General features: G+C 41.0%; 1 protein-coding gene and 1 pseudogene across 4 annotated transcripts; one reads left to right on the top strand and one right to left on the bottom strand.

Annotated features, from left to right (window-relative positions):
- Positions 1–11,759: 11,759 nt before the first annotated feature.
- On the bottom strand, positions 11,760–60,285 carry Atl2 (atlastin GTPase 2). Of its 4 annotated transcripts, none has more exons than XM_036170562.1 (15): positions 60,104–60,152; positions 54,389–54,550; positions 39,530–39,774; positions 28,957–29,091; positions 28,605–28,709; positions 25,416–25,466; positions 25,072–25,128; positions 23,663–23,755; positions 21,169–21,307; positions 19,919–20,046; positions 18,414–18,470; positions 17,440–17,511; positions 16,282–16,713; positions 14,631–14,645; positions 11,760–14,535 (listed from the first exon to the last, which is right to left on the bottom strand). In XM_036170562.1, exons 3-15 carry the CDS (start codon positions 39,728–39,730, stop codon positions 14,428–14,430), a joined length of 1,593 nt encoding a protein of 530 aa, XP_036026455.1. In that variant the 5' UTR covers positions 39,731–39,774; positions 54,389–54,550; positions 60,104–60,152; the 3' UTR covers positions 11,760–14,427. The 4 variants fall into 4 exon arrangements, with proteins under 4 accessions (XP_036026455.1, XP_036026452.1, XP_036026454.1 ...); XM_036170560.1 differs by lacking the exon at positions 54,389–54,550 and having other exon boundaries at positions 13,970–14,035; positions 14,425–14,535; positions 60,104–60,285; XM_036170559.1 differs by lacking the exon at positions 54,389–54,550 and having other exon boundaries at positions 60,104–60,285.
- LOC118571536 lies at positions 33,655–34,098 on the top strand (annotated as a pseudogene).
- Positions 60,286–72,089: the final 11,804 nt, after the last annotated feature.

Raw genomic sequence — 72,089 nt, 5'->3', positions numbered from 1 at the left:
GACAGAGTCAGCAGTTTTGTTTGCCATTGTTGAGAGCCGTCTGGATTCCGCACAGCACTCAAAGCAAAAGAACTGAAACAGTCATTTCCAGCCTGTGTTTCATCCTAAGCACAGAGCAGATACTGCTACAATGGTGGCTTCCACACGTCTAACATTTACAATCTTTCCAACTTGGAAACTGAAAAAACAACGATGGAAGGAAATGAACATTTGTTGTAGGAGCCCAGATTACTCAAGGTCAGAGAATCTGAGCTTGCTTTACCCAGCAGGGCTGCATAAAGGAATGATTTGGCCACAGGAGTGGTTACCAGGTGTTTGGAAGGGTCTACACTTGGCTGTATGTTGTGCTTTGATCTTGAAAGGGGGAGGTCTTTTGCTCTGCCCATTTGCATTGTACAAAAACAAAGCCCTTTGGAATAAACCTCAAGGCAACTGGGTATTAACCCAGGGCCCTCCCGAAGCTATCCTGTGTCTCTGTCTTTCTTATTGTCTTTTCTATCTACCTACCATTTCTTCATTCCTCTCTCTTTCCCCCAAGAACCCTTGGACAGGTCGGAGCTGGACTCCGACAGACTCCCACAATTTATTCAATAGCATGTGCCCCGTGTGCATGCCACACACAGCACAAGTGTGAGGGGCAGAGAACAACTCTGTAGAGTTTGTCCCCTCCTTCCACCTTTTCGTGGATTCCAGGGGTCACACTCAAGCTTTCCCAACACGTTCTTTCCCACTCAGCGGTCTTGACTACCTCCACCTTAATTTTTCAGGCAGGATCTCCCACTGAACCTGGAGCTCATGGATGGAGTTACAGTGGGAAAGCTTGCTCGTTGATCCTGAGGGAGACATTCCATCTCCAAAGGCAATAAGCAAATGTACCTTTTACTTTGAAGAGAAAATAGTATCTTCCAGAGCTGCTTCTAAACATCCTTGAAAAAGCAGTCCAAAACAAGGGGCAGATAGCCCTGCCCTGGTGCATACCCAAGAAGCTGAGAAGCCAGCAGAAAGCTACCCTCAACAATGTGCTGTAGCAAAATGAATCTATTCATTTTCAGCTACAATAGCTACACGGATGCCATTACATTATTGTCTGCCTCCAACCAAAAGAAAGAGGAACAAGACCTTCTGGAAGTGGAATAATTGCCTCAAGATGTGTTACAACAAAATACGGGCTTCTCTGGGGTTACTATAGAATTTCTTATTTCACAAGTGGGACTATTTTAATTCTTTTTTAAAAGATTTATCTATTTATTTTATGTATATAAGTGCTCTATCTGCATGTATGCCTGCACACCAGAAGAGGGCATCAGATCCCACTACAGATGGTTGTAAGCCACCATGTGGGTGCTGGGAGTTGAACTCAGGACCTCTGGAAAGCAGCCAGTGCTCTTAACTTCTGAGCCATCTCTCCAGCCCCCATTCTAATTCTTTTTTTTTTTTTTTTTTTTTTTTTTTTTTTTTTTTTTTTTTTTTTTAAGACAGGGTTTCTCTATGTAGCTTTGGAACCTGTCCTGGAACTCACTTTGTAGACCAGGCTGGCCTCGAACTCATAGAGATCCGCCTGGCTCTGCCTCCCAAGTGCTGGGATTGAAGGCGTGCACCACCGCCGCCCGGCCCCATTCTAATTCTTATAGACAATATTGGATGTTCCGATCTGAAGGGCTTCCGCTGAGGTCCTTAGCTGTCCTGCAGCATCTCGTCATCCTCACAGATGGACTGGAGACAGATACCTGGAAGTCATGCATGCACACACTCACTCACCAAATAAGTCATGGCAGCGCTATCCCCATTTTGATCTCTTCAATTTTCCAATGCCACCACTGGGAGAGACTGTCACTGATGTTTCTGGAGCAGTGGCGGATGAAAAGGCGGTAGGCAGGGGCAGGTAAGGGGTGAGCAGGATACACATGACCTTGACCACAGAACTTACTTAAAGGGAAGATAAATAGCTGAACAGAATCCAGAGATGTAATTAGTTCTTGGAATTGCTAGGAACTGACTTCCCCTCCCCTCCCCTCCCCTCCCCTCCCCTCCCCTTCTATCCCCTCCTTTCCCCTTCCCCGACTCACCACTACCTTTCCAGGGAACGGTCACCAGAGAGCTGGCAGTGAACTTGTGATTGTCCTGAGCAAAGTCACACACAATTTGTTTTCTTTTCGCTTTCATTCTGAAAATTTCCCTTTGTTCATCCTCAAAATTTGGGACTGTAGGAGAAGCCGAAATTGAACTGAGTCTGTAGGAGAGGCTATTATTGTTGAAATAGGGACAAGATCAGCTAATGGCATCCTCTCAGCAACAGTAAAAATGTGGCCACAGTTCAACATAAGGAAAGACCTGAATAAAATGTCACATTTATAGAAGACTTTCAATGAAATCCATTTAACATTTTATTTTTAAGAGGAATAGTAGTAGAATGGGATCCCTTTATTTTAAAAGCTCCTCCGGCAACTATGCCAGGAAAAAAGTCTTTACTTTGAAATAGGAAATGTACCTGGTTCCTGATCTGATGTCAGATCAACTGAAGTCAAATAATTAGCCAGCATAGACACAATTCTAGTTTCTCTCAAAAGCTGAACGAAGTAAGTTACAATTTACTACACAGGACTGCTAGCCTACCGTGAATGATTTCATAAATAGGCCTCATCTGCCCCCTGCTGGACTGCAGGTGAATGACAGGCCCACCTAGCCACCAGAAAGGAGAGAGGGCGTTTGGCAGGTTACCTGCCTCCTAAGTGGGAAAGCAAAGGGCCCTCTGCGAGAAGAGTCCTAGGCGTGTGGCTCACCACTGTATCCCAGCATGTAGCATGGCATCTGAAACACACTTACCATGCGTGCTGGAAGAATGAATGAACACGTTTGAAAGTCATGCTTACAACTCTGAGCAGGCATAGTGATTCCAAGAGGGGCGAGCCCAAAAGAAACACGCAAATATTTTACAATGTTCTGTTCCTACATGCTTGAAAATAACTTGGTGCCCACCAGGCATGCCCTGTCATTTGGGCACCAATCCAGAACAATCTTTGAATAATTCCTGTAGGTCAAACAAACTAGTTCAATTAGGAAGTTCAAGACTTTAAAGGTAGAAGTGAGTTTTCTAAATATGACTGCCTGCCAAGAAATTATTTCTTGGAGAGTCGAGCATCTAAAAGCCATGGAGTGAAATAAAGCCAAAGAATTGACTCCAGGACAACAGAACTTATTGAGAAGTCAACGGAGTTCTCCACATCATCCCTCACTCCAGGTGATTCCACTGCAATCAGCCCTCCAGGGCTACGTTTTGCAAGGATTTATTGAATATGAAATAATATTAGGGCTAAGATTCCAACACTTCACATACCCGAGTAGCTAGTTATTCAAGAGAAATTGGGACAGCTTCAAAGGGAATGTAAGTATATGTGTGCAGCACAGGAAACTAGGAACATATTTTAAATTGGGATCTAGGGATTCTCTTAGGAGGTAATGCCACATCCCACACAAGGGAGCATTACATTCTGTTGTAGATGGTGGAAGAAGAGGTATGTTGGTGCAGGACAACCAGAGGGTGAACCACAACTTTGATACTACCTCCTGACTTGAGTAATCCCCAAGTATAAATCCATCCTTTCTCATACAGAATAATTTTTAGAGTACAGTGAGATTTTTAAGATTAGGATACCAACAGGTCATCCATTTCCATCAACCAGATCTCTAGATCTGTCTTAGTTAGGGTTTTTATTGCTGTGAAAAGACATCATCACCATGCAATTCTTATAAAGGGAAAACATTTCATTTGGGATGGCTTACATTTCAAGTTCAGTACATTGTCATCATGGTGCGACATGGTGGTATTCAGGAGACATGGTGTTGGAGAAGTAGCTGAGTGCCCTACATCTTGACTTGTAGGTAACAGGAAGTGGTCTGAGACACTGGGTGGTACCTTGAGCATATATGAGACCTCAAAGCCCTCCTCCACGGTGACTGACTTCCTTCAACAAGGCCACACTTCCTAAAAGCACCACTTCCTATGGGGGCCATTTTCTTCCAAACCACCACAAGGTCCAAGACATTATTTTGCAAGTGAATGTTTCAAGCAAAGAGTACCGAAGGCTGTTCCCATCATACTCAGAGGCTGCATCATCCTCCAGCTTGTAGCATACTTGGTTCTGAGGTATGGTTCAGAGCTGTTTCAAGAGACCAGCTGAGCTTCCCAAGAAATTTGCAAGTTTCTATAACTTTTAAGATTCCTGTTAGCTACTTCAATTACCGAGAGTGAATCCTGCTCTGAGAACCAGGAAGCCTGGTTTATTTAGAAACTAGGCACTTGGGGGCGATTGGTCTTGCCTCTCTCAGCCTCAGCTTCCCCATCTTTGAATGGTTTTACAAGCATTGTGGTAGAGATTACAAATAAATACACACCATGCACCACATACCTAGGAAACACACTTAGCAGATCTTCTTTTGTGGACACGTTTCCAAAATCTGCTTCTTTCCATCCCATTCAAGGTCATCGCTGATAGCCTGGATGGTGTCAGTCACATGCTAAAGGGAACTTTCCACACTTCCCTCTCCTCCTCACATCATCACCATAGTCAAAAAGCTCTTATTGCTTTCTGCTCCATATGCCCTAATGTATAATTCTCCTATGAGTGATTCAACAGCCTGAAAGACCTACATGCTCCAGCCTTCTAACCATCTCCTACTAGTCTATGCCTCATCCACCTTATTCCCACTCATAACCACCTCCCTTGAAAACGATACCCACACTCAGCATTAGCACCAGCCTAAACATCTATGTGCATTTCTTCACCTTTCTCTCTTTGCTCAGCTAACACCTTCTGAGGGAAGTCTGTCCCACATCCCATTTCCAATAACACTCTCCTGCTACACAGGCTCATCTTGTTCTGTGTTTTTCTACAGGGCTTTCACATTCTAACAAACCATAAAATGTGCTGTTACATTTGTTTCTGTCTGGCTTCCCTACAAAGGCATCCTTTCTTCTTTTGCTCACTGACATTCCTATAACAATCATGCTTATAACTACCACCCAATAAATGATTATGGAATGAATAAACCAACTGAAAAGTATTTCTGCAATTGCTATACTCTCCCTTAATAGCCCTCTTCCTTGGCCCATCTGGATGACACCATCTGATGCAAGTATTTATGTACGACATTTACATATTAAGTTTTTGTGGAATGATTAATACTGTTTCTATAACAGCTGTATTACTATTACCAACCACCAACAACAACTCCACCACCACCACCACCACCACCACCACCACCACCACCACCACCACCACCACCATCACACCACTGCCAATACTCCCACAAACTAATGGTACTGTGGCAGCCTCTTTCTTGGCTCTTTGAAGTTTACCATCTTCACCTTGCCTGGACAGGAAGTTAGTCAGAGAGCAGGAAATTAGTGAGTGAACAGCATAACGTTTCCTTGGGTTCCACCTACAATGACATGAAATGTGAATTTATTTTTGAAATGAGCAAGAGGACCATGTAAAAGAAAAGGTATTGAGGATTTTCATTTGTTCATACTTAAAGCACTCTGACTGATGAAATCTAGACGATTCATTCTAGACGTGTAACTCTTGAGGAAGAGGTAAGATGGACCCCCTTGAATCTTGTAGATTATGAGTGATGTGTGGAGCCTGTGACATACAACAGGGCAGTACTTGTGAATACTGAACTTAGTCTCTTGTAGGAGGTCAAGGACTTGATTAAAATACTTATGAGACAATGTAAAAATATTTATGAGACAACAGGGAAAATTTAGATGAGGAGTGGATATTAGATATTAATCATTTTCCTTTGCGAATGACAAGGGTACTATGGTTGCTAAAATTATGGTCTTATTTTACAATACATATGGAAACATTTACAGTTGAAATGATATAATAGCTGAGGTTGTCTTCAAAGTAAATCTACTACGAGATGATCAGAAGTGCACATGTGAAAACGATTTGGCTGGGTGGCATGCCACTTAAGCTGAGCGATGGACCGAGGGGAATTCATTATACTGCTCTGTTTGGAATTTTTCATAAAATGTCTTTCATCCCTTTCTGGAAGTCTTTACTAAGTTCTCATCTGATATCACATACCTAGCACCACTGTTCTTCAATCAGGAAAAAAATAATAAGCCATAGGCACACACACACACAACAGCACAACCAACATAAAACCTGACATCCATTCAACATCGCCACTTGCCACATCTAAGAGCCAACTTTGCTGGACAATACCACCAGAGGCAAATGGATGTAAAACTGACCAGAACTCTGTCTTTTCTCCCTTCTCTTCAAGGCCCCTAACCTACCACTCTTCTCCCCTAGTTTATCTGCAATGTCCATAGAAAGATTTGAAAGAAAATGGCTGGAAAGATGGTTCCACAGCTAAGGGCTCACATTACTCTTGCAGCAGATCCTAATTTGGTTCCCAGTACCCACCTTGGACAGCTCACATTGTGTGAAATTGCAGTTCCCGGGGATCCTATGCCTCTGGTCCTCATGGGTACCTACACACTGTGGTGGTCTCTTTGACCACCATGGCCAGTAGAATAATGATCCACAGAAGACAAGAAGGCAGTTCCATTTGACACAACTAAATAGCCAGTATTGGTTCAAACTGCAAGAGTCTGACCCCAAGTAGTTTATTTTAGGTATATTTAAGCATGGCATAATTGGCTGGAAAATTTTCTGGTGATAACTAATTTAATCCCATGTGCATAATAAATCTTTTTGTTTGTTTGTTTTTGTTTTTTGTTTGTTTGTTTGTTTGTTTGTTTGTTTGTTTGTTTTGAGACAGGGTTTCTCTGTGTAGCTTTGCACCTTTCCTGGAACTCGCTCTGTTGACCAGGCTGGCCTAGAACTCACAGAGATCCGCCTGCCTCTGCCTCACGAGTGCTGGGATTAAAGGCGTGCGCCACCACCGCCCGGCATAATAAATCTTAATATATGACTAATAAAAACTCTTTGTAAAGTAAATGTGGCATCATCCATAAAGATGCGCTCTATAAATTAACAAGCTCACAATAAGGGTCTGGGGGAGGACCTGGTGTGGTCTTGGCCACACAGAGAGCCCAAAGGTCACTATACTATTAACCATGTCCACTCCCAGCCTTCTGGGTGGAAAAAAGGTTTTATATACATCCTTGGTTTTGAAGGGACAACCCTGTGTGTTTAACATTCCTTGTTCTGCTACTGCTTATCTGTGAGAACAAGGACTCCTGTACCTCCCCAAACACAAATGCCATACCCAAACACATATGCACAATCTTAAAATATTTTTTAAAGATCTGGAAGAGTTTCATTTCATGTATGGACAGGATCTTGATAGATAGATAGATAGATAGATAGATAGATAGATAGGTAGGTAGATGGATGGATGGATGGATGGATGGATGGATGGATGGATAGATAGATAATCACACACTTTTGGATAAGTACAGTTCTTTTTCAATGCCAGTTAAACATATCCACTCACTTCTTGGGACCCCTCCAAGTTTTTGGCATGAAGATATTTACTTGTTTGCTGTGATCGACAGTTATTTCATCCAATAGCCTCTACTGCTAACATGTGTGTTTAAAAACCATTTGAAAGATTCAGGACATTAATATGTGTGCATTATGTTCTCACTTGTCCCAGGCACTGTTCTAAAGGCTTGAAATATGACTGCGAACAAAAGACAAGCCCTGCCGTTTAGAGGCCAGCATACTGAAAGGCATGTAATAATAAGTATATATAGAGAAAGTGTAGTTAAGGACTACAGTTACTATCGTATTAGGGGTTGGCAAGATGGTTCAGTGAGTCCAGGTGCTTGCCAACAAGCCCAAGACCAGAGTTCAGTGACCCATGGCACATGGCAGAAGAGAACTGACTCCTGTATGTCTCCCTTTGATCCCCACATATTCACTGTGTCATATGTTCCCACAAGCACACACACAGACACAGACACACACTAAATAAATGAAAAAATGATATCGGGTGCTGGAAATCTGCTGAGTTGATTTTAAGCACACTTACCATCACACATACACATATACAAGAGAAACAGTCATGCAAGATAACACATGCTGATTTGGTTGACTGTAATAATCACTATCTATATGTAAAAAAACGGAAGTGTTGTACAGCTCAAGTCTGAGACTGGCTTTTTTTTTTACTTTGCCATTACTATTAAGGGCTCAGACTACTCAGTACACTTGTTTCAAAATACCCTTCACAGTGGACTGCAACACTCCTGTTTTCCATCCTACTGAATTCCTCATTAAGGAATCGGATAAATTTTTGACGTATTAATTATGTGTTTTTGTGGGACAGTCATGTTTTGAAGGCTGTACTTCCATAGCAGCCTGAGTCTCTGTTGATTTATAAAATGTACCCAGTGTCCTTTTCTCTGCAATCTCTGCTGATGAAAGAGCATAGAACATCATAAGAAGTCTCACATCACTCTTGAACACATCTCTAAATAAGACTGTGGTGATCAGCTGTGCTATTCAGCCCTTAAGGGCAGTATTTAAGGGGAGATCCAGCCCACTGCTTATGAAGGGGGAAGTTGGCACAGTCGTGAAATAACATCTAAAGTCGAGGGCAGATCTGTAATATGGGAAATAATACTGGCTTTTAAACAGAAGTCTACTTCAACCTATTGCCAATACTTGTCTTTCTTCAAATAGGCTCCACCCCTCCCACAGGGAAGTAACAGAAGATCATTTCAGGTGACTATGCAGAAAGTTTCCCTCAAGCTAACAGACAGCAGAGATCCATAATCCTACTATTGGAACACTTCCCTAGCACTAGATCCAACAGAGCTGGAATAGTCTGAAAGGGTTCATATTCATTATGCCTATGGGTGGAGCCTGAGAACATGCATCTACAAATGCTCCAGGTGATTTGAATAAGACTAAAATCGGAGGTGAACACATACTTAATACTACCTTAAAGTATTGGAGTTGCTTAACTCCTCTATTTTTTAAAAATTCATACATGCATCTGTAACATCCAAACATCACATCCCTCACCTGATCCACAAAGCCCTTCATCACCTGGCCCAGGTCTCTACAATTTCATCTCCACCTCTACATCCACTTCTGCCCTTCAGTCACCCTACACTGTGAGGTTTAGTACACTTTTGTGTGGGCCTCCCTAATGTTGACACAGGTCTCTCCTCCTCATCTGTGGGACTGAGGATCTGGCTTTCAATTTCAAAGCGCCTTGGTAAATGTGGGTGTGTTGTAGAATATTATTTTAAAATGTGTCACATTTGTTGAGGCTGTGGAACATTTGTTTAATGATCTTACCATCTTACACCCGTCTGATTGCTATGATCAAAAACACTGATAACAGCTTATGTTGAGAGGATGTGGAGCAAGGGGAGCACTCCTCTACTGTTGGTGGGAGTGCAAACTTGTACATCCACTTTGGAAATCAGTACGGCAGTTTCTCAGAAAATTGGGAATCAACCTACTTCAAGACCCAGCTATACCACTCTTGGGCATATACCCAAGGAATGCTCAATCATACCACAAGGACACATGCTCAACTATGATCATAGCAGCATTATTCGTAATAGTCACAACCTGGAAACAACCTAGATGCCCCTCAACCAAAGAATGGATAAAGAAAATGTGGCACATATACACAATGGAGTACTACTCAACAGTTTAAAAAAAAAAAAAAGACATCATGAAATTTGCAGGCAAATGGATGGAACTAGAAAATATCATCCTGAGTGAGGTAACCCAGACTCAGAAGGACAAACATGGTATGTACTCACTCATAAGTGGATCCTAGATGTAAAGCAAAGGATAACCAGACAACAACCCACAACTCCAGAGAAGCTAGCTAACAAGGAGAACTTTAAGAGGAACACATAGATAGCCCAGCGAAGGAGAAATAGATGAGATCTACTTGAGCAAACTGGGAGGAGGAGCAATGGAAGGCAGGGGATTGGGGATGAGAACGTAAGGGAATGGGGATGGTGGAGCTGGAACAGAGACAGAGTGGGAGAGCAAGGAAAGAGATACCATGATAGAGGGAGACATTAAGGGAACAGGGAGAAACAGGGTGCTAGGGAAGTTCCCAGGAATCTACAAGGATGACCCCACCTTAGACTACTAGCAATAGTGGAGAGAGTGCCTGAACTGGCTTCCCCCGGAAATCAGATTGGTGAATACCCTGTCACCATAGAGCCTCCATCCAGTAACAGATGGAAGCAGATACAGAGATCCACAGCCAAGCACCAGGCTGAGCTCCAGGAGACCAGTCGAAGAGACAGAAGAGGAATTCTATGAGCAAGGGCATCAAGATCATGATGGGGAAACCTACAGAGACAACCAAACAAAACTAGTGGGAACTCATGAACTCATGGACCAATAGCCATGGAGCCTCCATGGGACTGGATCAGGCCTTCTACATAGGCGAGACAGTTGTTTAGCTGGACTTGCTTAAGGGGCCTCTGGCACTGGGCTCAGGATCCGTGGCTGATGCATGAGCAGGCTTTTTGGAGCCCAGTGCCTATGTTGGGACACCTTTCACAACCTTGGTTCAGGGGGAGGGGCTTGGACCTGCCTCAACTGAATCTTCTAGGCTCTGCTGACTCCCCATGGGAGTCCTTGCCTTGGAGGAGGTGAGAATGGGGTGGGGGTGTGAATTGGGAGAAGAGGCTGGGGGCAGGAGGAGAGAGGAGAGGGGCACCTGTGGTTGGTATGTAAAATGAACAGAAATTTTCTTAATAAAAATAAATAAAATGTGTCATACTTGTTGATGCTGTAGAACATTTAATGATGCAAAGATGCACTGCATTCTTTCATGTTGCATTTGTTTAACTCTGAAGCTGTATTACTTTGCCTGTCTAATACACCTGATGGTCTAATAAGGAGCTGAACAGCCAATAGCAAGGCAGGGGAAAGAATAGGTGAGGCTGGCAGGCAGAGAGAACAAATGAAAGGAGAAATCTTGGAAGGAAAAGAAGATCAAAAAAAGAAAGGTAAAAGATCAAGGAACAAGAGAGGGAGGACATCAGGGGCCAGCCACCCATCCACCCATCCACCCAGCTATACATGGAGTAAGGAGGAAAGAAAAGGTATACAGGAATAGAGAAAGGTAAAAGCCCAGAGGCAAAAGTAGACAGGATAACTTAAGAAAAGCTGGTGAAAAGCTAGGAGAAATAAGTCAAGCTAAGGCCAGGCATCCCTAAGTAATAATAAGCTTGTGTGTGTGTGGATTTACTGTGTGGCCCCTCAAGAGCAAAAACAACCAACATAGGGGAACCCCTTGAGCCTCAGTGACTATATAAATGAAGGTGAGGGGTTAGAGACAGTTCAATGGGCTAGATGCTTAGTGTATAAGCATTAGGTCCTGAGTTTGGATCCCCAGTCCTCACATAAAAAGTTGGGCATGGCAGTCCACACCTGAGACAGGAGGATCCTAGGTGACAGGAAGGGGATAGGGGGAATGCTGGCATCCATTTTAGCCAATCACAAGCTCCAGGAGGAAGTGAGGTCTCTACCCTACCTGGTTCAACTCCACAGGTAAAATCAAGCCCTGCTCGGTGCTAGAAAACAGAAGCTGTGGTTAACAGCACCACCTCCTTCAGAGGATCCAAGGTCTGTTTCCAGCACCCACACTGGGCAGCTCACAACCACTCCAGTTCAAAGGGATCCAATGTCCTCTTCTGGCCTCTAGGAGCGCCTGCACTCAGGCGCACATACCCACACACAGACACACAAATACATAATTTTACAAAAAGAAAACATAAGCCTCACACGTGAAATAGCATGATTTAATTTTACAAATGTTTTATAGAAGCAAGGATGACTAGCAATCTATATTCATGAAAAATAAGGCATACTCAACAGCAGAGTCCCAAATGGTTGTTCCTTTCACAAAAGATGTATGTCTTTAAAAAGATAAATCAGGTCATTGAGAAAAACCATCTTTTAAGTTAAAAAAACAACAAACCTATCTTGTAATACTAGGAAAAAATGTACCAGAGAAAATGCACCAAGACTGGAATTGTTGTTTCAATGTTTTGTCTTAATCCATCTTTCGTGTTTTCAACTGATTCTTGTTTAACCATGTCCAGAGCCTTCCAGGTGAAACTCAAGTGCTTGCTTGGAGTCCTGAAGAGAATTCTTGAGGGAAAACACTGTTTTTTAGCAAGAAATACTATGGAGTCCAATGGTCTAGACTTCACTTTAAAAAAAAAAAAAAGGAAGCTTTTCATTTCAGAACTGCTAGTATACAACAAACTTTTATTTTTCATTCATAAAAACAATTTACAGCATTCATAAAACAAAGTGACCAGAGAAATAAAGAGAGCCTTGTTAGATGGTTCTTTTGTGTAAGAATGGATGGGATGAGTGGGCAGCAGTTACTACAGATGGAAACAAACATCCACATAAAACCAGGACCAGAATGGAAGTCGGGGCAAGATACACCAACTAAAGTAAAGTTAGCAAACCTTTCATGCATGCAACTCAACATTTAAATTCTCCTTACTTAAAAACAAAATGGGTGCTTTAATAGGTCTTTGTAAAGGAGGATGTAAAAAAAAAAGGTAGCTTTACATAACACACACACACACACACACACACACACACACACACGGATAGAGATGGGCGAGAAACAGAAAAATTAATAAATCCGCAGGCAGGCTCTTACAACAAATATTCCTTATTAAACAGACACAGAAAAAGTAACTCTTACAAGCTTAGCTTTGAGGTCAACACCTTGAACTTTGACTTGCATGTACCCTAACACACTCTTTTCAGCATGAACACACACGAGTTATATGGTGAGGAATTCCTTAGAAAGAATCACAAGTTTCATTTTATATATACAACAAATTTTTAATTATGTACTGAAAATAAATTACAGGAAATAACTTTAAAATGCAACAGAGGACAAGTCACAATAAAACATTCCCATTGAATTCCCTCGGGGTGAGATTGCAGTGCTCAAGGAAGATAAATATCACAAATATATCAAAACTTCAAATTGTCTATGCATTCACACACTGACATGAGCCACAAACATTGCTTTCACAGGGACTGTACTTATTAGCCTACCACAGAACCAGATTTTGCCATAAACTACAAAACTTTTAATACAAAATTGTATTTATATATTTATAATTCATATACATGCCCTACCTGTGAATTTTAGAAAATAAAAGCTGCACACTGTACAGACACTCTTAACTCATAGCTGTAGGCAACACTTTTGGATGGAACTTCTCCCCAATAAGATTGACAGCATAGTTTATGTACATGAAGACTAAACTGCAGAAAGACAGTCAAGTTCCCAGATATGCATCTCCTTTCAGGGCAGGTTTACAAACTTTAAAAGGCAAGACAAGTGTACACCTCAGAATTACCTTCTCAGCTATAAGAGTTGTCATGTGATTTCTGTGACATTTCTGATACATGCATTTGTGTAATACTGGCATTGAAGGCAGTAAAGCAATATACACTTTTAATGTAGTGGCTCAATAAAGGCTCCATTGTCATTCTGATCTGATTCTTGATACAGTGATTCATAAATTCTCTAAAAATTAAAATTTCAATGGGACACTATATTAAAGAGACTCTAAATAGATTTCTTAAAATATTTCCCTGAAATATCCTTTTACATAAGACAAATTTCACTAACATTAGATTCAGTAAAAAGAAAGAAAAGAATTAAACATGGCACAAATGTGCATGATAAACTAATGCTCCCAGCCATCTCCAGGTCTAAGGAGACAGCAGAAGAAGGCTGGAAACCAACCAACCATGTTCACACTCTGTGGCAGCCATCTGTGAAGCCAGTCATACTAAACTACTTCTACAGTTGATTGTAAACTTTGGTTTATTTTTATTTGAGTTCTCATTGTACAGCAAGCATGAAAAAGGGAGAGTGGAGTCCAGGAGGAGATGAACTGTCAGTCTGTCTTTAATCGGGCATGATGAGACACCTGGTCAGTCAGGCCTGCTTTGAGAGAGTTTGTTACAGATTGCCTTATGTTTTCCTCCATCAAATTATCACCCAGGGGCTTCAACACCTGTGGTATGAGAAATGTGCAAAACAAACAAAAACATGAGGTAAAAAAAGAGTACATATAAAAACAGATATAAAAAAGTCAATTTAAATCAATGACAAAAATAACCAGGAATGTGAGTAATAAAAGGATGCTTCTCCCAAAAAAAAAAAAAAAAAAGTTATGATGCTACAAACAATGCAGTTAGACATTTTATAATGCAACAAAATGACTACTTTCCTCTTACTCAAACCCTTTACAAATCCTATGAGATGGATGTGCAATCCATACCCTCTATGCAGCATCAAATCTGGTATGTATACAGCATTTATGCAGACCGGCCCAGACGGTCCTGCTTATGTCCTACATGTATAAGTGTGAACACTTCAGAGAGAGAGAAAAGTTAAAAATACTGTCTAAATGTTCTTCTTGTTATTGGTGGATGACAGTCTCTGTCGCTGTGCTGAAGAAAGAGCACGATGAACCATTGGACGTCTAGCAACTTCAAACAGTTTGGAAAACACCTAAAACATGGAGCGACGTGTTAGCAGAGTAACTCAGAGAACCGTGAAGCTAGAGCTAAAGACTAGAAGAATTTCAGACTTTGTAGGTTTCTCACCTTCCTGGGACTCCTCTGAAGCAAAGGAAAAGAGAAATGCAAAGAGATTTTAGACAAGGCCTGTTGAACACAGCACAAGTCTTCTCTGACTAGGGTCGTGACTTATGGTTCCTATCTCACTATACTACACTGAAAAAAACTTCACACCTGAGATTCTCCCAGGAAATGTTCTATAAAAATGGCACCTCTAAAGTCCTAGAATCAATGTTAATAGAAAGCATTTCAGAAGACACTGCAGTTATTGAAATCCAGGTGGTAGAAGATAGCACATTCAAAGATTTAAAGTAGATCATTTTTAAAGCAGTCACGTGGTGATAATTCTTAATCCACCTTCTATTAGAAAATATCAAAAGACAACAAAGCAGTAAGATTGATTTTAAAAGATAAAATTTTGAACTAAATGAAATGTCCCAACACAAATTCCAAAAGAGATCTTAATACATAAGAGTTATTTTTGAAAGAGAAAAGTCCAAATTAATAGAGGGTTAGTTTATACCAGTGGTTCTCAACCTGTAGCTTGAGACCTCCATTGCAAACTTCTATCTCCAAAAATATTTACATTATGATTCATAACAGTAGCAAAATTACAGTTATGAAGCAGCAAAGAAAGTAAGTTTCTGGTGGGGGGGTCAGCACAACATGAACTATACTAAAGGGTCGCAGCATTAGGGACGTTGAGAACCACTGCTTTATACAGTCATAATGATATTATTATAAGTAAAGTCAGTAACTAATCACTTTTCTTGGAAAAAAAAAATGGTGGACTCCTTCAGTCTTTGAACTGAAAGCCTAAATGAACATGGACCTGTGCATCCTAGCCCAGGGCCTCACTGACCCAGAAATGACATGAAAACACCTCTCCTATTGCTCAGCAGTAATCACCTCAGCTTTCATTCTGCTCCACGGAATGATGAGATGATGTCTGCATACTTAATGAAGATATTTTAACAACCACAGAGAAATTACCTATACCCAAGTACCAGGCGGACTATATAAAACATCTTTCCTTAGTAGAGAATTTCTGAGCAAGCACTCAGCTAGCTCATGTGAAAGACAACTGATGTGGCCCCTGTCTGTGGTACTCTGTTCGTCCTCTCCCTCCCTCCCTCTCTCTCTCTCTGGAAAATCTCTGTGGCATTATTCCTTGGAGAGCTGCAATAAATGGTCACCATCTTCACAGAAGACATGAAGACTTAATACTCAACATTTCTCCTACACTGTTTCTTGCTAATACTGGTTAGAAGAAATTCCATTTTCCTCCCCAAAGCACTGACTGTACTTCCAAATTTCCTTTCCTTACCTTTAAAATTGCTCATTGACAATATTTTCTTTTCTCAAAGAAAAATATTATAAGTAAATCTAGTCACCCTGCAAACTGCCTGGCATAATCATCAGACTTATTACTAAGAATCAACCAAAAAAAAAACCAGATTGAAGCTAACCAAAGTAAACTACAATTATGAAGAGAGAAATAAACCTTTAACTAAATGAGATTCTACATTGAAAACAAAATCAAAACAACAACAAAAGCCCATGCTCTCGTCATCTTCATAGAGAGGAAAAGCAGGTACACAAACAAGGTAGGAAGTGGGAGCTGGAAATCACACACAAGTGAGATTAGTCACTGCAAAACCAAAAGATAGATACCAACCTGTTCCCAGAGTGTTTCAGCAACCTGATCAATCATTGTTCCAATCTCTCTGAACTCCCCAGAGTACTTAACATATGCCCATGTGCACAGGGACGTCAGTGCTAGCCCCATGACAAGGTTACATAAGACGGCTATAGAGTTTAGGCCAATGAAGCCAGTCAGTCCTGAGATTATATACATAGCAAACATGACTGCAAACAGTGTGGCAGGGGTACGAGCAGCATAGAAGATATTTTTGCCATCGTTGTGCTTTATAAAGTTTGCATAGGTGTCCTCGATCTCAGCTTCCAGCTGGTCCTGGTAGCGACGGCAGAACTCATCTCCACCCATCTTCTTCACAGAACGGAACTGTTTCAGCGCCACCTCCTTGAAATCCAGGTGTTTTCGCTCCAGATCCGAAGGCGCGATGTAAGGCTTATCACCACCACATACCTGTACAAGCCAGATTAAAAGGAGATTACATGCCAGAAGAAACACTTGCAAGGTATGCCCTGCTCATATATTTTAGTCTCATAAAATTAAACCTCTACAGGGCTCGGTTTTACACTTGAGCATACTAACTCCTAAGCAGTCAAATCCTGCTCTTTTATGTTTAAATGCCTCAATCAAGGAACCTTCCATGAGACGGAAGCACCGAAATGGAAGACACAGCGTTGACACTGTTCTCTGCCTTCTCTTTATCACTAGTAAACCACAGTGGCACAGCACATTGCTAGACCAGACTGAAGAACACCTCACACACAGTATTTCAAAGGTGAGCAAGCTTAGTGCAGAAACTACTACTGGTCTTAAGCTAAAGTGACTTCCACCATGGGCTAATAGTAGCATTCTGAATTAAAAGTGAAGCTTGCCAGGCGGTGGCGGTGGTGGTGCACGCCTTTAATCCCAGCACTAAGGAGGCAGAGGCAGGCAGATCTCTGTGAGTTCGAGGCCAGCCTGGTCTACAGAGGACGGGCTCCAAAACTACAGAGAAACATGTATCCTGCACACTAGCTAACCATGTGACTCACTTTCCAACAGTTTATGCCAGCAGAGATCACAAAAAACAATTACAGATTAAGGTAGCATGACAATATGTAAGGAGTACAAATTCAATTACTTTAAATGTAGAGTATCTTCCACTCTTGTCTAGCAGAAAGCTTAACAGGAGTTACAAACCTGCTCCATACTTTTACAATAGACGTCTCTTGCTCCTGCTACTGCAGCAAGGTTATTAGCCTCAGCTGTTGCCTAAAAGATAAAAATTGAATATACCATTACTGTGGGAAGAAAAGTACCCGGTGACTGTAAATTCCTATTAACATAATAGATTATATACAACAAGTAGTTCTGAAAATGAACAGAAAAATATCAACCTCTAGTTTTTCTTTCCTTTGGAAGTATGTATCAGTATAAAGGATATGAAAAAGGCTTATTAGCAGGACTCCTTGTCTGATTGTGATTTAAGGGAGTTTGTACTAAAGCAGGTTTGTAGACGATATATATCACGTGTGCTCAAAAAACAGACAGAGGTAAACACATGTAATCCCAAATTGTGCTGAGTCCCCAGGAATCAAAAATTCCTTGTATGAACAACCACATTCACACGAGTCACTTTAAATACACAAGCTGGGTTGTTGGGTTTTTTTCCATGAGCTTTAATATAAATACTGTTAATCCACTGAGGAACTGCCCAAAGTGGCAAATTTTAAAACATAGAAAGTGTTTAAAAATCACAGTGCCCCCAAAGAACACATACCCACACAGAGAAAGTCTACCTGCACTAGAAGAAGCTCATTACTAGCAAATGAAACTAATTCTTATATTAAGCAGCATCTCTTTATCAAAAGCATTTAGTTCAGAGGGGATAAACCATTTATGCAACTCAATTTTTGTAGCTTTTAGTATCTGCAAAGTAGCAAGGCTCCCATTTCTAATAGTCAATGCATGCTCGGGGCCTGCCATTTGCAGTTACAAAACAAAAACAAAACCCTTAAGAGTTCATGTTTCTTAAGTACATATCATTCACTTGTATGCAATAAAGCTCTTGTCCTGCCATTTTCTGCATCCCTCTAAAGCCATGATTTTAATTACATACAGCCACACCATATACAACCACCCCACCCCACCCCACCCCACCCACTTTCTCTTACCTGAAGCATAGACTTTGGATGCGGTAGTTCCTCTCCTTGATATATTTTAATGTATGCCTAAAAAGATATAATATTCATTGTATTGGTATAAAATGCAATTTGATACTATGTCCCCAAAGACATATTAAAAATAGTTCACACCACCAAAATGAAGTTCTTGGCCTTAAAACTCATACTCATAGTAGAACAAAATTAACCCTGTTCTGAATATTATCACATAGGAAGGTTGCCAAATATACTCTACAGAAATGTTTCCAATTACAACTTATCTAAAGTTGTACCTCACATTTAAGAATTCTGTATGTAAAAGATCATCCATTATATAAAAAGGTATCTCTCCTACTGTCAATGTTTCAAATCAATGTTAGAAAACACTTTAATCCATCATTTTACTTTAAATATTTTAACTCAAAGGAAAAAGAAATCCTAATTTGTAGTCAAAGCATAAGAAATAGCTCTGGGCTTAAAAAAAAGTACATGAAGTTTCAAGGGAAAGTGGGGGGTGGGGCTAGAGGCTGAGCTGTAGGAGGAAATGGAGTTCGGATTTAACAAACACATAAGTGTAAAATTCTCAAACAATAAAAGAGGAAGAAAGAGTAAGGAGGACAAGTTTATGGCATTCAAATAGGAGTCATCACCTCAACTTTCTACTGACTCAAACTTATTTCATATTAAACAAGGGTTGTGATAAGCATCTACATTCACTTCATTAGCTGTATTTCCCACCCATCTATCTACAACTACTATTAATTCATTGTGTGATTAACATGTTCTAACAGGAAAAAGACCTCCACAAGTAACTTATTTAGACTCAAACCAGAATTGATACTTTTAGCTCCTCTTGCTAGTTCTCCAAACTCTAAGGGAAGATTTCTGTGAGAATGTGGGATATAAAATTATGCAGCCAATTCCAGGTATCACTCAAAATGACAGAGCTGTGTTACAATATGATGAGTGGCTCTTCTCTCCACATTGGGGTGCAGAAGAGGAAGGGATAACTCTGAGAACAAATAGTTTCACTAAATAGAGGACACAGTGTACTGTAACCTTCTTTTAAAAAAAGATTGATCGTTTATGTGTGTGTGTGTGTGTGTGTGTGTGTGTGTGTGTGTGGTGTGCACACACTTCTGTCTGTGAGTATTTATGTGCATGTGAGTCTGGGTTATATGATTCATGAATGGTTTTCATATTTTCTCACTGAGCTGGCAACCAGCAAACCCTGTCCACCCTACTGCCCCCTCCCTCTCGAAGCTGGTCACAAACGTGTGATGCCCAGCTCTTCACATGGCATCTAGCATGCGAACTCTGGATCTCATGATTATGCAAGTACTCTTAACAACTGAACCATCTCTCCAGACCCTGATACCTCCTTAATGTTGATACAATGAATTCAAGGCAGAAAAATACACATTTTTTTGCTTGAAAGTAAATTTCTTGTACATAAAGATGTTTTAAAAGTTAACTACATTTCTTTTTTAGACAGAGTCAAATTAGAGTTCACTTACCTTAAAATACTCTACAAGATCTCTACAAGTGACTTTAGATCCACTTATCTCTTTCTCAACCAGATTTTCAGGAGCAAGCAGCAATGGAACCAGATTCCGAAGCTCCCGTTTAAAGTCTTCATCGATATCTGATGGACATGAAATTAGCCAACATTAGTCCAAATTGGTCCAAAAAACACAAACAAGTCCTCACTGACAGAATCATGAAATTCTGGTTATGAAGAATACAAAGCATCTATTACTTAAGTATATTCTTTTTTTCTAAAAAAAAAATTATCTAAATATGCCATGTCTCCCACAAGACAAAAATCCCTATTATTCTACTATCCCATTCCTCCCATTTCCCCAGAATCCTTCCAGCTCAAATGGTGACTTTCAAAACAAATTCTACAGTAACTAAAGTATCTTTTTCGAAAAGAGCAAATCACACAGGATACTAATACTACATTTCTGTATTAGACTGGTTTTGTAGCTACAGTATAAATCATATCTACTTCAACCTGTCTGCCATTACACTTAGAATAATCCTGAAATCAATCAACCAATCAATCTCTCTCTCTCTCTCTCTCTCTCTCTCTCTCTCTCTCTCACACACACACACACACACACACACACACACACACACACACACACACAGTCTGAGTCTATCAATTCAAGAAGACAGTGAAACTTTGTTAGCAGACTGCAATCAGGGAAGTTATGAAATGCTCTCAGCCTTCAGAAGCTTCAGGACATGAGTCCTCAGCAAGAGCACATCATAAAATGGGTCAATCAGTGTGCTGAAGATCGGCAAAGAAACCACAGGCAGACTAGAACCAACACAAGAGAACACTGCCTTACATGGCTGTCACCAGAATAGGACATTTAAGGAAACATCTCCAGGCAGCTAAGGAATGCTGAGAGCAGGTGAACTAGTCTTCCCCACAGAGGAGCAAACCAAGTGGTTATCCCATCCCAAATGGTCAGCCCTGAAAACATACATATGAGTTAACATTATTCAGACTGAGCAGTTATACTTAGAGACAGACATGTAAATACATAGATACATATGCATCAAACAAACAACAATGAAAAAGAGGAAATGAATTTGAAAGAGAACAAGGATGGGTATGTGGGAGGGGTTGAAGAAGGAGAGGGAAGGGAAAAATGTCGTAATCACATTATAATCTCAAAAAAACAAAAACAAAATATAATACAAACTTTCAGTTGCTACCACTAATAAATAAGGCTAGCATGCATGAAATCCCCACCTTTCAGCCGTCCATCAAAGCTAGGATTCGTTGCAACTTTAAGACCAGGATGTGGTAAAAGGAAGCAGCCCAGATTGGAGAAACAATTGTGAATATGCTTCCTGACATTCTGCAGTTCTTCATGCTGGTTCTGTTTTACCTGAAAGAAAAAGTAAGTAAAGAGCGGAAAGAGATTGTTGTTGTTGTTGTCGAACTTTTAAAAAGGACACATATACACACACAGCACACTCAGGCTACTCTAGAGGGTACTTTTGTTTACTACTGAAAGTTTATTTCTGGCCACTTTTATAAACTTGAAAGGCAAACACTAAACAAACTGAAGCCAAAAAAATCAAAATATTAATTTGCCTAAAATTAAAAGATAGCCACTGAGCAAAATATAAAGTACAGTCCAAAAGTTCCAGTGTAGGGCTGGGAAGATGTCTCAATGGTCAAGAGCATACACTGCCTGGAACTGAAGCTCCAGGGGCATCCAACACTTCCGGCCTCCAAGTGCACTGCATTCACATGAACACATTCTTTTATGTGTGTGCACCTGCATAGAGGGATGGGGAGAGCACATGCATGCTAAGGCATACATGCAGAGGTCAACCTTCAAGAATTATTCTCTCCTTCTACCATATGGGTCCTAGTAGATGGAACTGAGGTCACTGGGTTTAGTCTTTACCTGATGAACCATCTTACCAGCCCATGAAAAAAAGTCCTAAACTTTAAATAATAATAATAATAATAATAATAATAATAACAACAACAACAACTAGCATGTCTAGATTTGGAGGTTTTTTAGACAGAGTCCCAATATGTAACCCTGGCTGGCCTGGAGCCTTCTACACAGACCAGGCTGGCCTTGAACTCCTAAGCGGTCCACCTGCCCCTGCCTCCTCGGTGCTGGGATTAGAAGTGTATGTCACTACTCCCTGCCTGCATGCTTAGACATTAATTAACTCATGCCTTCTCCCAAACAGTCTTCTAAAAGGCCACTCTAACAAAACATGCACGGCCATAACTACAACCTGGAAACTACCCAAATCTCCATCGACAGAATGAAAGGCAGTTGTTACCAGTGTAATACTGTATAGTAACAAGAATGAACTAATAGGCAAGCGGATCTCTGTGAACCTTTTCATACTTTGTATGAAGTACAAAAACAAAACCTGTTAAGTGATAGAGGTTTTCAGGGGGGTAAGCATATGGAATTGGGTGCTTCTGGGCATAAGTTACACATCTATGCTCATTTTACAAACTCATCAAGCTGCACAATTAAAATATGAGCAGACTTGTGACTGGATGTATCACTGTAAAAACTTTATGACCTTGTCTTTGAATTATATACTTCAGAGTTTAGTTAGTATGACTAATACATTATATGTTGTTTTCTTCTAAATAACCAGAAAAAATAAACCTGATAAATTACTTCTCAGGTCTGAAAATGCCTTCCAAATAATCTAAGAGTAAGAAATTAATCTCATTTTAGAAATAAGAAAATCATACTGTGCCAAGTGTTTGAATGCAGTTGAGAAATGAAATGTACCATGCCATAGATAAAATCTTTTGATAATAAAAGATCATAATAAAATAATTTTCATTTCTTATATGTAAAATAATTATCATTTTGTCATACATAATAAAATAATTTATTTCATTACACATAATAATTTATTTTATTATGATAAGCACATAGTAAAAGGATTTCTCTCCACAGTCTTCTGGATGTGGAGATGTGTCTTCTACAGTCTAGAAATACCTGAGTAGTCTCACAGAAAAGTGCCTTTAAGGATAAAGGATCATGACCTTGTTCATGAGGTCATTTTCCAGGAATACTTCCGTGAAACATAGTGCACAGGAATCAGGATATCTGAATTCTTTAAAAGGCCAGATGGTCTACCAGGAAAAATGGCTGTCATGCCAACCTGATGACCTCAGTAGGTACCAAGAATCCATGTAAAGGTACAAAAAGAGAAATGATCACACAAAGTTGTTTTCTGAGCCAGGCAGTGGTGGCACACACCTGTAATCCCAGCACTTGAGAGGCAGAAGCAGGAGGATCTCTGTGAGTTCAAGGCCAGCCTGGGCTACAGAGCGAGTTTCAGGATAGCCTCCAAAGCTACAAAGAAACCCTGGCTCGGGGGAAAAAATCCCTTAACAAACAAAGTTGTTTTCTGACCTCCACACGTATGCTATGACAGGTACATGCCCAGACACACACAGTAATAATAATAATAATAATAATAATAATAATAATAATAATAACAACAGTCCCTTTCAAAAATATCAGTCTTTGAATAGTTACTGGTAGGTAGTTCACTCGAGAGAGGAATAATTGTTCCTTAATTTTTATTTAACAGAGTATCTTTGACAACTGTTCACTACTTACATAGCATTGTTTGACCAGGACAATTCATTTATTCCCATGACAGTAACTGGTAATGTCCAGGAAGCCTGCTCTTTTGCCTGGTCTGCAGCATACGATTTCTCTACAGGAAATGGGGCTTACCTGCAATCTTTTTTCAAGGAATTGTTTTCCACCTTCCAAACCATACGAATGTTCATAAGGATAACTCCAATCCCGAATCAGAAACATTAACGTCTACATACAAAAGAAAATACAAATCACTTCTTACAAAACTTTACAAAAGTTTACTGAAAACTTCCTTTATAGTAAGTAGCTTGGCGGGCAGAACACATGGCTGCCATTCTTGAGGTCCTGGGTCCAATTCCCAGCACCAAAAATGTAAAAATAAAAAAGGTTACCATAACCAGATGGTTAGTATACTCTTCATAGTTATAATCAATGGCCCACCTACAGCAACTTCCCAACCCTTGCACCAACTAATCATCTCCACTTGAGACCCTCACTCCATGTAAAGAGTCATATGAACAGTAGGTATATCAGAGAATTTAGATCATAATTCTAAATCAGTCTAAATCAGCTGTATAACCAGAACAACTACTTCGAGATGGCTAAGTCTACACTGACTATAAATTTGTTACTAAAGAGACCATTTTCACAAATGTTTTATCCATACAAAGTTTAATTTCTTCACACTAACAATTTGACCCAGACAATTACTTGTACAATGCTGCCCTTTGCATAATAGTAAAGTAATTCTGGCCTCTACATTACAAGCCAGTAGCATTAACCTCCCCTCAAAGCTGTGACAGGCAAAAATATTCCCAGACACTGGCAAAAGTCTCCTAGGTGGATAAATTATTCTAGATTTGAAAAACTGATATAACCCAAATATATTTGTATATTTCACCAATATGTACAAAAGGAAGCCATGATCTGTCCAATAGTTTCATAAAAGTGATTGCCTAAAACAGAAGTGCCACATAAAAATGAGGCAAAATTCGTGTAAATCCACTAATATTATGATCACTATCAAAGCCGCCACCACACAGGAAGAACTCCACACACCTGCAGGCAAACACAGTTATCCTGCTCTCTGCTCACTGCCGTCAACAGTATGGAGATCAGCTGCAAGCTGGCACTTCAAAAATAACCACCCAAACTTTTCCATGTGATACAAAGACTAGCAGAGAGACGGACTTCAATTTGGAATACGTCACAGAAAGGAAACCTCTAACACTTTCTAATAGTTCATCAGGAATAAAACAAATCTCACATACTGTCTTAATTTCTCTACTGTCTTAATTTCTCTACTGCCTTAAGTTCTGGAGTTAAATGACATCCAACTAGGAGGTGTATCCTCCCCCAAGTAAAGTACTGCAAACTAATCTAGTCGTTCTTCATTTCCTATCCTGTTGGGCTTCAACTACTACTAAGCTGATGATGACATGCCAATAGTTTGTTTTAATTCTGGTGCAAAATGAGTTTGTAATGTCCTTGGGGCTTGAAGCTTCTCACCAGTACGTTTTTAAAGTGCTAGAACACGTCCTTACCTGAAATGGCTTCTGGTAGATTTCTTCCATTGCAAGTCTTCCATACTCTGTAAATAACTATCAAACCAAGTTATTTAAAATAATGCTGCCAGAGAGCCTGAAAGAAGTCATTTCTAACATTGTTTATATCAGACTAGTAGATGTCAGCATCTTTATTCTTATCTGAAAGTCAGGCATCTTATTGGCCAATGAATCAAGTCTATCAGAAATGTCCTCTAGTCAAGCAATCAACCATTTCTTTAAAGCCATACAAAATTCAAAAATATTATAGACTTCTAAACATGAATTTACAGTAAAGAAAGAATTAAGTTTTAATACTTTGGCATATATTCTCTAAGACATACTTGTAAGTGTTGAAGATCATCTTCTTGAATATTCTGGGATAAATTATATACCTGTTAAAACAAAACGTATTCTGTTTTTATCAATGTTTTAATGAGTATAAAATCCCTTATAATTAAGAAGGTTATTTTAGACCCCAGCACAAATTAATCACTTAGCCACTATTTAAAGCAGTGGTATATCTAAAGCATTTCTTTTTAAGATAAATTAAGATTAATTTCTTTTTAAGTAAATTTGTAAGTGTAGACATACTCTTGGGGGGGGGTAAAGACTCATTGTCTAAGTTGGTAAATGTGAGGGGCAAAAGTTTTAGAAAAATGTATTTCTTCTTGGTAAAGAATAAATACTCATTCAGTAGGTTCTGGGTTTTTTGGTTGTTTGGTTCTGTTTTGGGTTTTTAAAAAGGATTTCCCTACTTAGCCCAGACTGACCTCAAACTTTTAATAATTCTCCTGTGCCTGCCTCCTATCTGCTAAGATTTCAGCGTGCTGCAGTTTTATTGGCATGCATCCTCACACATGGCATGGTCTCTTCTTACTTGAATTGATGAGCCTAAGCAACATGAAATTTTCACCACGCCACAGAAACTAGTAAAAGCAGCAGGAGGTGGCACTACTGCCCTTTTTGGAACGTTTTGGAGGCTTTCCAAGACAGAGCAGAATGGACAGTGGCTGCTCTCCGTTCTCAGGATACACTGGAGAGGGGCATTAGGTCAGTCCTTTCTGACAGACAGACGTTAGAACCAGGGCTGGCACTGTAGTGACACCTGCAGACACAAGCTCTGAGGTAGAACTCAGCATCAGTAAATGCAGTCACTCCAGGGAGAACAATTTGTTCTGACAACCAATAGGTGATAATCTAGGTAAACTTGAGAGGTCGAGAGTGAACACCAAATGCGGATGCTTAGTCACTGGTTAATCCCAGAGCAAGGTATCTAGAATATACAGAGCTAACAACATAACCAATTTATTCTTATCCATGTGGGCCTAAACTTTCAGAACACAAGTGTAGATCCTTTTCAATAAGGAGTAGACTGTAAGAACAAAGAGAGATTGGCACGGTTATCTATTTTAACTCACTGGGTCTTAGTATACTGCCTTGTACTCAATAAGTCCTAAGAATCTGTTGAAAAAGTAAACACGACCAACTGTCATCCATTTCCCAGCCCCCCCCCCCAAAAAAAGTATTTTCACCTCTTGCTATGTAGCCCAGGATGGCTCCTAACTAGCTCTTGTTACATAGTTCAAGAGCTCCTAACTCAGCTCCCCAAGTGCCAAGGTTAGAGAAGTGAACCACCATGCCTGGAAGCCACAACTTAAGGAAGAAAACCACCTTCCAAGGGACTACAGCAGAGGGAGAGTGTTTGCTGGCATACGTGACACCACAAATTCAATCCCCATTACTATCCCCCACCTCACAGAAGAAGTGTATGTGTGTGTGTGTGCACATACACACACATAAAATTTATTATTATTATTATTATTATTATTATTATTATTATTATTATTATTATATGCATCCTCTCCTTTAGATCTCATCTCTTATAATACACAACAACTGCATAAGAGATAAGCAGGATAAGTAAAATCCTCATTCTATATAGTCAAGAAAATGAGTGGTGTGAGTTATCCAAAACCAAATCTCCTACCATCAAAAAGTTCTAGAAACCAGGGAATAGCAACAAAATTTAGGACAGAGAGCTCCTTCATTATAATGTAAAAAAGGCAAGGCCCCAGCATCACCAACTAAATGTGAAATACAACTAGAAAAAGATAGCTTCGGCTGCCTCTCAGGATCTACTGTCATGCTATTTTGCAGAGAAAAAAGAACAAAAACGAAGGGCTTCTGAGGGTTGTCAGGAGTATGGCGGCTTAGTAAGTGGTGACAGATCCTTAGCTCTAACAGGAACTAGGCTGAAAAGAACCCCTCTTTGCATACATAATACCCAGCCTTCTTCCCACTCAGGTGCTTTAAGTTATGGAAGAAGGGGACGGGGATCAGACTGCTATGTTTCAGACATTACTAAAATCACCAAGTTCTAGGACGCTGTGACAGTGCTGGCTATGAACTACCACATGAAGGGCAACTTACTGTACTCAGACAGCCTTCCTCATAGATACTAACCCCAGCAGGATTTGAGACCATACTCCAATCATTCATTTCTGAGCCAGGGAGTTACCAATCACAAATGACTCAAAAAGGAAAATCTGATACATGTCACTTAGCACTCTAATTATACAGAGGTCACCTAGCTGAACAGGGGGGACTTGGGAGAACAAGTACAATTAGAGTGAGTGATACACATGGGACAGTATCCCCTTCTAAACCAAAGCAGTGCTGTCAATTTCTAACTATCATTTGAATTTCTAAATTCAATATTAATTCTTGCTGGGCAGTGGTGTGTGCACCTTTAATCCCAGCACTCAGGAGGCAGAGGCAGGAATATCTCTGAGTTCAAGGCCAGCCTGGTCTACAAAGTGAGTTCCAGGATAGCCAGGGCTACACAGAGAAACCCTGTCTCGAAAAACCTAAATAAATAAATAAGCTCGGACCAGACAGAATCCCAGCAGAGAGGGGGGCAGGCAGCAAGTTCCACCTCTAGCTGAAGGGCTCCTGACATCGCAGCTCCTGGAAGAAGAGTCAGTTCTCATTAAGGGTGTGGCCTCCGACAGGTTTGCCAAGCTGCAGTAGATGGACACATACCCAAAGTATCAGCAGCACAAATTGGACGGAATGATTTGTTGACTTTTTAAAAATGAAGATGCAGTTGGTAGGGAGGTGGGGATGATCTGGGAAGAGTTGGGAGAAGGGAGTAAATATGATCACTGAATTCTCAAAGAGCTAATAAAAAACTGGTTCTATAATGATAAAAAATAAAGCAAAATGGGTTGGGGATTCAGCTCAGTGGTAGAGCGCTTGCCTAGCAAGTGCAAGGCCCTGGATTCGGTCCTCAGCTTGGGGGCGGGGGGGCAAAAAATAAATAAATAAAGCGAAGGTGACTCATTTCACCTTTTTGTGAAGTATTTAACTTTACACCAAGAGCCAGAAAAGCACCCAGAGAAATGTGAGTAACTAATAAGAAGCACAACTTGCTCTCTCTAGCCTCCGATCCATTTTTCCTCAGTCAAAAGCATTTGCAGAGGTTGCACAGAGGTAGGATTGGATGAACTGATCACAGCACACGCCCTCACCTGGACAGAGCTGGTCATAGTGCTCAGAGCAAACACTGTGGCACAGTCTTTAATGGTTGACTGGCTATCAAAGGCACCCTGGGTATCCATCAGCAGCACAGCCACCTAGGAATGTGTAAGTTTAAAATACTTAGTAAAATGGTCACCAAAAATGCCTGCAAAAATCATAATTAAGTGATAAAGTTCAAAAAAGTAATTAAATCAAGAAAGGTATTTATACATTATACATTTTAACACCCTAGTCATTAAACCACCTGACATTAATAGGTGCTTTGTTGTTTTAAATTTTAATACCAGAAAATTGCTCATAAAAAAATACAGGAGGAAACAGAAGGTATAAACAGAATTTTACTTTCGTTCCATTAGGTCTGTCGATCACAAAGACTTCATTCCAGACTTGTATGCCTGTGGTCTCTCTTTCACAACCACCTCGCCATGTGAAGCCAGTCAGTGGTTCATTGTTTCCACCAATCCAACTTTGAGAGTCCTGTTAAAATCAAGGATAAATATAAAATAAACATACCCAAATTAGGAACTGTAAAACTTTTCGATCACCCATTCCACATTTTACAGAGGAGGAGTCTATGTCCAAAGAGATAAACACCCCCGTCTGGCATCATGCAAACAGTCCAGTCCTGTGCGGAGCACTGGTCTCCTCCAATCAGCCTTGTCAAACTGTCTGAGCTTCCGCTCTTGACTTCTAGGTGCGTGGGAGTACACACACCCACTCTTGCTCTTTGGGGAAGCTCTTCTATGTTTGAAGATCATAAAACCAGCTATTTTAATATCTTTTACAAAACAGTAAAACCAAGTTCCAGACAGCAGGACTGTCAGAACAGTAGCCCTCTCCTAGAATAGTATATTCAAAACACTTCACATTGCTGGGACTGTAAAAATAACCAAGACTTGTTTGGAACCTGACTCTAGCAATCTGGTTTAGGGGGAAAGCCTTTTTACAAAACAAGCAGACATCTGGACCCAAATAAATTGTCCTCCCTACGAGATGTGCTAAATGGGCATACACAAATTTCTTTTGTTTTATTTAAACTATTTTTCTCATACACTATATTGTGATCATGGTTTCTCTTCCCCAATCTCCTCCCAGATCCTCTCCACCTCCCACCCATCCAACTCCATGCCTTCTTTCTCTCTTTAGAAAACCAACAGGCACCGGGCAGTGGTGGTATACGCCTTTAATCCCAGCACTCGGGAGGCAGAGCCAGGTGGATCTCTGTGAGTTCGAGGCCAGCCTGGTCTACAGAGTGAGATCCAGGACAAGCACCAAAACTACACAGAGAAACCATGTCATGAAAAAACCAAAAAGAAAACAAGCAGGCAAATACAAACTTTAATTGTAAAAAGAAGAAAAAGAAAACTACAGGAAAACACCAGAAATGACATTTTGTGTGCATGAAAAATATAATTGAGTCTTTATCTATTATATACCTAAATATTAGTGGTAAAAGGATATTTATCTTCCTGGCAATTGCTTTAAAACAGTCCAGGAAACAAACAAACATTCATTCATACATACGTACATACATACATACATACATACATACATACATACATACATACATACATCAAACATAAACATACACACACACACACACACACACACACACACACACACACACACACAGGCAAAGGAAATAGGTAAAACAAGACCACCAAATGTCTACAGGTACACTGGGGTTTATAATATTATTCTCTTTATGTTGAGGTATGCTTGAGAATTTTTCTGTAATAAAATCTCTGGAGGCTGGAAATTTAGCTTTAAAGGTAGAAAATCTGCCTAATAAGCCTAGAGCCCTAGGTTTGATCCTCATCACTAGTATGGGGGCAGGGATGTGGGTATGTGGGAATGTATGGGTGGGTGATGGGGTGTGTGTAGGTTTTAACTCAAGTCGCAGGGCTACAATGACTATAATTATATAGTATGGAGCCGGAGTATAGTCCAATGAGAGAGCACTTGCCTATATACATAAGGCCTTGCCTAGGTTCAATGTCCACCACCCTAAATAAATATTACAAATACAAAGTTAGTATAACACAATGTAATATGTTGAGAATGGTAAATATGCAATAAAAATGACTAACTCTGCCATATGTTAAGATGTTCACATTTTAAAATCTACATATCCTTTATTTAAAGCATCTCAAAGAAAATTTTGTGTCAGAACTCTTTTTTTTTTTTTCTGAAACAGACTTTCTCTGTGTAGCCTTGGCTGTCCTGGAACTAGTTCTGTACACTAGGCTAGCCTCAAATGCCGAGATTCTCCTGCCTCTGCCTCTCAAGTGCTGCGATTTAAGGTATGCGCCACCACCACCCAGTTCTGAAGTATTTCTAATAAATTTGAATCTCTAATCCAAAACAGATTATAAAATGCAAATTAGGGGTGGAGATATATTTAAGACAAGATCAACGAGGATGTAATTTATGAAAGTACATACAAGGCAGACAAATAAAACACAGCAACACCTAAACATCACATACTGAGAAAACAGCCTTGAACCTGAATCAGTCCTCCGAGTCCACAAAACTCCATTCCCAATAAGCTACCAATGCTATGCATTAGAAATTCTCTTGCATTCATTTATTGTCCTCACTTTTCAACACTTTAACTCAGGTCCTCATTTCTGCTGGTTTCAAGAACACTATACCATACAACTCCATTCACGGTATTTCCTGGACTGGTGTTTCATAAAGCACCCTTCACTGGTGTTAGAAAATCAATGATCTCCCTAGACAAGCATCGGTCTGGCCCCACTCTACAGTTCATAGATTTCAAACTGGACCCTTTGTATCACTTTTTCCGTCACTTATTTCCACAAGAAATGTCTCTATCTTCTGAAAAGCTTTCTATGGCTTCCACCCTACCTGTACGGCCACCTGGAGATCTGCCGCCTAAGAACCCATCTTTCATTTTTCCCAATCTCTGCTCCCAACATTCCACAGATCCCAACACAATACACACCCTCCTGTCTCTAACACATCATATGATCAGATAACCCTACATACATACTGCTTAGCTCTATACCTTCTCCTGCCTAGACTCAAAACATGTTTGGGCACTGCGGAGGAATGAAATGCCCTATGTAAGAAACTAGTGTTCATTCCCCTACAATGTCAACGTAAGTATCAAATATGGGATAGATTCTCTTTTCCAACATCTAACCTACAAAGATAAGTTCAAAGACTCTGATCTCAGAGAATCTGGTTTTATTCAATGTGATATCAAGTTTCTCTGTCTCCTAGATGAGAATGTTAAGTTCATGAAAACTCAAGCTCTGCTTCATTCTGCCTGGCTTATAAGGAAGCACTAACAATATTAAAAGAATAAAGATTTTTACTTATAAAATTCAATATGCTTTCTTTGGAATATAGGTATCAGGTATAAAAGGAATGTGATTGTTTTATTCCTAGAAATAAGGACAAAGACAATTAAAAAATACATCTTAAAAGCTGACAAAAATCATATACTTATAACATGCTTGTAAACCCCATCTTCAAAGACACTAAAGTGAATTATTGTCTCACAGAAATTTATCACTATGTATAATCTCTTCTTAGTTCACTCTGGCAAATACTTTTAAAATGTTAATTATCTAGTAAAAAAGATAAAGAAGGGGTTGGGGATTTAGCTCAGTGGTAGAGCACTTGCCTAGCAAGCGCATGGCCCTGGGTTCGGCCCTCAGCTCTGACAAAAAAAAAAAAGATAAAGAAAAGTAAATCAGGAATCCTAGATAACCAAATTCTCAAACACATAAAATATATTATTTCTCTAACATACTGAACACAGAAGGCTTTCAAAAAATAGTTATAAATTCAGTCAACAAATATTTACTGATCTTCTACCAAATTCTGAACAGTGTTATAAATCTAGAGTTCCCCAAATGAACAAAAACATTCTTGCCCTTAAAGACATTCTAGTGGGTTCTAGAATCTATCTTGTTTTTAAACAGACCTTATTTCATCCCAGAACTTAAAAGCAAACCTAGGAATTCAAAAAGAACTAATCTGATACCATGTGCTACTGTAGAGACAAAACATCTCAAAACTCATTTCATGATAGTGAGGCTGGAATCTAAAAGCCATAACTCATCACACTCGGCAGTGAAAGAGACAAGGGGGTCGGAAGAGGGAGGGAGAGAGGAGATGCTCCCTCACTACAAGGCATTTCCCACAGAAATAACCACAAGCAAAAATCTTTATATAAAGCCAACATTAGCAGACAGAACATGTGTGCACACCACTTTATTCACCTACTGCAGTTTAGTATTTCCCAGTGACTATGTGAGAACATGAAGTCCTGGAAGAAATTATAAACATTTCCAACAGTTTGAAACTATTTGTTACCCATGCATCCAACTGTCTCATGTCCAAGTACTCTATTCTGGGGCTGGACAAATAGAAATTATGAATGACTCAGGTCACAAATTCAAGACAATTCTGATGACCTAATTACACTGTAAAGAGGAACTCAGGTCAGTCTGTTTTTAAAGGCTCATCATGAAGAGTACCTGTGACCATGAAGACACTCAACATTGTATGATTCCCACTTCTAAGAGGTGCACAGGGTAGTCAAAAGAAGAAAGAAGAATGCGGGGCTGCAGAGATGGCTCAGAGGTTAAGAGTACTGGCTGCTCTTCCAGAGGTCCTGAGTTCAATTCCCAGCACCCACATGGTGGCTCACAACCATCTGTAATGGGATCTGGCGCCCTCTTCTGGCCTGCAGGCATGCATGCAAGTAAAGCACTCATCTACATAAATACACAAATAAATACATCCTGAGAAAGAAAAGAATGCTGGCTTCCAGAGCCTACAGGAGGGAAAGTGGGTTAGTACCTTCAAGCTTCTAAGCTGCAGACCAGAAAGAAGATGGCCACTCCAGTCACAATGTGACTGAACCTCGTACCACTTGAAAGTGGAAAGACAATAAATTTTATTCTATGGCTATCGCTTTAAAAAAAGAAAGAAAAGAAAAGTGTCCCAGCAGGCATTTTGCAGTTAGTAGTTTTACTGACTCCGAGAGTGTGAACACCTAGGATGCCGTGTGGAAGCAGAAGCCGCTCTTCCCGGGTGGCCCCTCTGGCCAGCCGGGCCCCTTAGATGAGGGTTGCTCCCAGACCAGCACCTGCAGCTCATCCTCCAGCAGCAGCTGCACCATCTGCAGTTGGCTCACCTGCTTCTGCACCCAGGCAGCCAGGCCTGATGGCCCAGATGGCCATCACTACAGCGGATATGGCTGTGGGCTCTGCAGTGGAGCACACCCTGGGTCATGCCATCACAGGGGCTTCAGTGGAGGTGGTAATGCTGAGCCGGTAAGGCCTGACATCACTTACCATCACTTACCAGGAGCCCCAGGGAACCCAGCAGTCTCTTGAGATCAAACAGTTTCTGGAGTGTGCCCAGAACCAGAGTGATGTTAAGCTCTACAAGGGCTTCAACGAGGTGTTGCAGCAGTGCAGAACTGCAAGTGGTTTGATCTAATCAAGAGGTTGAAACTCAAGAAATCGAGATGGGCTCTACATAACTGACAGTGCAAGTGTGGACCCTGACTAAACCTTCTTTCTAATAGCTCCATTGCTTGAGAATAGCTATTAAAGAGTTCTAATTGTGCCAGGCGGTGGTGGCGCACACCTTTAATCCCAGCACAAGGGGGGCAGAGCCAGGTGGAGCTTTTTGAGTTTGAGGCCAGCCTGGGATACAGAGTAAGATCCAGGACAGGCGCCAAAACTACACAGAGAAACCCCGTCTCGAAAAATCAAAAGAGTTCTAATTGTGTAGATATTCACTGAGGCTTCTAGTATTAGGACTGGGCAAGTGATGGCCTCCTTGAACCAACTGTGTTGTTTTTTGTGAGCTAATGAAAATAAAGTTGTTTTCTTCTGAAAAAAAGAAAGTGTCCCAAGGTCTGCTTGTGGTGATATTTTCTTTGTGCACTCCAATAAAGTTTATCTGAGGATCAGAGGAAAAAGCCAGCCACTGTAGTAAACATAGAGGTCAGACAATGGTAGCACTCTCTGTGAGTTCAAGGCCACACTGGGAACAGAGCCAGGTGTGGTGGTACATACCTTTAATCCCAGCACTAACCATAGAGGTCTGGAGGTCTGTACAGACAGACAGGAAGTGATGTAGCTGGGCAGAGAGAGGAAATGAAATGGCAGAACAGAAAGGCATATAGGCGTGGGTGTGCAGGAAGTAGTTCTCTTTGGAGACTGAGGCGTTGGTGAGGTGAAGTTGTCTGTGGTTTGTCCTATTTCCCTGATCTCTTGGTTTTTCACCCCAATATCTGGTTTTGGGTTTTTTACTAATAAGACTGTTTAGCAATTCGTCTTACAGCTGCTAGAATGAAAAGGAGACAGAGCCCCAGTTACTGAGTTGATGTCTGACATAGGCATTTGACTTCCATCTTACAATGGACTTTGAGTTTCAGCCTCATTTGTAAAAGCTGAAGTCTTTAAGTCCTTCCAAAAACAAAAAATAAAACAAAACAAAAACAAAAAAACAGTCAAATTCCAAAATTATGACTTTTTTCCTTGGATAAAAAAAACTGAGTTCACAAGCAAAATATCACCCCAAACCTAAGAGGCCAATAACTGCCCCCAGATGAGTTCCCAGCAAAAGCAGAACTAGACTGACTTAAGCCTAGAGGTAGACCCTATACTTGTAGGCTTTGCTCACAGAACTCCAAGTTCTCAAGGTACAGTTGAAAGAAAACAGAAATTTTTAAATTAAATTCACTAGGGGGAAATAATTGTTTTCAATTACATACACCCAGAACAGTCCTTGTGACAGAGACCTGTCCTTCTGGGCAAACTAACCCACCAGAGATGTGTGTGTATGTGGAATGGGAAGGCACATTAGGCAACTTCAGCCCCCTTTACCGTCCTGTCCAGGGTAAGCAGTGGAGGTGGAAATAAGAAGTGAAGGACCCAGCACCAGAATCCCAGCACTTCAGAGACTGGAGTAAAAGAATCAGTGAACATTCAAGACTAGGCTGGGGTATAGAGCAAGACCATATCTCAAAAAATTAAAAATATATTAAATGAAAAAAAATAGTGAAGATCATAGCCAGTCACCATTCTCATCATTTCAAAAGGTACAGAAAAGGCCTTTGACAAAAGCCTCATCCCCCCTTCATGATAAGAGTCTCAAAGAACCTAAAATAGAAAAACTCCAGTACAGTAAAGCCCACATAAAACAAACCTGGATCCAATATTATACTAAATAAATTAGGAAAACTCAAAGCATTTCCTCTAAAATCAAAACTAGACAAGTTTGAGATCTCATCTTTGCTTGGGAAGCACACACACCTTTAATCCCAGGAAGTAGTAATATGGCAGGGCAGAGAACGGTATAAAAACAGGAACTCTCTCCTTTAGGCTGAGGATTTCGTAGAGGTCAGAACTAGTGGCCAGCTGTTGTGCTTCTCTGATCTTTCAGCTTTCACCCCAATATCTGGCCCTGGGCTTTTTATTAAAGACCATCTAAGATTCGAAAACAGAATACCTTCAGCAAAGTGGCCTGATGCAAACCGACATAAGCAGCTTTTCACACAACGACAAATATGCTAAGAAGCAATCAGGGAGACAACAGCTTCAAAACAACAAAACACTGAAGAATAAATCTAACCGAAGAAGTAAACTAACTCCGCAATAAAAACTTTTCAACACTGAAGTAAGAAGCTGAAGATGACACTGGAGACAGGCAGATCCTGCTCAGAGATTAGCATAAAACAGCGAAATTCAATATAATCATCATAAAACTTCTAAGGATAGGAAAGAACACCAAGGACAGACAACCGGGATTGTGTGAAATTAAAAACCTTCAGAACCAGAGGAAATGGCAAAAAGAAAACACACTCTATACACAAAAAAGTGGAGTTTTAGGGAAACCCAAGACAATGGAAGAGGGGTGAAAATTAAAACACATGGCCCCACAGCTAGAGAGCATTAACAGAGGCCTTCTTCTAGCTAGATTAACAAAAACTTCACACGAAAACCCTAAATCTCTGAAATTTCACACCTGGCTTTCAGACATCCAGAATTAAAATACTACATGACACAGGTACTATAATTTTTTTATATTACTCAAAAAGGCAGTACATACATTCTGAAGCTTAAGGTGAAAAAGTATTGCAAATGCTAGAGTGAAAGACTATTTTCCAGCAATTCATGAATTCCAATCACAAGAGCCCCATTTAAACACTCTACTAAGGACATCAAACAATGTCCTGTAAGCTCCTCTATCTCATCCACTCCTAACTTCTGTAGCTTCTGCAACACCTAACAAAAATTTTTCTAGCTGAAATCACTCACACTAATTTAGGCCCTCTATATAAAAACATTTGGAAAGCTGGAAAGTTAATTCAGGTTACAAAATCAAAATCTCAGAAGGAAGGGAAGAAAATAGCCTAGATAGAGGGGACTTAACAGCAGCATCTAATCTCCTTCGCGTGTATTTGGGGGAGAGAGAAGAGAAACTATCACTAAGATAACCTACTTCATTTTCAAAGATGATTCAACAGACTAAAAATTACTTAGGTCAAAGCAAATCAAATATCCATCAACAGATTAATAAGCAAGTAAACTACATTTTAATCATGTTGTGAAACACCAAGAATGAGTTCTATTACTGCACGCAAAAGTATCAGCGCATCTGACAGTTACAAAGTTACTGGAATAAGGCAACAGTTATCTACAGGATGATTTCATTCACTGGCGTTAAAAACCAGAGAGGAACAGATGGGAAAAGGTTCAGAACAGGAAGTACTTTGGGATGGTGGTCATGAAGGTGTGTGTACAAACATGCATAAAGTTTCATCAAGCTGTGTACACTGTAGATATATGCATCTTTCAGTGTGTAAACCAAGCTTAAATTTGAAGGAAAAATGTATTTATCTAAACTATCAGTAGAAACAGAAATTAAAATTCTACAAAACACAAGAGTATACATACTTTGAAGGGGGAAAAACATCACCTATTTTCCATTACCACCACCAAGCTGTCTGTGGTTGCATGATTTAATTTCCTCTTCTAGAACTCACTACTCATTAAAGTGACTGTCATGTCTTCTTTACCTACATTTCATAGGAAAAGCATGACCCATCGCTAACGTTAGTATGTTATCAACAAAATAAAAAATCAGATCCTGTCAAATGTCTGATTAAAAAATAAAGTGATTCTATCAGGCATTCTATTATATATGAAACCTTCCAACTGGCAGTTAAGAAAGCTATTTCAACTTAGAAGTCACTGAGTAGGTGTGTGTGTCACTTTACTCAGGCCATTCTGTGACTACAGAACCTCCGTTTAGTCCTGTGATTTTGAGCACATAAAATGTAAGAGCCGGGTTGGGGATTCAGCTCAGTGGTAGAGCACTTGCCTAGTAAGTGCAAGGCCCTGGGTTCGATCCTTAGCTCAAAAAAAAAAAAAAAAAAAAAAAAAAAAAGTAAGAGCTATCTCTCACTCTGGACAGTCCCTGATTACCAGAGAGGCAGCAATGTTGCCTGAGGTGAAACTTCGTATTATTTCTAGACAAGTAATCTAAGTGCCCTTCCCCTTCCAACACTCCACTTACTATCTCTGACCTATTTAGAATCAAAGGCACTACTTGAAGTACACAGCTCATAGAGGTATCTATAAATTTAAAAAAAAAAAAGTTAACTTAAGGAATGGGAGAACCTCAAAATACAGAAGATCTTTATCGCCTGGAAATGAACAGATTTTTTTTTAAGTACTATGACATTATTCATGTATTTCATTCTTTCAGAAATAAGCCTTAAGTGGAAAACTTTAAAATATAACAGCTTTCTTAGTTGGCTAAACACATAAAATACTGCTCACTAATGTGAACTACATTCTTGAGACTAAGGACATTGAAGAATGCTGAAGAGATTCCTATGGAAGACTCTATGCACTGCTTCCTGGAAAAACCAAGGAGACTGTTCACCTTCCTTCTCATCAAGACAGAGGACTACCAAGGTAAGCAGTCAGACGGCTGTTTAGACAGTCACATAACTCAGCCAAGTGTGATTTCCAGTGTCCTCATGTAGCTTCTGAATGTCAAAGACCCCATAAAGCAATCCCACCTTAGTGTCCTACTCCAAAATTTCCCAGTACCTTCTTCTTGCTTCCTGTCAAATTCCCTTCCCTCTGCTCAACTTCCAGCCATTAGAAAAGCATTCTGATTAAAGTGACTCAGCATTCCCTCCACTTTTCTTCAGGGTTTAAGTCAAAGGCAGGGAAGGAAAAATAAAAACTCTCATACCATCTAAAAGTGAGAATGTGTAGAGGGAAATGCACCTATCGAAACATATTTTTAGTAGAAACTAGAGAAACATAATCAAAAAAAAAAAAAAGGGCCTTTCCGAAGTGATAGTAAACTAGCTAAAAGCCCCAAACAACTCAAAAGCATTATTAATAAAATAGCAAAACCATGAAAGTAGGGAAGGGTACATCATGGCCTCAGAAGTATAGGAAGGCCTCTGATGAAAACATCAGCCACAAATACGGCAACATCCAAGAAACAGCATAGCATTCTCTTCAAAACAAACCATACAAAAAACTCCAGTGTTGTAGTTTATTTGACTTCCAGGAAGAGATGAGGCTCAGACAACATGGAAGGCTCTCTGAAGAACTGGATTTTATCACTACACGTAACTATGTGAGGAATGCAGACGTATTTTTACAAAGGTCTCTCTCTGTGTCTACTTCATCCACTGCACGTGGACAAAAAGGAAAATGTGTAAGGAAATAGCAAAAGCGGGGTGCACGATACCTCAGTGGTCTTTCAGGGTATATTCAGATACTTGGGACACAGCTAGAAATTAAAAATACAACTTTGGCTTCTGTCTTTTTTTTTAAGTTGGTTGGCAATTTCCTGTATTAGTTGGGTCAATTTAAAAGACGCTATTCACCTTGTTATACATATATCTAAGCATAAAGTCCAGGAGAAACGATTTCCCTTTCCGAAAAGCTCCTGCCACAGACACCACGACTATGTTAAGATCCCGTATGTGCTCCTGTAGCAGGATCTGCTCCAAGGCCTCTTCATCAAGCTCAAAGTTATGGTCATCTTCATGAGCAAGAACAATCTGCACGGGGCATGGTTTCTTCATAACCTCATCTGAATTTCCTAGGTCATCATCTTCAAAATCCTCACCTAGAATTTAAAAAGAGAGACGGGTTACTTTAACCCTACATTACCAACTTTTCCTTAAGGACCTCACCTAAAGCAAACTTGAAAATACTCTCTCTGAAGAACATTTGAGAACAGTTATAAAAAAAGGATTTTTCAATCCTTCTAGAATAGGGCAAACACTATCGGTCAGATTTCCCACTTTATCCTCTAGCTCAGTTAAACCCACCGGCCCGCTAACTGAGCAACAGCTCTGTCCAGCACTGCAGGCTGGACTCTGCAAACAGTGTGCTTTGGGAACACTGCAGCTAGGCACAGACACCTCACAGTCCAGCAGCTCTCCCGTAGTCATCACCTAAAATGACTCCACAGCACAAAGATTAAGGCCTGTAGATTTTCATTCTGGAATTGGAAAAGTCAAGTTAGGGTCATGTCCAAATATGACCCAATAATGCTAACAAGTCCCAAATGTTCCAAATAAGACTCACATAATGTCCTTGCCAAGCAAAGCGCGCAGGACTGTTTTAGTGGAGAAAGACAGTCACTAGAAGGTCAGGCAGGTGCACTGTGCACTGGGGCTTTTTCTCAAACGCCACAGCCACAGCGTCTATAAACAACCAGCCCATTCCTTTGGTCACTACCACAAACCACGATAAGGTAACTTTTGCAGAAAATGCTTCATTGAATAATGATGGAAAAAAATAACTACAGAAAATGTAAATGGAAGACAACTGTTCAAAGTTTAGTTTTCTGTTCTTAAAATCACTGAAAGTATCTTAATACCTTTTGATATATTCCTTGCTCAGTTTCTCTACTAACCTCTTGATCCCATGCAGCAATTAGGTTAACAGTGGGGACCTTATCAACATTCCTACATCAAAAATTGTAAGTCACACTCCCTTGAGCCTGTCCACTAAGTGTCAATTTCCACTCTAAGGAGACCTCTGATATCTACTGTGTTCTTTTTTCTCAAGAGAAGGGCCCACCCACTTAGAAGGACATTATTAGTCACAATGAAACAACACATTGTCCACATAAACACCACCCACAGATCGGCACTTCTATCTATATTAAGGACTTTTTATAGGAGGAAACATCCAGCTTATCTGATTTGCTTCCTTGCCAGCCATATCAAAAGGCACCTTTAACACTGTACAGCCAAGTCAACATTATTTCAAAATGTGCTTTGAGTGGTGATAATGCACTACAGAGAACAAGCGAGTCCAAAGAATGTTTGGAAGTAAAAGTAATCAACATTTAATTAAAGAGGACATTATCATTTCCTTTTTCAATAACATTTGGCTGCGGCTCATTAGGATCTTTGAATTCACAAAAGTTAGCATTGCAGGACAGGTACAGACATTTAAAAAATCCCATGTTAAAAAATCATTAGGAAAGACGAGATAAGTGATAAAACAGTATGCAAAAGTGTGTGATTAAGTTCCCAAGCTTAATCAGAAGTTAACACCAGCAAGAGAAAGGAAAATTCCCATATCAATGTGAGAGCTTCCCTGTGCCTATCTATTCTCATCTATAAATGGCAATCACACCTCTACCTCATACGGTTGTCATCAGTATTAAATGAGTTTAACTAGTGTGGTACACAGTAAGACTATGGGTGTTGCTAAGGTCAACGTAGTTTAAAATAGTCCCACAGGAACTTTTACTTTGAAATGCCAAATACTACTGGGACTCTCACCCCACCAGTGGCTACCCATAGCCTAACATCACCGCATACTTATTGCTAAGGCACAAATCTGGGGCCATCCTTAACATGTGTCCTTTGCCCTGGCCTTGAATCACACTGGTTCTCTCAGTCTTTTATCTCCTTTATATCACATTAGTGTTCACTAACACACTTGCTCCCCTCCCCAAAACTAACCCAACCTCCAAGAGACAACTAAATACATCTCTTCATTAAAATCTGTCTTACAACTGTCCTCACAGCCCATCTCTCTGTCATTTGGTACAACTCCCCTCTGTAAACCAAGCCAGTTCCTTCAGTCCTCACATTGGGAAGGTCTTCCTAGACTCATGATACTCTTCTGCATCGAGTGTCTATCATACACTTCCCTCATGTTAACCTCTAATCAATAAAGGTCATTTTCCAAGAATAAAAAATCCCCTAAGACCCCTTATCACATTTAATGTTCCTATACTCAGTTAATTTTAATTTATCATTTGAATATTATGTAAGTACATATTTACTGTATGTATCCCCTCCTAAACAGCTTAAATACTGATAAAACTCTCACTGCACTTTAATCGAAGAATACATGAAACAATAAAAAAGAAAATTCTTTAGTGTCCTTGCCAGAGCCGCCAGAGTCCTAAGATCAAGCCTCTGCCTCCCCTCTCATCCATCCTACAACAATCCTGTCTGTCTCCAAAGGCCCAGGCCTTCCTGGTGTCCCTTCAGCAAACAGACCTGTTTCCCACCTTAGAATCTTATCCCTCTGTATAGAATGTTCTGGCCTTAGAAATGTACATAGCATCACATCTCCTCCTAAGTGTCAGCTCAACAGTTACCTCCTTAGTGTGGTCTTTCTGGACCACTCACTCATTCCAAATTACAGACTCCTTCCCAGTCCCTTTGAAATAGGCTTTGCCCACATAGTTCTTTTCAGCAGCTAAAATAACATTTTCATGTGTACCTCCTGTCTCTCCCTCCAGGGAATGTGTGCATCACCAATCATCTTGTTGACTAGCTGTCTCTAACACCTAAAGACTACTTAACACCAGATTTGAGACCAGCGAGGTAGCTCAGTGAGTAAAAGCATTTGATGCACAAGCCTGACAATGTGAGTTCAATACCAGGAACCCACAGACACAAGTGCAAGCCAACTTCCCTCAAGTTTTTCAGGCTTCCTCTCTCCTCTCTCTCTCTCATACACACACACACACACACACACACACACACACATACACAATTTTCTAAATGCCAGGTGCTTAATATTTAATAAATTTTATACTTAGTAAAACTTAAATACACTACTATTACTAGGCATCTTATACCTACCCTTACGTATTTCATAAATAAAACCAGCCTGGAGGAAAGCACACTTACTCCAAAATTACAATAAAAATTATTATAGTTCTACCAGCAAAAAACTTTCTATTGTAAATAACCACAAAATGTTAACCTGTACAAATATTAAATTTATAAATAAACTTTCTTTTATTCATTTGTTTTTAACAGTATTTGCTGGAAATACTTTGTGTGCATTTAGTCCAACTTTAGGGGAGGAACAAATCATAGTGAGGAGTGGGTAAATAGCATCATTATCAACCCTTTTTCAATTCAGTATTACTCTAAGATTTTTAAATGGAAACTAAATCCTGTGTATAAAACAGATATTACCATTGTTCTATGCCAAAATGCTGAGAGTAGGAAATATTTCAGTCCACCAGTATTCTCCATGATTGCTCAGTCCTGAGTCAGTTCTCCTCTTCAGCTCCTAAGGGGGACTTTCAAAGTCAAAGTTAAAAAATGTCTACGGATGGCCACCTGATTCTCACTCTCTCTCCACAGCAGAACACTAAATGCACCTAATATCTATTCGCCACAAGACCTACAAAGAGACCTGTCCCGGGTAGAGAAGACATTTCAGTCACTAAAGCATGAGAACCTGCATTTTACTGCCAGAACCTCTGCTAAAAAGCAGGGAGTAGAGAGTGGGTGCTTACGGCAACCACAGCTCTGGGGAGGTGGAGCTGGGCAGATCCCTGAGGTCTACTGAACAGCCAACCCTGCTAAATGGGCAAGCCCCAGGCCAGTGAGAACCCTCTCAAAAGAGAAGGTTGATGACACCTGCAACTGATTCCTGGCACAAGTATACACGTATATGTACACACACAAGCGCACGCACAAACAAACACACACACACAAACACACACACACAAACACACACACACACACCACCACCACCACCACCACCACCACCACCACCACCACCACCACCTGTCTTATTTAAATTAAAAAAGAAAAAAAAACAAAACAAAACATAGTTGACAGAGATTCAGAGCAAGGAAAGGAACAGGCAGAGCAGAGGAATGTTTAGGGCAGTGAAATGATATAATTGTGAATAATTGTGAATACACTCATCACATATTTACAAATTAATTAACATTAAAAAACAGAATATACAGCTCTAAGAATGGGTTCTAATGTGGAATATCCACTTTAGATAATAATACATCAGAGAAGGTTAATGTAATATAAATGAACTACTCTAACACAGGATGATGGTAATGAGGAGGGAGTATTTAGAAACTGTATTTTCTACTCAGTTTTGCTTGAACTTAAAATTACTCTAAGAAACAAAATATAATTTAAAAGATAACTACCTTTTTACTTCTTTACATACTTTATCTTAAGTCTACCAAACACATATATAGTCACCATGGATTCCAATAGCAAAATGTTCAGAGATGACTTCACTCTATCACAACACTATAAGTTTAATTATAAGGCAATAAAAATGCTTCCAATCTGTACTACAATAAAATGCTAATGCTGGCTATATTATACCAACCCAAACCTAAATTACAGAAAGAGAACAGAGTACTTTTTTCAGAGACAATAGAAGTATCCTTTAGATTATTCAAATTTCAAACACAAACTTAAAACAGCATTTATAGGAAGTAAAATTAAGTCTGCTTAGTTCATTTAAAACATTAGTTATCTGACAAAGGCCAGTGCTTTAAAGACTGGTCCTTAGACCTTCACACTTACATTCCATGTTCAAATAAGGATACCACCTATGGATTCAAGAGCTCGTTCTAGCGAATGTTTTTAAAAGCCTTCAAGAGATTATACCACAGTATCCCTATTCCTAGGAACTTGTTATGAAGGAACAAAGGTGTTAACAAATGTGTACAAGTCTGTTTCCTGGTGTTATTTCCAGTAGGGAAAAATTAATACTGAGTATCTCAAAACTGAAAATGGCCAACTTTTAGCCATAACTGGCATACTAGGCATCTTAAAATACATATGAACTATTAAAAATTAAAAATAGTTTTTAAGATCTATTGTTTCTCTCTCTCTCTCTCTCTCTCTCTCTCTCTCTCTCTGTGTGTGTGTGTGTGTGTGTGTGTGTGTGTGTGTGTATGTGTGTTAGTAGTGTGTGGGTATGTGCATGTGAGTACAAGTGTCTTGCAGAGGTCAGAGGGGTTGCATCCCCTGGAGCTGAGTTATTTGGTATTCTGGGACGCATGAAGTAGGTGCTGGGAACTCAACTCAGACCCTCTGCAAGAACAGAGGATTAGCCCTTAACTGCTGAACTTCTCCCCTCCCCTAAGGATGATTTGTAAATCAGCATGAGATTAAGTGAAGAAAAAGCAGATAAAGTGGTAGGAAGCAGCCCCAATTCTTCTTTTGCTTTGGTTGCTTTTGCTCTGCTTTTTTAATGATTATTTTTATTTTCTGTGCATTGGTAAATTTTGCCTGCATGTACGTCTGTATGAAGGTATTGGATCCCCTGGAGGCAGAGCTACAGACAGTTGTGAGCTGCCATGTGGGTACTGGGAATTGAACCCAGGTCCTCTGGAAGAACAGCCAGTGCTCGCTCTCTTAAGCACTGAGCCATCTCTCCAGCCCCTTTGCTCTGCTTTTTCAAGTCTATGTAACTAGGCGCATAAGGAGTTGCCACAAGTAAATAGTGTAGACAGGTGCTCCGCCACAAACGAGCATGTGGCACGAAACAGCAATCCCTGAGAAAGGCACTCATAAAGTGAACACTATGCTCATTTCAATCCCTCAGCTAGGAAGTGAGTAGTTTCCTAACCACACTGTGAAGAAGTGAGCCCAAGCAAATCTGAGTCCACAAACACTAAAGCACCAGGAATCTGTGAGGTGGAGCACTAGAGAAGAAGTGGCCAGCAACCAGAAGCCTTTGGGGAAGGGCAATAAACCTCATCAGTGGGGCTGGAGAGATGGCTCATCGGTTAAGGGCACTGACTGCTCTTCCAGAGGACCTGAGTTCAATTCCCAGCACCCACATGGCAGCTAACAACTGTCTATAACTCCAAGATCTGACACCCTCGCATAGACATATGTGCAGGTAATGTACCAATGCAAATAAAGTAAAAATTTAAAAAAATAAATAAACCTCATCAGCGCAGGAACACGTCACTATATAAGACTCACCTGAGGCCTGTACCAGAAAGCAGGCCCTTTGGAGTTCTAGCTGAGACAGACTGGAAAGATCTTACACATCAAACCTCAGGCTGAAACACCAGTAAAGCCCCAATCAGAGTTAAGAACCTTGTCCTCAAATAAGATCCTATCTAAGACAAGTCCAAACAAAGCCCTAAAAACAAGGACTTGAAGTGATCTGTGAGAGGCAGTTTTGAAATATAGTACGGGGCTGGAGAATCAATTAGTTCGAATGTTTTTCATGAAATAGGACCAAAGTTCAATCCACTGCACCAATGGGAAAGAGGCCCAGAACATGGTGCACACCTGAAATCCTAGCCTGAGGAGTGGGAACCAGGAGGATTCCTGGGGCTTTCTAGCCAGCTGGCTAGTCAATCAGTGAGTTCCAGGTTCACACATGCATGCCCACAAATAACACATACAAAGGAAATTTAGTACAAACAATAAGAAGGATCCTTCTCAGTTTTTTTGAATATACAATCCCAAGGGTAAACCCTAACTTATCAATTCTGGATGGTCATAACAAGTATCAGAGAAGCTAATTTTAATTTGTCACAACAAAAACTGAGTAAAAATCCAGACTCTATAATGCATAATATAATATGATCAGTGAGAGATCCTGTCTCAAAAAATAAGGTGGAGAAGAAATTGAGGAAAAACTCAACATCAACCTTTGGCCTCCAAACATATTTGTGCATACACATACATACCTACACACATACACACCCAGACACATACAAAAGAAATTTAGTGTAAACACAAAATGCTTGCCACACAAGCATCAGGAAGTGAGTCTGGATCTCTGGCACCCACAGAAAATGCCAGGCACACAGCTGCAATCCCAGCAAGATTCCAGCCAGCTAGATGAACTGGTGAACTCCAGGTTCAGTAAGAGACCCTATCTCAAAAATAAGTTAAACAGCAACTAAGAAAGACATCAACCACTGATCTCTGTGTGTTCAGACATGCTCTTGTACACGTGAGCTCGCACGCACACGAGTACACGAGCACACATAAACATACCAACAGAAATAACAGAAAAATCTAGAACTGAATAATATAACAGATAAAATATCCACTGAATAGACATAAGGAGACAGGAAGCAGAAGAGTTTGAAAACATCAAGGTCTTTCTCTAATCTGAGTAGCAAGAGTAAAACAATGAATCAGGACACACTAAGTCTCAGAGAAGCATGCATAGGCACAACATCCAACATGTAGCCAAGAGTCCCAAAAGGAGAACAGAGCTAAAAACGAATTTTAAAAAGGAGAGTGACAGTGGAAATACCACTTCACTTGTTTACAGAGCCTTTCAAACTCAGTATTCAGTCTAAACACTAGCACCAAACTAAAAATCACTAGCACTTTTACAATCCTGAAGCTGTGCTTAGCCCAAATGGATACTGCTGCTTTCTTTGCACAAATTTTCTTCAAATTTCCAATTTTTTTTTTTACTTTGTTATCTCAGTTTTTTAAAAAAGGCACATCATCAAATGTCAAACTGTTTAAAAGTAGACCAATTCTCACTCTGGAACTGTACAATGCTATTTTAAACTTCTAAAAACAAGAAATGAAAGCGCATACGTTATCTACCACATCAGCAAAGCACAGCTGTGAAGAACAGGACGACCCAGCTGAAGGAGCGGATCTCCAGGTCAGTGCAACCACCAGTCATTTCTGCTCAAACTGACAGGCTGACTGATGATGTGGGAAACATGACACGATGCCTACCAGCAAATGCAAGAAAACCAAAGACAGAACGAAAGCAACAACAGTCTTCCAGACACAGTTCATCTGCAATCTAGAAAAGGCTGAAATACTGGGAGGCAAGCTCTCAAAGGAGTAAGTTTTTAGTGCAACGTATGAGAGACTGAGAGAAACAAACGATTAACAAGTGCCACAAAAGACATACTGCGGAGTTTTGCAGTGACGTTACCTACAAGTTAAAAGGGAATTACTACTGGAGAGTATCATCAACAAAGAAAGAATGTCTCATGAAGTGAATGCATCATACTAAGTAAGCTACAACGCCAAGAAAGAAAAAAAAGGAATACGAATGGTTCCACAGAAAATGTATCTGAAGAACTAACTCTCACTAAAAGGAATTCATCAATAAAGTACTTTGGGGGGCGGCAGGGCGGGGGGAGCCTGGTCTACAAAACAAGTTCCAGGACAGCCAGAGCTGTTACAGAGAAACCTGGTCTCGAAAAACAAACAAACAAAAGGGGGATCAAACATTTAAAGGAAAATGTTTGTTTGCTGATATTTACTACAAAGTCTTAGACCATTAACAAGAAAAATAATAACCAGTTAATAGATAAGAAATAATCCTAAAATTTTGAGGATAATGTAGTCCTCCGAAGTTGCTAAAATCTGCCAAGAAAAGGGTGTCTCCTGAGCTTATTTTATTCTATTCTATTCCTAGAAGAGCTTGAAAAGAGGATGTAGGACACCTCGATCAATTTAGCCAATCTAGTTGAGAAAATTCCTTTAAGGAGCTGCATTAGTACTAAAAACATAATCATTCAATATGCTTTGTTTTTAACGCCTGCCGCATACTTTTCCAATCATTTATTTTCAAATTAAATGACATATAACACAGAACAAAACAGAATTCCTAAAAGAATCCCAAGCAAAAACAAAACACTTACAGGACTCATAGTCTGACTTAAGCCTGTTAACTGTTAGTTGAGGGGCTAGAAATGGCTTGCAGGTCTGAAGACTGGCTGGCTGCTCTTCCAGGGGAGCCAGGTCAGAGTCACAACCAGGTAGCTCCCAACCATCTGGAACTCCAGTTCCAGGTGATCTGACACCCTCTTCTGGCTTCCACAAACATCAGGCACAAAAGTGGTGCACGGACACATTCAGACAAAACACCCATACACATAAAATAACAGATCCTTTTAAAAAAGGAAAGAAAAATGAAATTCACTAACAGTTGACTGACTAAAAGAAGGTGCTCACAATCTGAAAGACTAAAAAGAATCAGCTTTCGAATCAAATCCCCAGAATGCCGACAGAGAAAAACTAGGTGCAGATGGCTTCACTGGTTAATTATGCCAAACATTTAACAAAAAGAGAAAACCAATTCTATAGACTCTTCGAGGAGGGAAAGAAAAGAAATTCTTTCCAATACACTTTATGAAGCCAAAACTATTACCGATACCACAACCAAAGACAACAAAAGAAAACAAACATATAAATCAATATCCCTAAGTAGACAACAGAATCTAATACTCAGAATACAAAGAACTTTTCCTTAAATAAGAACTATTTTTAAATATACAAGACATTTCTACCACACAATTCAAAGAAGACACACAGATACTAAACTGCACAGGAAAAGGCACACAATGCTATTAGGTGTTAGAGAACTATAAATTAACACACCAGCAGAACATCTAGCATTAGCAGACCAACAGCAATACCTTGTGCACAACTAAACACCTACTGGTAACCATACCCTAGGTAGCTAGAGAAGTGAGACCATATGACAATAAACAACTTACACACAAATGTTCATGGCAGATTTATTCATAATATCCCAAATCTGGAAATAACCCAAATGTTTGTTCATATACTGGAAAGTAAATAAACTGTGTTAATCTATAAAACAAACTGCTACTTGGCAATGGGAGAAGTGGATCATATACATACATCCACACATATATGTATATAAATACATACATAAATAAAAACACAGGTAAGCCTAAACAGCATTTTGTATGCTAAGTGACAGATGCCACACATACATTATTGTATTATATGATTTCATTTTATAAAAGTCTTGAACCACAAAAAAAAAAAAAGCAAAACCACAATCACATAAAGATGAGTACTTGCCAGGAGCTGGGAATAAACATACTAACTATATAATAATATGATTCATAGATATGTCATTATATAATAGTTATATAATGATAATGAGAAAGTGTTGACTACAAAGTGACTTTTAAAAAAAACTTCTGAAGTATTGTTCTACATCATGATTTCAGGTTATAAATTATACATTTGTCAAAACTCATCCAAATATACTACCAAATCAGGGGATTTTATGTATATTATCTCAGCAAGGCATATTTTTTTAAATCAGATTCTGTCTAATTTCTCTTAGTATTTTTGTTTCTTAATAGAATCAACACTACCAATTTAAAAATCATTCTCCAGAACAAAAACATTCTAATCAGTATTGTCCACTTCTATGGCAACTTCAGAAAATGATACCAATATGATTAAAACCTGGAGCTGGAGAAATGGCTGAGAGCTTATAAGCACCAACTGCTCTTGGAGAGGACCTGTGTTGACTAGGCACCCACAGCAAGCAGCTCACAACCCCACCAGTAACAGAGTACAAGGCCTCCCAGCCTTCCTAGGCACCTGCATTCACATACACCTACCCACACACAGACTCAGAAACAGACATACACAATAAATATTTTTAAACTGGAGCTGTCCATCAATTCTAACACTCCTCAATTTAAAATTATCTCCTTATGAACTAACTAGAGGATCTTGAAAACATAATTTTGAAGTTTCTGGTGCTGACAAAGAAATCTCTTGCCCACTTAAAAATTTTCTTAAAAAATAGTTATTTAATTCTATTAAATATTATTTAATTACTTATTTCTTTAAGAATTATTTGAGTCTTTTTTACTAGGAAAGGACATTTTCCTACTTCTAGGAGTGTCTTAAACATCAATAAACTACACATATACTCCCTAGAAGATATGGCATACAGGTCATACATACATTCAAATACTAATGCACGAACTTAAAAACTAGCCTCAACACTTAAATGCCAAGAACTGTATAGACTGTGTAGTCCAATTCACTTATTCTAAAGCTACATGACTAATGCTGTGTAGGCAGGAAACTAGACCAGGACTCAGGTCTTCTATAGCAGTCATTCTCAAAGTTTGTTATATAATTTTTATTTCTTTTTTTAAAGATTTATTTTACATATACTGTGCTCTATCTGCATATACACCTGCATGCCAGAAGAGGGCATCAGATTTCATTGTAGATGGCTATAAACCACCACGGAAGTGCTGGGAATTGAATTCAGGACCTCGGGAAGAGCTGTCAATGCTCTTAACTGCTCAGCCATCTCTCCAGCTCCATTCTCTAAGTTTTAATACAAATCTAAGGATCTTGTTAAAAATGCAAATTCTGACTCCTTAAATCTAAGGTAGAGGTTGAAAATTGAGTTTGTAATTGATTTCAAGACATGCCAAAACTGATAGTCCTAAAAACAGATGGAGAACAAAGGTCACAATATTTTACTGGAGTTCAGTATATAAATGCCATGCATTTAATCTTATTTCAGCTAGTCTCTATAATGTTCAAACAAAGTGTTCAAAGAAGGGGGATATTTTCAGGCTGTGCTATAAGCTCCATTCTTCCTGGAGACTGCAGATGCTCTTATTCAACCAAAGACACAATATGAGTCTATGAGGGGCACAAGAGACAAACAAAAACAGCCTCTACTAAAAGGAAGTTGGAGTACTATAAAAAGATAACTCGGACAGCCAGGTCTGGAAACCACTGCCCCAGAGGGATCAGTCACTTTGTGAGCCTTTATGGAAGTGCTGGGACTTGCCTCCCAGCTGATGCAGTCTGGGTTAGGACCACTGACAAAAACACAAACCTGAACTTCAACTAAATGCTTCATTGAAGGAGAAAAGCAGCTATGAGCCAACCAGGCACTGGAAAGCATTTTAACTCATTATTTGCTTAAAAAAAAAAAAAAAAAAAATTCCAGTAGGAATTTACAAAGCTGTTTTTCTCTAGAAAACTACAACTATAATGTAAACCAGGAGGGGTGGGGTGGGGGGCTGTTGTCAAACTCCAGGAAAAGATTAACATGTCAATTGCCATATAATTCCCCCCATTAGTAATGCTCGCTAATCAAGAATACACTATCTTAAAAGCCTTAAAAATACTTTGGAGAGTATGTAATATAGTTTATATCCTTTTTCATTATACTTAAACCAGGAAACAAAGAGTTGTTTTTCCTATAAGATCCACACATTATCTTCCATTTGAAATCTACCCTGTTTCCATAGCAACCAGCACTGATGCCATATCATTTTTTGCTGTTCCCACTTAAAGAACACTATGGCATAAAATCCTTTTATGCATTTATGGAACTAGAGAAGAAAAATGTAAAACAGATTATGTGTGGATGAAATTATTTTTTTTCCAAAGACTGCCATGAAGTAGTGACCAATTCTTTAAACAACAAGTATTAGATGCATTGGGGATTTAAAAATATACTTAAGCTCCTGGACCTGGTGATAGCACTATTTCAAATTATTTAAAATCAGGTTGTCATCCACCTCACCTATGATCTGCTGGAGCACGTGAAGGGGCCTGATCCAAAGACCCAAAGTTACAGAATGTCCACAACACAGGGCAATAACAGGATAATATCCAAGAGGAGTTCCAGTGAAGGCCAAGCAGAAACCAGAGGCCTTGAACCAGACCTTTGCAAGGAATACTTGCACGTGAAGATACAAGGACAAAGGGGTTTACTGCAGGACTCACTGTCCCGTGTCACACTGCAGCTCCCTGGACCAGATTTTTACATTTTTCCTTTTTTCTTTTCTCCCTTAAATTTTGTTTTATTGGGGGGTGTGGGGAGGTTTACAAGGGCAAAGGGCAGATGCGAAAAGATGGGGAAACAAATGGGATCAAGATGCATGATGTGAAAGACACAATGAAAAAAGAGAAAGAAAGTTTTAAAAGAATCAGGTTGTCAATGAAGACATTCTAGCGATAAGGACATCTCTCTGTCCCCAGAGAGGGCAAATGAAGGCTAAACTTAAAACCGAAGGCTAAGAATACAGAGCATTATCCCTAAGGACAGCCACGAAAATTTGGAGCAGAGGACTGACAAGACCAAAGCTTTGCTGAGATAAACTGAAAGTGATCAGTGAGTAGGAACTGTAAAGGAGTCTAAAACCAGAGAGATCAGACAGGAGAGCTTGGTCTACGGTGAGAAGCCCAACGCCAGGGGACAGTAAGAATGGCAAAGACATACTAGAGTTCGGTCATCAAGGCACTTCTTTGCCTAGACAATGAGTTAACACTAAAATTGTTCCATGTTTACAGGGGGGACTGTGTTTTCATAACAGCCTTTATTAAGTGACAATATACATCATTTCCACTTCCAAAATTACTACTTATACAAAGTCTATAAGGTTTTATAACACAAGTCAGGAAGAATAAAAAAAAAAAAAAAAAAAAAAAAAAAAAAACAGAAAAGGCTTCCTTGATTTAGACAATTAAGTTCCTTGTTTGGCCCAAAAAGCAACTTTGTGGTAGTTAGAGGATAACAAATCTGTGATAACCATTTAGCAATAGAATCATACACTCATACACGCACGCACGCACAGAGATAGAGAAAAAAAGGCAGAGTTGGGCTTAAATTCAGAAGTTATCACAACAAATCTCAAGACAAAGAAATTTAAGACACAGAATTTCATTTTGCCTGAGACCACATTCTGTGTGTGTGTGTGTGTGTGTGTGTGTGTGTGTGTGTGTGTGTGTGTGTCAGACTATTTATTACAGCAGCAAACCAAAAACAAAACATATTCAAAACTCAGTTTTGTCTCAATACAGGCAAAATGTCTAGTATAAAATTGGTTATAAAAAGAAAAGAATGACCACCCCCCAAACAAATAACTATCCTTTAAACTAGATAAAATGTAACTAATCTGAAAAAAAAACAAAGGATTTAAAAAGTCAGTTTCCCTTTAGCCAGGTGTGGTAACACACCTGCCTTTAGTCCCAGCACACTCCAAGTTTGAGGCCAGCCTGGTCTACACAGTGAGTTCAAGGACAGCCAATGGCTACACAGAGAAACTCTGCCTCCAAAAACAAAAACCAAACCAAAAAGTCAGTTTCCCACTCTACTCTCTTTTTGCTCCTTCTAAGACAATTTTAGGATCCGTGTCAGGATTCTCCTGGTAAGTAAATACACCTGCTCAAAACCGATCGAGAAAGAGGAGTGCACCAGTGTTCCTGAGCCACTTTTTGGCTCCTAAGTTTCTCCAAAAACTACTCAGTCATTTGAGGGCAATTCTTTGTCCCACTTAATTCCAGAAAAATAACCCATATTCCTTTGTTATTAAGTATGCTTAACCACTGGATTTTCCAGCAGCCTCCAGTTGCTTTTAAATAATTTAAGCCTCTTTTAGACTGAAATTTCTTAGAAATAAAGAATTTCATGAACGCTATCCATTTTCTAAAGTGCTTACATTATTTTGTAAAAGGATTAACTGACACATTGCCTATAAGGTGTAAGTCTAATACTTTGCTATCTAAGACCCACCCATCTTCAGAGCCTAATAACCCACACTAGGGCTGGGGAGAGACCTCGACTAAGGGTGTGGCCACCAAGCCTGAAGGCCTGGAGTTCCATCCTGAGACCCTCGACAAGGCCATTAGGCATGTGTGCACATGCACACTGCTACTTACTCTGTCACGACACGAGCTACAGTCATCCAGGAAGAGGGAGCTTCAACTGAGAGAACGTCTCCACCATATGGCCTACGGCATGTCTGTGTGGCATTCTCTTCATTAATGACTGATGTGGGAAGGCCCGACCCACTGAAGGTGGTGCTGTTCAAAACAGTCGTTCTGGGTGGTAGAAAGAAAAAACCAGGCTGTGCAGGCCAGGGAGAACACGGCAGTAGACAGAGTTCCTCTATGACCTCTGCTAGAATTTCTGCCTTGGCATCCCTCAATGACGGTCTGAGATCAGGACATGTAAGCCAGATAAGCCTCTTTCTCCCTAACTGCTTTTGATCTGTGTTTTAACCAGCAACAGAAAGCAAACTAAGACACTCACAAATAAGTTTTAAAAAGTTACAAACACGCCGGGCGGTGGTGGCACACACCTTTAATCCCAGCACTCGGGAGGCAGAGGCAGGTGGATTTCTGTGTGTTCGAGGCCAGCCGAGTCTCCAAAGCGAGTTCCAGGAAAGGCGCAAAGGCACACAGAGAAACCCTGTCTTGAAAAACCAAAACATAAATAAATAAATAAATAAATAAATAAATAAATAAATAAATAAATAAATAAGCAGATGGATGGATGGATGGATGGATGGATGAATAAATAGAAATTTAAAGAAAAAGTTACAAACACATACTCATCTGCTTCCCACAAAAGCCTTGTTAGAAGCTTAAAGATACAACGGATGCTGGCTTCAAAACTTTGGCAAAGTCACACAGTTTATAGTAACTCTTTTTCCCCTACATCACTATCCTTCTCTACAATTAAAGTCATATTCGAAATCTCTCCAGCTAGAGTTCTGGCAATAGGCTATCTGGGCAGCCACTAACTGGTTACAGTGAGAGATACAGTTCTATGTATCTCAGTCAGAGATACAGTTCTATGAGATCCAGTTCTACGAAATAATCTTCATTAAACTTAAGTTAGAAAGTAAATGTAGCTGAAGTTTTTCTGTGTCCCATCCTGTCTGCAGCAGCTCAGACCCAAGTAAACACAGAGGCTTATATTAATTAAAACTGCTCAGCCATTAGCTCAGACTTACTATTGACTAGCTCTTACACTTAAACTCAGCCCATTTCTGTTAATCTATATGTCGCCACATTTTTTGTGGCTTTACCTGTGTGCCATTACATGCTGCTCCCTGGACGGCGGGCTTGCGTCTCCTCACTCAGCCTTCCTCTTCCCAGAATCCTCCTTGTCTGCTGATTATCCTTCCTGCCTGGCTACTGGCCAATCAGCGTTTTATTAAACCAGTGTACAAAAGCATTATTCCATAGCAAGTAAACTCCCTATATTCTACTTGTCAAAACATGGTCAAAAGTGCCTATTATCTCATTGGGAAAGTGATAGATTATTAGTTTTTCATGACTTCAATGTCATTTCTAGAAGCTATCATATGTCCAAAAGACCCAACTACTGCATAGGCATTTATCCCAGATTAGTTAGTGAAAATCACTAATTTCTACAAAATCCTATCTGGTGTGTGCACACACAAACACAGAGATTGATACATGTAACATTCACTTGAAAAATCCCAGCTAAACAGCTATTTGGGCTTTGTACTTCTGAACACTTTGACCTCTCTGTCCCTAACACTAGCACTGCTGTACTTCCTTCATTGATTTTTCCACCTTCCACAATATCTACCTCCCCCCAACGCGCGCGCACACACGCGCACACACACACACACACACACAACTTTTAATTTCAAGTCTAGCTAGGGTAGTATCGCCAGTATAGCTCCATGACACACACTTGGCTCCGTGACCAAGGACCAGGGTTCAATCTTAGTACTACATCAAAAGCAAACAAAAACAAACAGTCCAGCACACTGACTGAACTGTCTCCACCTTTCTTGTGCACTGCTTTATATACACCTTCTCAGTTAGCACTTTAAACTCCATTGATTCAGCAGAGCCTTATTCAGTTATCTCCAATCACACGTGGCAACCCCCTCCTCCTCCAAATGTGGTGAGGAGTGGTCAAGTGAGAACCTGAGAAGGTTCTGTGACTGGAGAAACAACACATTCTCTCTGGTGGGAGCAGTGACTGGACCCCCTCCCCGAAGGGGTGGGGGGCTTTAAGAAATAAAATGCAGGGGGTTAAAGGGAATGGTTAAGCACCAAACAGTACCTGGCTGTCATCAAATGTTCAGTTGGTGTTTTTTCTGAGTAGACACTTTTAAAACAGTAGAGAACGCCTTCAATTGCTCCATTTCTTGGTGGCAAAAGAGACTAAGAGATGAGACAAAACTTCAAAAACGAATTCATTATGGGATCAAGTTCAGTTATTCTGTGGTCACATCTATCTTCCTTAAGGTTAAAAAAACAAAAAATGCCAATTTCTGTGAAGTGACACCTGGGCTTTAAAAACCTCAAATGGTACAATATCAGAATACCACTGCATTTAAGGATGGGGAAGTGAGAAATAAAATTTATTTCTCTGTACCTTCACCAGAGAAAACACTCCTTATAAACTCCTTATTTAAAAAAAAAAAAAAAAAAAAGAGGAATTCTACTTCTGCCCAACATTTCTGGCTTTTAACTTTGAGAGTTTACCTGAAAAAAGCTTTGCTCACATTTATATGTCAAACAGATCTCCCATAAACAAGGATCCTTAAGTATGTCTCACAGTTTAAAGTGTCTTCAACTCAGCATCATCACACTGGTCACCCTCCTGTCACTCTTGGTAGCCACCTGGTAGCAGCTTCGGAAGGGCATGACCTCGGAAAAGGTCTAACAATTTCAAAACAGTCATTTTGGGGAATAATCAGAAATTCTACCAAAGTTATAATAAAGCCACCCCCCAAAAAGAAAGGATGGTTCAGAGGTGAAGACAGCATACTCCTCTTCCAGAGAACCCATGTTCAGTTCCAGTACCCACATAAAGTGGCTCATAATCACCCACTCCATCTCCAGATCTGACACCTCGTACCTGTACTCAGGTGCTTGTGTACACACATACACACACAACTTTTTAAATAAATCCTTAAATAAAAGAAAAAAAATCCTGAAAAACTATATACCTATGTGGACTCCACCTACAGCTACCACCTCATTTCCTCTCTTGACTTATTTCTCTATAATAAACATCCCTTAACTGTAGAGTAGGTTCTTCTCCCCTTCCCCCATAAAAAGAATTACACAGAATTTCAAAAGTACTCTATCAAATAGACCGATCACACCTACAGAATCCTCAAATCCTATCAACTTTAGGGTCAAGAATACTTTTTCATTGAGTGCTGTATCATAAATCCACTCTGGAGGTGGGCTGTAACACACAGCACTTGCCCTAATATTTGGGAGACCCTCGGTTTGATCTTCAACACATGGCAGGTGGAAGATGATCTGGGGTTGTTTTCTTTTAACATGAGTTCACACAAGCACACAATTTAACATGTATGGTCACTTACTTATTAAATTTCCTATTTAATATTTTCCCAACTACGGTAAACAAAGGTAAGAAGTGGCTATGTGACTTCACTGGTTACAGTGTGCTTAACATAGGTCCCATCTTCATCTAAGTGAGATAAGAGACCATCAACACCAGAAACCTTGAAAATATTAAGTTCCTTGTACATAAAAATATATTTTAATTGTCTATTAACTTTATCAAATCCCCAAGTTTATATTTCATGGTGGATAAATTCTAAAATGGTCCTCAATTTTCCAAGAAACATGACTTCTAGCGATCCTAAATTCCTAAAAACCCAAACATTTCTCTTAGAGGCACAGAGCATCTTCCCAAGACTATGCCACTAAGATGACAGCTGGCTCACCCCAACATACTTTCTTAACTTTACTACTTCCAAACTCAGTTCCTTAGCTCTACTACTCTAAAAAGCACAAGGAGAGGAAGAGTTTTGACACATCCACATGAAGGAATCCCTAGGAATTCACGCCTGTTTGTTCTTCCCTTCAACACAAATCCTGCACATTTATTTGGCCTGTAATACAGTAACAGGTGACTCAGAGGCAAATTAGCAGGTGCAGGGGGCTGTCTTGGGAAGTCATGTGATAGGAATGGCTAAGTCTTCCACACACCGACACCAAAAGAAAGGCCAAAATCTATGAGCCGCAGACAAGAACATTTCATAAATGTTGGGCAAGAACTATTTATCCAACAGTCCCAAGAGTTTCATCTCTTCTCAGTGTCCAATAGCATAAAAACAGGCTCTTAACCATGACCGAATCAAATGTACGCTTTTCCTAATGAGTACATAAAGTATTTCTGACACTACATCTCCAACTGTACACACACACACACACACACACCACACACACCGGCATTCCAGAACAAATAATTAAACCATCAGCCACCTAAAGTAAATAAAAGCCTCTCTGGAAGTATTTTCAAGGGCAGAGGGCTACCCCTGTAAACAGTTCTGTCAAGTGTTTGTAGTTGACGGGTAACATTTCTTTTTCTCATAGGAAAATCCTAATCTATCTTCACCTCTGACACATGCCCAAGAGGTACCATACACGAAGTGTAATCTAAAGTTTTCTATAAAATGTCTGTGATTAATGTTTAATCAAAATGTTTTAGATTTCACCCAGTAAAACCTCTATCAGATTGTGGAACAGGAAATATGAAAGCAATCTCATAGTCAGCATGTTTACTTATACTCTTATCTTGACCTCACGTATCTAATCGTGCGCGTTTATTAATTTATGCGCCTCTTAAAACAAAACTTTATGCCTTTAACCACCACCACAATTCTCAGCAAGGACTTTCATGCGTTCAAGTCACACCACGGTGAAAGATCAAATGCTAAACTCCTAAAAATAAGGGCGCTGTGTGAGCGAGAGCAACACACAACACCGCGCTGCCAGCGCAACTGCGTCTTCGACCGGGGGGCAGGGGCGCCATGTACACATACAGTAGGAGCTCACATTCAGCAAAACCCCGGGAGCGACAGATCAGGTGACTTCACACCAGACACTTCTGAGCCCGGAGCGAACCCACTAGCAGCCCCAGGACTCCTCATCCCACCCTCACCCCCCCGTTGTCCAACCTAAGCCAACACTTGGAACCCCGGCCAAGCACAACTCCCGCGAATGGGTTTGGCTGCTCCAAGAGCTCGGGAACCTGAGCCTGGGGGCCACGGCCCTTGCCTGGCCTTGCGGACTGCGGCTCCCGTCGGGAAGAAGGGTGTGTGTGCGGAGAGAGCTCTGCGACCTGGCAGCCAGGTGCCAGCGGTTCCCGCGTCCTCCGCCGCCGCCACCGCCGCCGCCGCCACCGCGGGGCCCAGCGCGTCCCGCTCTTCCCTCCCTCCCCGGCCCCGCGCGGGGCACCGACCCCGCACCGCCGCCCTCGGCGAGTCCCGGCCCCGCGCCGCGGTCCCCGGCTCGAGGCCGCCCCCTTGGGTCGGGGCTGACACGGCAGCAGCCACGCGACGGCGGCGGCGGCGGCGGGCAGGGGGCCGGGCCGCCCGTTCACCCGCCAGCTGTGCGAGCCGAGGCCCGGTGGGCCGCCCGCCCCCTCAGGCCGCGCGGCGGAGCGCGGGGCGCGGCTGAGGCTTAGGCCCTGCGAGCGGCCGCGGCGGCGAGAACCCAAGCCCAGCCAGCCGCGGACTCCGACTCCGCCGGGCGCCCGGGACTCGCCAGCCAGCCCGAGCCGCCGCGCGGCCTTCCCCGGACTCCCGGCCACCCGCGGCCTGGGCTCCCGCCGGCCCGTACCTAGGGAGGTCGTGGACGAGACGTGGTTCACCCCGACGCTCGGGTCGCTCGTCCGCCGCCGGCGCCTCAGCCCCTGGTGCGGCTGCTGCCTTCGCGCTGCCTCGTCCCCCTCCGCCATCTTGTACCGATTTAAAATTAACTCCCCACTGACGTCAAACGCCGCCGCCGCTTTATCAACCTCCCGGGAGCCGGCGGGGCGGCCTGCCGGTCCTAGCGCCGCCCTCACACGGCGCCGCCCAGCGCGCCCCGGCCACGCCCATCGGCGTCCAAGCTCCGCCTCCGCCCAGCCCAGCCCAGCCCAGTCTGCTGCGTGGCTCCGCGGCTCTCCAGCTTCTAGGAGGAATTAGGGGGGACCCCCTGCGGCCCGCGCCGCTGTCTCCAGCTCCCCCACCTTCGCGAGCACGGGACCACACCCCCTTGCCGCAAGGCGGAGAAGGCATCTTGGGTGAACCAAGTCCCTCCTGCCCCAATTCTTTTCGCATCTCTGATGCGGGCTCGTGCCCTGCACGTGAGGTTGCCTCCGCGTCCTTTCCTTCCTCGTCTTCTAATCCCCAGCCCTCTCCCCGGCCAACTGTCGCGGGCGCCTGGCTCCTCCTGATATTTTCTTTGCCTTACAGAGAGGATTCCTCTTCCCACCACTCCCCTACAGTTTGTTTGCATTTGCTCCCCCATCTGCTTCTGAGAGCCTAGTTTGCCCTCTTAACTGTACATGTCTGGTGAGGGGGGGCGGGGGAAGCGCTTTGTTTAGAGAATGGATTCTAACAGGTCCTTTCCTAACTGTGATGAGCCTTCTTGTGGGGGTCCAGTGGCATCATGTAGGAAGTTCGATTAACTTTGTAGCAGAAATGTCAACCTGTGGAGGCATTTGTGGAGCATGGTTCCTATTCTCGTGGACTTTTAACCACACCCATAGTGGCATAGTGGTGAAGTGAGGAGCTCAGGTATCCAAAGGGCTGTCTTGTCCCGATCTCTTAAGCCTAAACTTCACAACCTTTAATTCCACGAGATCTCTACAAAAGCATTAGTTGTCATCAAACTTTGCAGGGCACCATTTCAGAGGGGCTTTTGTTAAACTGTCTGGGGAATTCCACCACCACCACCCCCGCCGCCCCCAATACAGGGTTTCTCTGTGTAGCCCTGGCTGTCCTGTAACTCATTCTGTAGACCAGGCTGGCCTGGAACTCAGAGATCTGCCTGCCTCTGTCTCCCGAGTGCTGGGATGAAAGCCGTGCGTCACCACCACCTCCTGACTATCTGGAGATCATTAAATCACCTGTTCTCTATCTTTGGGGAAACGGATTGTGAGCTCCTTCTGTACTAAGTCCCTGCATCCTGGTTCCATGTTCCCTGAACCCGCTTTGTAGAAATCTGCCTGTCGCGGCATGCGAGTGCTAAGATTAAAGGCATGCACCACCATGCCCGTCTTTGGATTTGCTTTCATAATTCTCCCTATGTGATATCTATTTAATACTGTACACTCTGCTGTATGCAGGTCTACCTTGGGCATGAAAGAAGATGCCAAGATGAGCATTTTTGCCTTCAAAGACTAAGCTTCCGTTTATTCCTAGTAGTTACGTGGCACTGAGTGTGCCCTATCCGATATCTCAGGAAAGTTAGTCATCCCCAAAGCTTTGCTGCTGGTGAATTGGTCTTCAAGGGAGTACTACTCTCAGACACTGAAATCTACAGACCCACCCCCTCTGACTCCAGAGAACATAGAGAAACCTCAAATCCAAGTCGAAAAAGCCACCTTCCGTTAGTTATCTCTCTAGAATTTCAAACCAAAGAGAGGTGCGTTCCAGGCTTCATTCTCTCTCTTTTATCTTCCCCATTTCTACTCGACACGTCTTATGTTGTCAGTGTGACTCCTGAATCTCTTCCTAACTCAATTCCTCCCCAGCAGCACCACCAGCCTGTTGCTTCGTCCAGACCTCCGCTCGTCATCTCTCCCTGGTCCCACTATAACAAGGCTTTTCCTTTACCTGTGGATTCTTCACCCAGCCACAGGGGTGAGATTTCTCACGTTCAAACAGGATCACACAGTTCCCACTCGGAATAAAGTCCGAGCTGTAGCTGACAAGGCCATTCACAATCTGAACTCTGCCGTCTTTCCTCCCATTTCTCCGGCTCATTGTCCCATCTGTCACTCGTCCCTCCATTCTTTGATCTCATGCATTAATCTTGCCCTGGGATTCGGAGGATGCAAGTGATACAACAGATAAACACCCCCTCTACCACGAAAGAGCAGGTGGCAGGAGCTCAAAGTCAGTCTTTCTCACGTCTCCAGCGTCTAGACCAGTGCATGACAAATAGCAGCTTCTCCATAAATGCTCACAGAATGATCACATGAGTTCATTAAGGAACAAATGGATTAAAATTCAGAGTCCTTTGAGTTCCCTACTGGGTCACCTAATGCGTCTAAACTTCCAGGTTCCAAAATGCTAGACTAAAGCATCTTCATGGGATCAAATCCACACACTGAGAATATGATATCAGCTGTCAACAGAAACATCTCAGGAATGCTTGCTGTTCCCAGCACTGTTTAAAGTACTTTACACATTAAGTCATTGGATCCATACAATCATACAATTATCTTGAAAGGTAAATGCTGTCACTACTGGCTTCTTGTAGGTGTGAAGTGACCTGCCTAAGTGGCAGGTGTAGTATTGGAAGGTAAACAGAGCACCTCCTACGATCACTGCCACTGCCCCAGTGCCCTGCTTACAGACTGAGTGTCAACAGGGTACAACTCATGGCTAGTCCACAAGAATTCTGTAGCTCTGCCTTCAATTGGCATAAGTCATATCGAAAGATATTTGGATTTTTTTAATTCCATAGGATTTTTTTTAAAAAATGAGCAGAAGATATCCACAAAGTCCCTTAAAATTTCTTTTAAAAAAAAATGGACCTTAAACATATAAAAAATGTCCTTTTCTATTCCCATAAGAAACAAGTTAAAATGACAAGTAGACACTACTTCACACACAACTTGGCAAAAACTCAGAAGTTTATGATTCCACTGTGCTGGTAAACGTGGAGAACACTCTTCCCGCGTCGCTGATGAGAATGCAAAGTGGTGTGACCCTATGCAAACGAATTTGTAATGGCCACGAAACCCATATGGCTTTCCATCATCACACCAATGCCAACTCTGAGCACCAGCTGTTAGGACTATAACTCCCAACAACACAGAATGCTGTGCCCAAGGTTGCCCATTGCCATAGATAGCTCTTGCAGCTGCAAAAGAGTGGAAACCAGATGCCCAAGCTAAAGAAACTATGATATATAATCATAATGGATCACTGTGAAGCTCTTAAATGAAAAAAAAATCTCTGTGAATTGATCTGGAGTGATTTCCAAGAGAAATTCTTACATGGAAAAAAAAAAAGAAAGAAAGAAAGAAATTAGCCGGGCGTTGGTAGCACACACCTTTAATCCCAGCACTCGGGAGGCAGAGGCAGGTGGATCTTTGTGAGTTCGAGGCCAGCCTGATCTACAGAGCGAGATCCAGGAAAGGTGCAAACCTGCACAGAAAAAAAAAGAAAGGAAGAAAGGAAGGAAGGAAGGAAGGAAGGAAGGAAGAAAGGAAGAAATTACAGAACATATTCAGTATGCTCAGTCTGAGGCTGAGAAATAACAAAATACACATATAGCTACTTACCTGCTCAAAAAGACATCTAGGAAGGCTAACTAGGAAGTAATAAAGTACACTCCAAGGGTAGAAGAAATTACACTTCCCTGTGGCAGGATGGGGTGACACTTCTCAGATTGTACCTTTTTATATAACATTGACTTTTGAAAACATTATCTATTTTTATCCAAAAAGAAAAAAAAAAAAACCAAGACTTTAAATAGAAAGCTAAAATTGAAAATGATCTCAATAGTATTTAAAATTAATGACAATCATTTTGAAAAGTGGGGTTAAAGAAATTCAACTAATCCAAGGAGTTTACAAATATCACATTGGATCAAAACTATTTCTTAACCTTCTCAAGGTCAGGGGAGAACACACACACACACAAAAAAAATCACGACTTTTTTAAATAAACCTTTTTTTAGAGAGATGTGGACAATGCAATTGTGCTGGCTAGTTTTTATGTCAACTTGACATAGAGGCATCTGAGGATAAATTTTAATTGAGGAAAATGCATCCATAAGCCTGGCCTATAGGCAAGTATGTAGAGCATTTTCTTGATTAACAGGCCCAACCCAACCCCCCCCCACCCACCCCGTGTCACCCCTGGGCAGGTAGTTTTGGATGGCACAAGAAAGGAGGCTAAGCAAGCCATAGGGAACAAGCCAGAAAGCAGCACTCCTCCATGGCCTCTGCTTTAGTTCCTGCCTCCAGGTTCCTGTCTTGAGATCCTGCTCTGACTTCCCTGGATGACAGACTTTAAGTTGTGAGCTGAAACAAACTGTTTCTTCCCCAATTATTTTTGGTCAGCATTTTGTCACAGCACTAGAAACCCTAACGAAAACAGCCATTAATTCTGCATTTATTCTAGGTTGATTACGTGATAGAACAAGTAAGTCAAAAATGCCTTCACTTGTGAAGTCATGGTTCTCAACAGGAAAGAAGGGCCGTTCGAATAATGAACGAGGGAAGGCTAAGAGACTCACAAGGAATGGATTTAATTTCAGGTGTTGATGCGGATTCCGATTTCTAATATACATAAAGCGTAACTCTGAATATAAATGTATGTGTGGATTATTTCTCAACCGTGTCCACAAAGCAGGCCTCTTAGCAAAGGTGCCGAGTGTTAGTTACTTTCCTTGTTGCTATGACAACACTACCTGACAGAAGGAGTCTGAAGAAGGAAGGGTTGATTTGGGCTCATGGTTTGGGGGTTCAATCCATCAAGGCAGAGAAGACATGCTGGTGATACCAGGAAGCTGCTGGTCATATTGCGCCCCCCATCAGGAAGCAGAGCAAGATAACTGGTGCCCTCTCCCTTTTCACTCAGTCCAGGAACCTGGCCCAGGAACTGGTGCCGTCCATCTTCAGGCTGGTTCTTCCCCACACAGATGAGCCCCTCTGAGAAGACCCTCACAATCATGCCCAGAGCTTTGTCTCCTAGGGGATCCTAAATCGCATCAAGTGGATGAACCATCCCAGCCTCGGCACCCAATGTGGATCTCTAATGCGGTTTCCTAGAGGAGGCAGCCCTTGGAGAAATCTCTGGCTCCAGACCTGGGGTAGAGGGGATGTGAGCATAGTTTCTGTGGTAGGACTTAAGGGGTACTCGAGTTTTGATGGGGTATGTCAGCAAGGCGCAGACGGCAACTGGGAAGGAGCTTCCAGCAGCCAAATCTGGGATGATTTGAAGTGAAGGGCTATGATGTATACAGTTTTCTTGTCACCTGTTCAGAAAATATGCTATAGAGGGAGAGAGAAAGAAGTGGGAGAGAAAATGAAAGCAGAAGATGATTCTAATGGAGGAAAATGGTAATAATTTGTGACTGTGGATAATTATAGTCGATGTATATTCTGTGTATTATTCTTGGAACTTTTCTGTCAATGTTAAATTATTTCCAGGAAAAGCTTTATAGTTATTTATTTATTTTTTAGATCTTGATTTTTTTTTAACATTTACTTTTAAGTTTGTGTGTGTGTATGTGTGTGTGTGTGTGTGTGTGTGTGTGAGGCTGTGTACACATGTAAGTACCCACAACATACAAAAGAGATTGTTAGATCCCCGTTGTGATCTCCCCAACAATGCGGGTACTGAAAATTGAATCAGGCCCTCTATAAAATCATTATACACTCTTAACTGCTGACCCACCTCTCCAGTCCTGGTTTGTTGTTTGTTTGTTTATAAAGTAAAATGGAGGAGATGGTTCAGTGGGCAAAGTGTTTGTTGCACAAGCATGAAGACCCACACTTAGATCCCCAGCACCCATGTAAATAAGCTGTGTGTTGTGGTGCACACATGTACATAACCTTGCCAGCAGAGCTGGAGGATGAGCAGGGACAGGCAGATACTGGAGCCTTCTGGTCAACCAGTCTAGCTCTGGGTTCAGTGAGAGACCCCGTCTCCAAAAAAGAAGATGATGGAGCAACTAAGGATCCAGTTCCCACCTCTGCCCTCCACATATGTCCTCATGGGCAAACACACCTGAACACATGCAGACAAACACAACTATTTCAAAGTACAAATAAAACAGCTATTTATTTTACACAGTAAAATATTATCTTTATAATAGATTAAAGATTAATGCAAACATACATTCCACATATTATTACAGAGTTATGAAGAATCAGTGTCATGAACAATTTAGCACTAGAGGAAACATTTATAATGTCAGGTTATTGCAAAATAATAAAAGGTCCAGCCATGTAAAACGTGTCTGGATATACATATAAAAACTTGGAAAGAGTTACATTAAAGGTAAAAGGAGATAACAGGGTTACACGAGGATATACTCATGTTCCTGGCACTATTTAAGGAATAATTCATGTTCTAATTCTGAAATATGAACATAATCCAAAGAGTAATTAACATTCCCCCTCTTTTATGGCGACTTGTGAAGCTGTGTTACTCTGTCTTTGCGATGTACAGTTTGGAGACTTGCTTTATCGGGATGTTATCATCCCCAAGAACATGATGCCTTTCTAAAACAGAAGACAAAGAAAGCAGAGGGTAAGGCGAGCCTTGAAAGGATGGTCACAAAATGTTCTATGTACTATCAATTACTCGTTAGATGAGAGGCACACAGGACAAAGAAGGTGTTCACTCACAGGATAGTTACAAATTCAAACTTTTAGGAAGTGTTCCTAGTGTCAAAATCATAGTTTTTGCTAAATTAAAGTTGATGCAGTTAACAACACATAGCTGTCTGAGTGTGTTCTAAACTGTAATTTCATCCATGTCAGCTCACCCTCTGCTGTTCAGAGTAGACTTTCTTGGATGATACAGACATCTAGTATAATAAGAGCCTGTATGGGTTTCTCCCTCACTTTTACCTAAGGAATCTCATTCTATTAGTCCAGGCTTCTGCAACCCCTGTGTTTTTCTCACATCCCTCTTTCTCTCTTCCCCTCACCCTTGCCCCGTTACCCTCCACACCACTCTCTGCGTCTCTCTTTTTTCTTTTTTTCCTTCCTTATTCTGTTTTTTTTAAAAAAAATCTCTTTTTGCTGTTCCACTTCTCTTGGACCCCCAACCTATTCCCTTTACATTCTGTGGTCACTACACCTGAATCAAGATGATTCAAACTGTTGTTTTTAAAAATACACATATGTAGCGGGCTAGAGAGATGGCTCAGTGGTTAGGGGTATTTGCTGTTCCTCAGAGGACCCACGTTCAGTTCCCTGCTCCCACACCAAATGGCTCACAACACTTAGAAGATGAAGGCAAGAAGAACAGTAGTTCAAGGTCAGCCTGGACTACATGATATGCCCTATCTCTGAATAATAAGCCTGTATTACTTTTTTATACATGGACTGTCCACAAAAAAGGGTCATTATTCCTAAAGAAAACCTTCCCCTGCCACTTCTTAGGGAAATGAAAGTAAAGGACCTGATTAGGACTTGCCCTGGCATCTTGTTAACCTTCAGAAGATGATGTAAGATGGAAAGACTCTTCCTGAACAGAGAAAGCAGCCCTAGGCTCCAACCTCAGCACCACATAAACCAGGCATGGTGGCACACACCTGCCATCCCAGTACTCAGGATGATGAGGCAAGGGATTAAAAATTCGTGGTAATTACCAGCTACATACAACCTGCTTTAGCTGCTTAAGACCTTACAGAAAGAAAGAGAGGAGGAAGGCGGGTGGTGGTGGAGCATGCCTTTAATCCCAGCACTCGGGAGGCAGAGGCAGGCGGATCTCTGTGAGTTCGAGGTCAGCCTGGGCTACAGAGTGAGATTCAGGAAAGGCCCAAAGCTACACAGAGAAACCCTGTCTCAGAAAAGAAAAAAGAAAAAAGGAAAGAAAGAGAGGAGGAAGGAGGACTTGAAGGAAGAAGAAGAGGGAAAGATGAGGAAAGGAAAAAGACGTAGAGATTTGGATAGCATTAATGGAAAGTGTTCCCTTGGCAAGGAGTCTATCAGATAGATGAGGCAAGGCTGGGCTGGGGGAAAAATATCTGTCAGAAAAATAGAAACCAATGGCCAGAAGGGAAAAAGTATTAGATACTGCTGTTATCCAAATAAGTTAAGTTGCTCTCTCTGTTAACTTGAATGCTCTGGAGACCTAGTGACCTTCGCTGAGAACTCCAGGAACTGTTGCTCCTGAAGATATGCACAAGAATGGCTCACAGGAAGTGAAGTTGCTGCTTCCCTGGAATATGTGGAGCTCTGCACATCGGCAGAGGTGCTTCACAGCCCAGAGGATGAAAAACAGAACCAGGCTGCTAGGGCATGACCTTGAAGACACGTAGCATTCAAAGCACGGGAAACCACAAACTTGGCCCGCTCACTGGCATTCTTACAAAGGACTCTTTTAGAGACTGCCCTTGACCTCAGGGCCTAGAAGTCACTGATTAACCCCAGAAGTGGAACAATGACTGTTCCTAATAAACTTATTGGCCTCACAAAAGGCTTCCTTTGGAATTGAACTTTCCATGGAGTGGCCAGACAGGAAATTTTCCGTAGGCACAAAGGGAAACTGGAGTTCCTGCTAGAGTAGATGTGGATAAAAATCAAGCATCTGTGTTCCTTAGTATTTTGTTACTATAGCAAATAGCTAAAATAAACTGGGCTCAAAGATTTGGAGATTCTAGTTCATGATCAGGCAACTCACCATTTCCAGGTATTGGTGGCATGCCCAATGGCAACTTCACAGAGTGTGTGGCTGAGCAAGACCACTCACTTCATCATAATCCAAGCAGCAAACACTCAGAGGAGAAGACCAGGATTCCCATATCCCCTTTAAGGGACAGCCCCCAATGGCCTCTTGAGGGGTCTTTAATCACACACACACACACACACACACACACACACACACACACACACACACAAAGCCTCATCTCTTAAAGGCTCCCACCTCTCAATAGTACCACTCTGGAGACCCAATCTAGAACATTAAGGGTTTCTTGAGGCTAATCCTTATTGGGATGGGAAGCTGTGCATGTTTTTCTGACCATCTCATCAGGTCCAGAAGTGTGGGTGTCTTGGAAAACAGCTGCTCTTTACAGGACACTATGGATAGAGTGTTTTCTACATGCTTGCTTCTAAGATTTCGGAGTCCAGTTTTGTCCAGAATGAGGAACTGCCATCCTTCATGAATGCAAGAGAAAATCAGTGGTCCCTCCAACCCATATTCATCTTGAGGTGCAATGTCTTACACTGGGACACGTGAGTCTCACATAAATAAAAGGGGATCTAGCCATTCGACATAGTGAAAAGCCAAGCTCTGCCACTTGGGCTTTATGCACTTGGAAAGATAATTAACATCTCTGACCTTCAGTTCCTCGGCCGTGAAGGTCTCTATCCAGCAGTTTTTATTGTGATCACAGGTAACATAAGTAAAGCATTTAGCCCAGAGCTGACTCATGTCAATAAATGCAAGACATCGTGATTATTTTCCCTACAAAATAATCCCATGAGGCAAGGACTACTGGCATCACACTCACAGTCTTTTACAAAGGAAGCTCAAAGGTTGCGGAGCTCGTTCAAGTTCACAGGACTAGTAATCTGAGGAGATGAGACCCAACCTGTTTCTGTTTCAATTGTCCCGTCTTTAAACATGTTATCACCTCTGAATAACACAGACTGAAAAGTCTATCCTCATAAGAGCCATTCATTCAGGACCCTAGACATCTGGTTGCATAGGTTCTGGATGTCTACAAGACTGTTTCAGACAGCTGGAGTAAATGAAGTCCAGACTGAAAGCATCCTTGGGAAGCACTCTCCTGGATGGAATGGAGGTCATCTCTCGAACAAATGACTTCTACAGAATCCTAAAGGATCATGTAGTCACTGAAGTATTGGGTTTAGGACTGTCAGAATGCTCAAGGGGTAAGTAAAAATGCTTGCCACATAAACCTGAACACTTGAATTCAGTCCCCAAAACCCACAGTAGAAGGAGAGGAGAGAACCAACTCTGAAAAGTTGTTGCTGACCTGTGTGCCATGGGACACACAACACATAATTAATGTTTTAAATATTTAAGTGTTACAGTTTAGTACAGATAACAGCAAAAATCCAAATCTATCCATCAGACCTGCTTGAGTATTTCAGAAGAGTACATACCAGAATGGTTTTTAAGTCACGGTCCTCACACAAAATATTGCTGGCAGGACTTTCTAGGAACTGTATCACACTCTGCAGCACTTTTTTTCAAAAATAATAAACAAGTGGAAGCAGCCACCATGACACAGAATATGGTGCTTGTGGCATGAAGTAAACATTGTCATGTGCTTTCATCTCCTATGAGAACAGGATGCTGAATGGTCTCGACTTCAGACAGCCGGTGCTGACAATGCCTAACACGTTTCCATAGTCTGCCTGCCCACCCTAGGGAATGCCTTTGAAGTTGGTGGGAAACTCAGACTACAGATCCATGTCTCTTCTCATTGAGATGATATCTACATTCATGTTATTATAACCACCAGACTTCATAACTGCAGAACAGCCAAGTCTTCCTATCTCAACCCCAGATGTAATTAACTCCTAAAAACTTACTGGCCTCCACGATGTCCTTGGTACCTGTTGTCCCTGTGGTGCATTTAATTCTTGGTTTCACTCTCACTAAAGAAGTGTCAACACCGTGCTTTGGTGGTTGACTCTCACCTAAACCCCAATACTTGGCCCCAGTTTAATACCATGTTGCCTCTTGCCCAGCATCCTTGAGATCTGTCTTCAGCTGTAGTAGATTATTCATTCTTTCTTCCCATTTCCTGCAACAAATCTTCCCTTAGTCAAAGACAGTGTCGTGTGATGCCACTGCCTACTGGTAGATTCAGCAAACAGTTACGTTTCAGTCTTGCCCTGATCACCCCGCAAAGGGAGATTTAGTACAATACGATGAAATGGTAGTTGTTCTAAGACATGAACTTTGGGGACAGTTCTCCATGCAGTAACAGACCACAAACACACAGTATAATCCATCTATAAATAAAAATGGTGGAAACATACAAGTGAATGTGCCATAACAATAAACGCTGGGTCCGGGGACTGGCAATCACTTGGTTAGTTTCTGCTACCCAGAGCAATGGTTCTGCGAGGCCTGGTGGTCTACACCTGTAGTCACAGTACTCAGAGGCCTAGACAGAACCATCGACGTAGCCAACCTAGGCTACACAGGGAAACCTTACCTCAAAACCCAACAAAGCAAAGCATTTCTTTCTTTCTTTTTTTTTTTTTTAAGATTTATTTATTTATTATGTATATACAGGCCAGGAAAGGGCACCAGATCTCATTATAGATGGTTGTGAGCCACCATGTGGTTGCTGGGGATTGAACTAAGGACCTCTGGAAGAGCAGCCAGCTGCTCTTAGCCACTGAACCATTTCTCCAGCCCGCAAAGCATTTCTTAACTCTTGCTTTGTTTGAGGACTAGTAGTAATATATACCATTCACCTACAGGGACATGTTGCCACAGATGTGCCCAAATATCCATGGGTGGCCATTGTCAATTGGATTATGGACCAGGCAGCTCCCCTGAGGAACAGATCCAGAATTTGTAAGCATCCACAAACATGAAGCACCTCTTTAAGTAAGATTATGAAATTTAATGTTTAATATTTAAAAAAAAAAAAAGAAATCCCACCCCAAATCGCAAATTTCATAGATCCAGCACATAACACATATATCAAATAAACTCCAAAAAATAATCCTGATTCACTTCAGGAAATATTTTCCTAAACATTTTCTTGGCTGTAGAATCTTTAATCAGCCCCTCATACCATATCAATTTGGGTATATCATTTTTCTGGAAAGAAAGTAGAAAGAATTTATTTTACCCTGTGGTATAATCTATGAGTTTTCACTTATTGGTCCCTTAGAACTCTGGACTCCACAACATTTTATTGCTAGTGTGGT

This window comes from Onychomys torridus, chromosome 21 (genome assembly GCF_903995425.1).
Source record: "Onychomys torridus chromosome 21, mOncTor1.1, whole genome shotgun sequence".
Lineage (NCBI taxonomy): Eukaryota > Metazoa > Chordata > Mammalia > Rodentia > Cricetidae > Onychomys > Onychomys torridus.
The sequence above is the reverse complement of the archived record's forward strand: the minus strand, read 5'-3'. Positions and strand labels throughout refer to the sequence as shown.

Excerpts from the sequence above, each read along its gene's own strand:
- Atl2 (XM_036170559.1), bottom strand. The coding sequence starts at position 60,221 with ATGGCGGAGGGGGACGAGGCAGCGCGAAGGCAGCAGCCGCACCAGGGG. Across the intron at positions 23,756-25,071 it reads TCTACCAGAAGCCATTTCAG|ACGTTAATGTTTCTGATTCG; the intron begins GTAAGGACGTGT and ends TTTTGTATGTAG. Across the intron at positions 17,512-18,413 it reads ATCCAAAGTCTATGCTTCAG|GCAACAGCTGAGGCTAATAA; the intron begins GTAAGAGAAAGT and ends TTTATCTTTTAG.